The sequence below is a fragment of the Oncorhynchus mykiss genome, chromosome 18 (assembly GCF_057628025.1).
Source record: "Oncorhynchus mykiss isolate SJ-2025 chromosome 18, ASM5762802v1, whole genome shotgun sequence".
Taxonomy (NCBI): Eukaryota; Metazoa; Chordata; class Actinopteri; order Salmoniformes; family Salmonidae; genus Oncorhynchus; species Oncorhynchus mykiss.
This window is the reverse complement of record NC_143039.1, coordinates 36,878,848-36,950,936: the sequence shown is the minus strand read 5'-3', so window position 1 is coordinate 36,950,936 and position 72,089 is coordinate 36,878,848. Positions and strand designations below refer to the sequence as shown.

The 72,089-nt window shown below is 42.2% G+C and overlaps 2 pseudogenes; both read left to right on the top strand.

Moving 5' to 3' along the window:
• The first annotated feature begins 23,508 nt into the window (after positions 1–23,508).
• On the top strand, positions 23,509–24,975 carry LOC149975492 (uncharacterized; annotated as a pseudogene).
• A 9,213-nt stretch (positions 24,976–34,188) lies between these two features.
• Positions 34,189–65,887, top strand: LOC110496788 (trifunctional purine biosynthetic protein adenosine-3-like; annotated as a pseudogene).
• The last annotated feature ends 6,202 nt before the right edge of the window (positions 65,888–72,089 follow it).

Below are 72,089 nucleotides of genomic sequence, written 5' to 3'. Positions count from 1 at the left end.
GATGACAGAAGTGAGTGCTACGGGGCGGTAGTTTCGCTCAGTTACCTTAGCTTTCTTGGGAACAGAAACAATGGTGGCCCTCTTGAAGCATGTGGGAACAGCAGACTGGGATAAGGATTGATTGAATATGTTCGTAAACACACCAGCCATCTGGTCTGTGCATGCTCTGAGGCTGGGGATGCCGTCTGGGCCTGCAGCCTTACGAGTGTTAACACATTTAAATGTTTTACTCACGTCGGCTGCAGTGAAGGAGAGTTCGCAGGTTTTGGTAGCGGGCCGTGTCAGTGGCACTGTATTATCCTCAATGCGAGCAAATAAGTTGTTTAGTCCGTCTGGGAGCAATACATCCTGGTCCCCCACGGGGCTGGTTTTCTCTTTGTAATCTGTGATTGACTGTAGACCCTGCCACATACCTCTTGTGTCTAAGCCTTTGAATTGCGACTCTACTTTGTCTCTATACTGATGCTTAGCTTCTTTGATTGCCTTGAGGAGGGAATAGCTACACTGTTTGTATTCTGTCGTGTTTCAGTTCACTTTCAGTTTAGCGCGAATGCTGCCATCAATCCACGGTTTCTGGTTTGGGAATGTTTTAATAGTTGCTGTGGGTAAGACATCGCCGATGCACTTTCTAATAAACTCGCTCACCAAATCAGCTTGTTTGTTAATGTTGTTGTTTGACGCAATGCGGAACATATCCCAATCCACGTGATCGAAGCAATCTTGAAGCGTGGAATCAGATTGGTTGGACCACCGTTGAACTGACCTGAGCATAGGAGCTTCTTGTTTAAGTCTCTGTCTATAGGCAGGGAGCCACAAAATTGAGTCATGGTCAGCTTTTCCAAAAGAGGGCGGGGGAGGGCCTTATATGCGTCACGGAAGTTAGAATAACAATGATCCAGGGTTTTACCAGCCCTGGTAGCACAATCGATATGCTGATAGAATTTTGGGAGTCTTGCTTTCAGATTATCCTTGTTAAAACCTCTTGAAGCTAGGGGGCACAATTTTTATTTTTGGAAAAAGGAGGTCTCAGGACCAGATGCTAGAATATGCATTTAATTGACAGCTTAGGATAGAAAACACTCGAAAGTTTCCAAAACTGTAAAAATATTGTCTGTGAGTATAAAAGAACTGATATTGCAGGCGAAAGCCTGAGAAAAATCCAATCGGGAAGTGACTCTTATTTTGAAACCCCTGTCTTTCTGTGCATCCCTATTGCCCATTGAAAGGGATATCAACCAGATTCCTTTTTCTGTGGCTTCCCTAAGGTGTCTACAGCCTTTAGACGTAGTTTCAGGCCTTTATTTTGATGAATGAGCGTAAACGTCCACATTGCGTAAGTGGTAAGTTGTTGGCTCTCAGTGTGATTTTTGCGCAAAACAGAGAGGTAGCCATTTCTCCTCCCGGTCCTAGTGAAAAGCCAACTGTCCCGGTTGATATATTATGGAATAGATATTTGAAAAACACCTTGATAATTGATTATAAAAAAACATTTGCCATGTTTCTGTCGATATTATGGATATAATTTGGAATTTTTGTCTGCGTTGTTGTGACCGCTATTTCCGGTGGATTCCTGGGCAGAACGCATCAAACTAACGGAGGTATTTGGATATAAAAAAATATCTTTATGGAACAAATGGAACATTTGCTGTCTAACTGGGAGTCTCGTGAGTGAAAACATCCGAAGATCATCAAAAGTAAACGATTAATTTGATTGCTTTTCTGATTTTTGTGACCAAGTTACCTGCCGCTAGGTGTACATAATGTTTTGTTAGTATATCGATAAACTTACACAAACGCTTGTATTGTTTTCGCTGTAAAGCATCATTTCAAAATCTGAGACGACAGGGTGATTAACAAAAGGCTAAGCTGTGAAAATATGAATATTTTCTAATAAGATTATTTGAACGTTGCGCTATGCTATTTAGCGTAGTTGATGACAATTCTCCCGGATCCGGGATGGGTGGTTCCAAGAGGCTAAAATGAATGCAGCCTCAGGATATGTGGTTTCCAGTTTACATAGAGTCAAATAAAGTTAGTTCAGGGCTTTCGATGTGTCTGCTTGGGGGGGGGGAATATATGCGGGTGTGATTATAATCTAAGAGAATTCTCTTGGTAGATAATGCGGTCGACATTTGATTGTGAGGAATTCTAAGTCAGGTCAACAGAAGGACTTGAGTTCCTGTATGTTGTTATGATCACACCACGTCTCGTTAATCATAAGGCATACCCCCTTGCCCCTCTTCTTACCAGAAAGATGCTTGTTTCTGTTGACGTGATGCGTAAAGAAACCAGGTGGCTGTACCGACTCCAATAGCGTGTCTCGAGTGAGCCATGTTTCCGTGAAGCAAAGAATGTTGTAGTCTCTTATGTCTCTCTGGAATGCTACCCTTGCTCGTATTTCATCAACCTTGCTGTCAAGAGACTGGACATTGGCGAGTAGTATGCTCGGGAGCAGTGCGCGATGTGCCCGTCTTTGGAGCCTGACCAGAAGACCATGTCGTCTGCCCCTTTTACAGCATCGTTGTTTTGGTTCGCCGGCTGGGATCCGATCAATTGTCCTGGGTGGTGGGCAAAACAGAGGATCCGCTTCGGGAAAGTCGTATTTCTGGTCGTAATGATGGTGAGTTGACCTTGCTCTTATATCCAGTAGTTCCTCCCGACTGTATGTAAAACCTAAGATTACCTGGGGTACCAATGTAAGAAATAACACGTAAGAAAAACAAAATACTGCATAGTTTCCTAGGAACGTGAAGAGAGGCGGCCATCTCTGTCGGCGCACGGAGTACATTGTGAAGATGCTGGAGGAAACAGGTACAAAAGTAACTATATCGTATAGTAAAACGAGTCTTACATCAAAATAACCTGAAAGGCCACTCAATCAAGGAAGAAGCTACTGCTCCAAAATCTCCATAAAAAAGACAGACTACAGTTTGCAACTGCACATGGGGACAAAGATAGTACTTTTTGGAGAGGACTTTTTTTGTCCTCTGGCCTGATGAAACAAAAATATAACTATTTGGCCATAATGACCATAGTACCAAATTTCCATCAACATGTTAAATGTGCAACCAGAGGGAAAACAATTCTAAATCACCTGTACTCCACACATAGAGACATGTACAAAGCTCTCCCTCGCCCTCCATTTGCTAAATCCAACCACAACTCTATCCTCCTGATTCCTGCTTACAAGCTCAAATTAAAGCAGGAAGCACCAGTGACTCCGTCTATAAAAAAGTGGTCAGATGAAGCAGATGCTAAACTACAGGACTGTTTTGCTATCACAGACTGGAACATGTTCCGGGATTCTTCCGATTGCATTGAGGAGTACACCACATCAGTCACTGTCTTTATCAATAAGTGCATTGAGGACGTCGCCCCCACAGTGACTTTACGTACATACCCAAACCAGAAGCCATGGATTAGAGGCAAAATTCACACTTAGCTAAAGGGTAGAGCTGCTGCTTTCAAAGTGTGGGACTATAACGCGGAAGCTTACAAGAAATCCTGCTAAGCCCTGAGACGAACCATCAAACAGGCAAAGCGTCAATACAGGGCTAAGATTGAATCATACTACACTGGCTCCGACGCTCGTCTTATGTGGCAGGGCTTGCAAACTATTACAAACTACAAAGGGATGCACAGCCGCAAGCTGCCCAGTGACACAAGCCTTACCAGACGAGCTAAATCACTTCTATGCTCGCTTCGAGGCAATCAACATGGAGGCATGCATGAGAGCATCAGCTGTTCCAAAGGAATGTGTGATCACGCTCTCCGTAGCTGACGTGAGTAAGACCTTTAAACAGATCAACGTACACAAGGCTGCGGGGCCAGATGGATTACCAGGATTTGTGCTCCGGGCAAGTGCTGACCAACTGGCAGGTGTCTTCACTGACATTTTCAGCATGTCCCTGATTGAGTCTGTAATACCAACATGTTTCAAGCAGACCAGCATAGTCCCTGTGCCCAAGAACACAAAGGCAACCTGCCTAAATGACTACAGACCCGTAGCACTCACGTCCGTAGCCATGAGGTGCTTTGAAAGGTTGGTAATGGCTCACATCAACACCATTATCCCAGAAACCCTAGACCCAGTTCAATTTGCATACTACCCAAACAGATCCACATATTGATGCAATCTCTATTGCACTCCACACTGCCCTGTCCCACCTGGACAAAAGGAACACTTATGTGAGAACGCTATTCATTGACTACAGCTCAACATTCAACACCATAGTACCCTCAAAGCTCATCAATAAGCTAAGGCTTGATCACAGACAACGACGAGACAGCCTGTAGGGAGGAAGTCAGAGACCTGGCCGTGTGGTGCCGGCATAACAACCTATCCCTCGACGTAACCAGACTAAGGAGATTATTGTGGACTACAGGAAAAGGAGGACCGAGCACACCCCCATTCTCATCGGCGGGGCTGTAGTGGAGCAGGTTGAGAGGTTCAAGTTCCTTGGTGTCCACATCAACAACAAACTAGAATGGTCCAAACACACCAAGACAGTTGTGAAGAGGGCAGGACAAAGCCTATTCCCCCTCAGGAAACTAAAAAGATTTGGCATGGGCCCTGAGATCCTCAAAAGGTTCTAAAGCTGCTCGGCCTCTTTGTGCGGCAACGCACTACAGTGAGTACAGCCCAGTACATCACTGGGGCTAAGCTGCCTGCCATATCCAGAACCTCTACACCAGGCGGTGTCAGAGGAAGCCACCCCAGTCATAGACAGTTCTTTCTACTTCCGCATGTCAAGGTACCGTTGTGCCAAGTCTAGGAAAAAAGGATTCTCAACAGTGGACTGAATCTTGACAATTATAAGGTTACCTGTGTCTCATATGATTTACATCACTGTCATTGAAAAGCTGTTCCATTTCAGCTGGTTGACGTTATTGTTTTGATAGTCTAGTCTACACCATCATGACACCACAGCTAAAGTAAGGCTTCAGTGCAGACATGTCATACAGTTGAATGACTGTAGTTGATAGAAAGCTAGGGACAAGTAGTTAACCGTTCAACTCAAATCCGTCAGTGTCATAAAATATAATGACAATAACCATATACGACACACACTGTCATTATATGTCTATTGTGTCATATCAGTTCAGTCATACACCAAGATGCTACCTGTCAATAGAGAGAACAACTGTCGTATGATAGAAAGCTAGGGACAACTAGTTAAAGTTGATCTTAAATACGTCATTGTCATAAAACACAATGACCAATAAACACATAAGACATAATCATTATAATCGCTATTTGGTGCCATGTCAGTTCATAATGCAAGATGCTACCTTTCATAGTATGTGACAGAGTATGTCATCTGACATAAGTGGTCATGAATGTACATGACATGTATGACAGCTCTTTGGTCAAGTTAAGGACACGTTTATGTAATTTCTATATTGCCAGATAGTTAATTGTGAGTCAAACACTCCAGAGAACGCGTTTCCACTGCTCCAGAATCCAATGGCGTCGAGCTTTACACCACTCCAGCCAACGCATGGCATTGTGCATGGTGATTTTAGGCTTGTGTGCGGCTGCTCGGCCATGGAAACACATTCCATGAAGCTCCCCACGAACAGTTCTTGTGCAGATGTCCCAAACTGCCTCTGGAAGCAACTCGGAAGTGAGTGTTGCAACTGTGCAGAAGCTACGCGCTTCAGCATTCGGCGGTCCCGTTTTGTGAGCTTGTGTGCCCTACCACTTTGCAGCTGAGCAGTTGTTGCTGTTTCCATTTCACAGCACTTACAGTTGACCGGGGCAGCTCTCGCAGGGCAGAAATTTGATGAACTGACTTGTTGGAAAGATGGCGTCCTATGACGGTGCCACATTGAAAGTCACTGAGCTCTTCAGTGTGGGCTATTCTACTGCCAATGGTTGTCTATGGAGATTGCATGGCTGTGTGCTTGATTTTATACACCTGTCAGCAACGGGTGTGGCTGAAATAGCCGAATCCACTAATTTGAAGACGTGTCCACATACGTTTGGCTATGTAATGTATACCCATCCATGAGTCATATGTTTCAAAATTATGAGGTATATAATTGAAATGGTGGCAAATCTTCACATGACTGTTGCTTTAAATCTGTTTCAGCCCACCAGCCACAGACCCTGTGAGATATACACCCCCTTATACCCTTTAGAGAGGATGGGGATATGACCAGAGAAATGTGCCGAGGATACAGCACACATACAGTGATACTGCATACAAAGCAGGCATGGCACTCAAGGAGGACATACATTCTCTATGATCTAGGTATGTATGGCTCATGATAGGGCTTCCCCATGCATCAAAGCGATTTGTGGAAACCAGAACATAGAAAAAGGAGTTAACATAGACTGTATGGCGATTCCACTAAGCATCAACAACGGAGTTACTCTATTATGCCTATTGATGGGACCTTGATGATACCCATAGTGTGCAGTAAGAGAGTGTGTGAAGCAAGACTGACACCTAGAGGTGTTGGGGGATATTTATCATAAAGAACTACATTCTCTTTATTCCTGTGTAGAAGATGGACAGATATGTAAAAAATACCATTGCACAAAGCTTCTCAGAGTTGGAGTGCTGATCTAGGATCAGGTTTTCCCTCTTATTCATTATGATTAAGGCAAAACTGACCCGAGATCAGCACTCCCACTCCCCGACACTTTATGAATACGGGACAAAATCTAAATCATAAAGCGTCTCAGAGTAGGAGCGCTGATCGAGGATCAGGTCTTCCCTCTTATTCATTATGATTTAAAAATAAAACATATCCTAGATCAGCACTCATACTCTGAGAAGCTTTATGAATATGGGACAATCTACAATATTACCTATTGCCCAGGCATGTTAGCAGTTTCCGTTGATCACACATGGATGCATCCCAATACGTAACTTGTCATCATGGGCTGTCACAAGTCATGGTCATAATGTTATGCTTAGAGTATCTGTGTAGAGGTCAGCTATTGTGAGCAAATGCTTTGACAGAGCTTGAGTCATCTTGATCCAGTATCACTTAATAAATTAGACACCGTGGAGCTCAGATGCCAAGTCAGAAATCGATCAAAGGGGTGCCAAGACAAACAAACACATCAACAGAGATAAGTGCATACTGTGACTGCTTATCTATCAATTTAAACTTGTGCATACACCTGCTCGGTGAACATCACATTCCAAAATCATGGGCATTAATATGGAGTTGGTCCCCCCTTTGCTGCTATAACAGCCTCCACTCTTCTAGGAAGGCCTTCCACTAGATGTTGGAACATTGCTTTGGGGACTTGCTTCCATTCAGCCACAATAGCCTTAGGGAGGTCGGTCACTGATGTTGGGCGATTAGGTGTGGCTCTCAGTCGGCGCTCTCAGTAGGGCTCTGTGTAAACCAGTCAAGATCTCGACAAACCATTTCTGTAAGGACCTCGCTTTGTGCATGGGAGCATTGTCATGCTGAAACAGGAAATGGCCACAAAGTTGGAAGCACAGAATCATCTAGAATGTCATTGTATGCTGTATCGTTAATGTTTCCCTTCACTCGAACTAAGGGGCCTAGCCCGAGGCCTGTGTGCGGCTGCTCGGCCATGGAAACCCATTTCATGAAGCTCCCGACAAACAGTTATTGTGCTGACATTGCTTCCAGAGGCAGTTTGGAACTCAACCGTGTTGCAACCTAGGACTTGTGATTTTTACGCACTACGCGCTTCAGCACTCGGGGGTCCAGTTCTGTGAACTTGCGTGGCCTACCACTTCACGGCTGAGCGATTGTTCCTTCGAGATGTTTCCACTTCACAATAACAGCACTTACAGTTGACCGGGGAAGCTCTAGCAGGGCAGAAATTTGACAAACTGACTTGTTGGAGAGGTGGCATCCTGAAAGTCACTGAGCTCTTCAGTAAGGCCATTCTATTGCTAATATTAATCTATGGAGATTACACGGCTGTGTGCTCGATTTTATACCCGTCAGCAATGGGTGTGGCCGAAATAGCAGAATCCACTAATTTGAAGGGGTGTCCACATACTTCCGTATATGTAGTGTATGTTGCTTTGCCCAAATAATATTCATCAATCATCACTATGAAAGGCATTAGAGTATTGCTATGAACTATTGAGCAGTCAGTTGGGATGGGTGTGACCTTTTTTGGAACAAGAACGATCATCGAATCCGAACATAAAATACAATAGCTACATGTGGCATACCAACCAACTCATCAATCAATTCAGTGGCCTAGTGCTTAGTGTCTGCATTAAGATTTGAAGGTTAGGGTTTTGATCTCCGGTCAAGTTATGCAATGCCTCTCTGCTTGGCACTCAGCACTGTGTCCTGTCCATAGGCAGGTTGGCATTTATTGAGATGACTCCAGTATGAAGGCAGCTCTGCAGAGTGGTCTCTAGCTTGCACAGCCAGTCATAAAATCTGATTTTAAACCTAACCTTGCCCACACTGCTAACCCTACTGCTTAACCCTAAATTAAGACCAAGAAGCAAATGTTATTTTCATGATGTAGCCAATTTTTAATTGGCAGCCTTCCCATCTAGCGGAAACCGCTTAGTTCTGCCTCCAGGGCAAGACTCATGACAAATGTCAACCTGCGTCCATAGGGTGTACATGTACTTGTAGACCAAGATGCCTCACGCTATAGAAACAGGCTCTGACAAGGCTTACTTTACTTACATGGGGCATAAGGATCAAAGAGGCAGACAAGAGCCAGGTGGCCTTTAAATTGTTATAATTTATTGTCTCATTTGTCTTCTTTGCAATCATGACTGTTCTGGACAATTTTTAATGCAACTATTGAGATAGATGTGGAATTAAATACATAATCTAAATTGTTTTCTATTTGTCTGGACAAAAAACACACTTTAGGATATGACCTCTTAACCTCAGTTACATACACTATACACAGTCGTATCACATCAGCCACACATTAGGATGTATGCACATATTCAAAAGGTTAGCATGCAATAACCACTAACAACTAAAGTATGACTTTGTAATCCTTGCAAAGTAGACATCAGTACAGAGAAAAATGGAGAGCCGTCCAAAACACAACCTACAGTACTTGTTTTGAATACTGAGCGAGTTGAATACCAGCCAAAACAATGCAACTACATACTGATGACAGTTTACCCACATACTGTAGTACCTCAAAAGTAATTTTTATCACTCAACTTAACTTGAATGATAACCCCTCAAGCTTTATCTGGAATCAGATGAGGTTGCCAACTACATTCCTATGCACCTGACAGACACGCCTATGCACCTCCCAGACACTCTACAGAAGGATCTATGTGTGTGCATCCTGGTGAAAGGAGAGAATAGGTGAATAGAGCGGGGATCAGTAGTCGCTGGTCCCTGCATAAAGACAACAGAGAAAAACACAGTTGGTCAGGACAGAGGAGCAAAGCTGAAAATGTAATGTGGAGACCTGCACCACTTATTGAAATGTTCCTTTTGGTAGGTAAATCATGTGACAAATTAGGTTCTAAGGTGGTTAGGGGGTCTTTACCATGTCTTTGTATTAATAAAACAACAATAACTACAACATTTCATTTTTGTAGAAGGGAGGATTATTTGATTTACACTTGAGGTGTGATATAGTAATAATGTTGTCAGTCCTACTAACACCGTTATTGTTCCAACCACAGCCAAGAACGGGGAAGATGCTGGAGATGGTGGTCCCGCTTCTGGATGGATAATCTTAATTTTCTCTTCTGAGCAAATGGGATATACAGTGCATTCGGGAAGTATTCAGACCCCTTGACCTTTTCCACATTTTGTTACCTTACATCCTTATTCTAAAATATATTAAATTGTTGTTTTTCCTCATCAATCTACACACAACACCCCATAATGACAAAGCAAACACAGTTTTGAAGAATGTTTTGCTAATTTATTAAAAATAAAAAACATACCTTATTTACATAAGTATTCAGACCCTTTATTCAGTACTTTGTTGAAGCACCTTTGGCAGTGATAACAGCCTCGAGTCTTCTTGGGTATGACGCTAAAAGCTTGGCACACCTGTATTTGGAGAATTTCTCCCATTCTTCTCTGCAGATCCTTTCAAGCTCTGTCAGGATGGATGGGGAGCGTCGCTGCACAGCTATTTTTCAGGCCTCTCCAGAGAAGTTAGATCGAGTTCAAGTACGGGCTCTGGCTGGGCCACTCAAGGACATTCAGAGACCTGTCCCGAAGCCACTCCTGCATTGTCTTGGCTGTGTGCTTAGGGTCTTTCTCCTGTTGGAAGGTGAACCGTCGCCCCAGTTTGAGGTCCTGAGCAGGTTTTCATCAATGATCTCTTGGTACTTTTTTTATGTTCATCTTTCCCTCGATCCTGACGAGTCTCACAGTCCCTGCCGCTGAAAAACATCCCCACAGCATAATGCTGCCACCACCTTGCTTCACAGTAGAGATGGTGCCACGGTTCCTCCAGACGTGACACTTGGCATTAATGGCCAAAGAGTTAAATCTTGGTTTCATCAGATCAGATCCTTCCCTCAGGATACCCCTCTCTGGCCTCACAGTGGTATGTTCCATGAGCAGAGCATCCTTCACTGATGGGACACTGTAGATGTGTGCTGTAATTTGCTGGTATGGACACAGGGGGGGATGTTTCCAGGTTATTTACAGCTTGTGTTTTGAGTTGTAGATTGGTGAACACAAGTATAATCTCTGCAAATATGGTACATTTCCTGAAATTTCATAATCATACTGTAGATCCCTATTTTCATGCAGTGATGAGATTGAATTGATGATTGAACATTCAAATGAACAAATGAAACGAAGCAGAATCTCATTTTAACTAGAGAAATGACTCATTATTATTCAGCCAAAATCTCTCATGTATGACATTAAAAAAGCAATTGAAAACCACTCAGACAAGAAGGGAACGGCACCGGCATCCCTCACCGGTGATGGTAAGAATAACATTAGCGTAAATGAGTGGAGGAAGTCTTGTAGTAATGTGTGTAAGTTCCTTCATCTGTGACAGACACATTGGCAATGAGCAGTTCCAAACCTCTAAGTTCAGGAAGAGCTGAGCTCCGATAGGGAGGGTCCGACACAGTGTTGACATTGCTGTTAACAGTGTTTTCATCAATTTAGTAGTTGACAACTGTGTGGTTACTCTTTTTTCCAGACTAGGGTGGGTTGTTTACTGGGAGTGCAGGACTAGGGAGTAGGACCTCTTGTCCAATAAGGGGAGTACCAGAATCCGTTGAATAACCATTTTACATTCTCCAGGGTGACTTCATACATTTTCATACTGGTCCCCTATGGGAATCGAACGCACAACCCTGGCGTTGCAAGCACCATGCTCTACCAACTGAGCCACACGAGACCCGGTGGGTGAATGGGGAAAAAAACACGTAGCATTTCTCTTGTCTGAAACGGCCAAGGGATATGAGAGCCGTCACAACGCCTCAGATTAGGGCTGGGAATTGCCAGGAACCTCACGATACGATATTATCACAATACTGAGGTGTCAATACCATATGTATTGTGATTATAATAGTATGTGGACACCTGCTCGTCGAACATCTCATTCCAAAATCATGGGCATTAATATGGAGATGGTCCCCCCTGCGATAACAGCCTCCACTCTTCTGCCAAAAGGGGTTCCACTAGATTTTGGAACATTCCTTTAGGGACTTGCTTCCATTCAGCCACAAGAGCATTAGTGAGATCGGGCACTGATGTTGGGCGATGAGGCGTGACTCGCAGTCAGCATTCCAATTCATCTCAAAGGTGTTTGATGGGGATGAGGTCAGGGCTCTGTGCAGGCCAGTAAAGGTCTTCCACACTGATCTTGACAAAACCTTTCTGTATGGACCTTGCTTTGTGCACGTGGGCATTGTCATGCTGAAACAGGAAAGGGCCTTCCCAAAACTGTTGCCAAAATGTTGGAAGAACAAAATCATATAGAATGTCATTGTATGCTGTAGAGTTAAGATTTCCCTTCACTGGAACTAGCCCAAACTATGCAAAACAGCCCGGGACTATAATTCCTCTTCCACCAAACTTTACAGTTGGCACTATGCATTCGTGCAGGTGGCCTTCTCCTGGCATCCGCCAAACCCAGATTTGTCCTGCCATATGGTGAAGCATGATTCATCACTCCAGAGATCGTGTTTCCACTGCTCCAAACTGTTATTGTGGTGAAGTTGCTTCCAGAGGCAGTTTGTTACTCGGTAGTGAGTGTTGCAACTGAGGACAGAAGATTTTTTACGCGCTTCAGCACTTGGCAGTCCCGTTCTGTGAGCTAGTGTCACCTACCACTTCACGGCTGAGCCGTTGTTGTTTCCACTTCATAATAACATCACTTACAGTTGACCGGGGCAGCTCTAGCAGGGCAGAAATTTGACAAACTGATAGGTGGCATCCTATGACGGTGCCCCTTTGAATGTCATTGAGCTCTTCAGTAAGACCATTCTACTGCCAATGTTTTGTCTACGGTTGCATTTTATACATCTGTCAGCAACCGGTTTGGCTGAAATAGCTGAATCCACTAATTTGAAGGTGTGTCCACATACTTTTGTATATATGGTGTATCATAATTCTATATGTATTACGATTCGATACTGTGATTTTATTGGGTTTCGATGTTCAAAACATATTGCGATTCGATGTTCCAAACATATTGCGATTCGATGTTCCAAACATATTGCTCACTATATTTCTGCTGCAAAGGGACAAGAGAGAGCCTTTCAAAAACGAGATTTGGAGATAAAAGTGCTGGAAACACAGTCGCTCACCATTTAAAAAGAAGATGATGAACAAGTTTTAGCTCAGGTACATTCGGCAACAATAGTATAGCAATTTTCCCCTACACTTCCTCAGATATGTTTTTTTTTTGCCTATCTGTAAGGTCACACTATAGCTTTTTAAGTACCGCCTCGAAACCTCATTGGGAGATGGTGGCTAGTGTCTGTTACATAACATCTTCATATCTTGGCACCACATATAATGTGCTTTCTGCAACCACATGTTTACTAGGTACATATGTGGTTTAACTACTGGCATGTCTTTGGGATTGAATTTCACACTCGTAGTCTTGTGGCTGTGTCAGGTTTCCCTTCTTCTTTTCCAGAGTCTGTGTCTAGTTAATGAAATTCTACCTAGGCCGAACCTTCAACGTTTGATAGACTGTATGCCTACTTTGCATTACCAATGGTATTGTAGGGAATGGTGGGGCAGGGAAGCAAACCTGGGTCACTGGCATGAAAGGCAAACATCCAACTCATCTTACCAATAGGGTTAACTCACTTTGTGGGAATTGCAACGTGGCTCATATAGCGAGGCTCTTTACACTACCCCTCCGAATGGGAAGGCACGTACCCGTGATTCGACTACTCAGCCCCCTCACACCTCGCGTTCTGATGGCCTCACAACCACCATGCTACTTCTGACACCAATGTAGTGAGCAAGGGGAAGGGAAGCAAACCCGGGTCGTGAACACTTGGTGGGAATTGTAATGTGGCCCATATAGCAAAGATCGCTACAGTATGATTAATTGTATTATGCTATTCTGAATTTGAGACCACATCTAGGATAGCTTCTGGGGTTAATTGAAAGAAAGGGTCAAAATACCAAGGAGCAACCTGTTCTGTTTTGGTGCTTAGCCTGCAATTGTACTGGTGCCATGTTGGAAAATACAAATCTGGAATTCTCACCCTATCAATCACTATTTTCTGAATTTTTTAAATGTCTGTACGGCAGAATATAGTAACAGACTTACCAGTGGGGCACACAGACACCAACATGCTGTCCACATGCTTTTGTTAATTAAACCTACAGCAAAATAATGGAGATAATAAAGACAATAATTCAAAGAAACAAACATAATACCGGTATACATACACACACGTTTTTGGATAATGACATTGTTAATGACACTGCAATCTGCCAGTATAATGCTGTAACTGGCTATATTGAACCTGTTTTACAACTCTGTCATACATAAACATCTGTTTTAAAATGAAACACAAACATTTGTGAATGTAGAAGTGCAACTTTCTATGACAATATTAATTGAATCAAGACATTGTTAAAGATTGACTACATAAATGCTGTCATTCTTGATTTAAGCATTCATAAATCATTTACCTCCACATGCCATTGAATAGAAGTAAATGAGTAAATGCAGAAACATACCTGTTAATTAACATGTTTTGCCCAGAACAAAATGCAGTTCTTGTAACAGTCAGTCTGATGAGGATGAAAGTGAAGGTATTAAGAGTATCCCTCAACTTTTATGCAGTCACCAGTGATTTGAAATGCCTTACCAGGAAAATAATGGACATCACTGCCCTCGTGTGGTCACAGCGTTCACCCCTTTAATTCGCTGCCATAAATACAGACAACTACTCTCCAAGATATGTATTCATTGCGTTCTATGAGTGATTGACATATTTGTCTACCAATACATCTTAGACATTTTCTCATCCAATCCAGGCAGGGGGTGTACCAAAACAACTGGAATCAAAGTTTAAAAAATAGCACGCAGAACAGTTGCTTTTTCTTGTCATTGAAATTACGGTAAACGTGCAGACATCAGGAAGCTGAGCAAAACTAGGTTTGTGTTAGGTTTTGTGAAGACTTCTCTTTGGGACTTGGTGATACGATTAGCTTGCTATACAGTAGATAGTTACCGCGGTCACGTGTCAGTTAACCCATTCATACACGCTACCTTACTTTAGTGCATCATTTCGGTATAGTCCAGGGATAGGTGACATAATTGTTCCATTTTATGATACAAGTACCAAAGATGGTACACTAACACTAGATACCTTAAGGAACATTAGCTAAAGATTGGAGCCAGTCTGGAAAGCCCGTCAGTCAACCAGGGCGGCCATCATAATAAAATGGCTGCCACCCAGATTTCCTGTTAGAAAATAGGGTAAAAAAAAATCATTCCAAACAATATAAAAATCACTTTGTAATGTTATTTACCCACTAAATGAACCTCACAGGTAGACACTCATTCTGATCATAAGGTACTCTTAAGACCTTAATAGGGGCCATATGCCGGTCATGTTGAACATATTCCAGCAGCTATGTTAAAAAACATTTTTTTAAAACCTTTGTGATACAGCCAACAAATTTCACACACAGCTAGGCCATGTTTAAATATGTATTTTTGGCTATAGTGCCATCACAGATTTTGTCCATTACCTCCTGGCGGTCATTTCCAATATGGCTGCGGAAAAATAGTCTAAGAAACTCAAGATAGGTAACTGGTTGGATAGATGTCACCAGGGGTACTCTGTACTGGTCCGAGAGCAAGCAGACAACAGAGAAAGTGCCGAAGTTCACATTTATTGAGGACTTGTGGTTGAACATGGTAAAGTTAGATTTGTGTGTGGTTCTGCAACAAAGAAGATGCATTACAAGCAGATTGCATAACACAAAAGGTGAAGGTGATTACTATTGTGATTACTAGGATTACTATTCAACCAATATATCTCAAATAGCAAAAATAAGGAAATGACATGACGTCTTAGTGTTATGACTTGACTAAAATATACATGGATAATAGGAAATAGACTTACTCTTAACTTGGACACACACAACTATAAAGAAACTGAGGAAGGGCTTGACAGGATGTAAATACAAAAAAGGTGTGAATGAGCCTGTCAGGGAAGTCCTGATAATTAGTGATACGTGTGTGGCATTTGTGAAAGATGAGGGGAAAAGGAAACCACACACTGCTCTTGGTAGTATCACAATAAGCTTACGTATCGGCCTCACGGCCTTCGTCAGAGCTTTGTGAAAGGTGAAATCAACTTGGTTGATCAAGTTCAACTCAGTAGAATCCTCCTTTTGAAGATGAGCCGGCAGATGTGTTGTTGCCTACCCTTACCACCTGGGGGCAGCCTGTTAGGAAGTCTAGGATCCAGTTGCAGAGGAAGGTGTTTAGTCCCAGGGTCCTTAGCTTAGTGATGAGCTTTGAGGGCACTGCGGTGTTGAACGCTGAGCTGTAGTCAATGAATAGCGTTCTCACATAAGTGTTCCTTTTGTCCAGGTGGGACAGGGCAGTGTGGAGTGCAATAGAGATTGCATCAATATGTGGATCTGTTTGGGTAGTATGCAAATTGAACTGGGTCTAGGGTTTCTGGAATAATGGTGTTGATGTGAGCCATGACCAGCCTTTCAAAGCACTTCATGGCTACAGACGTGAGTGCTACGGGTCGGTAGTCATTTAGGCAGATTACCTTCGCGTCCTTTGGCACAGGGACTATGGTGGTCTGCTTGAAACATGTTGGTATTACAGACTTGGTCAGGGAGAGGTTGAAAATGTCAGGGAAGACACTTGCCAGTTGGTCCGCACATGTTCTGAGAACACTTTCTGGTAATTTGTCTGGCCCTGCGGCCTTGTGAATCTTGACCTGTTTAAAGGTTGGAGAGCGTGATCACACAGTCGTCCGGATCAGCTGGTGCTCTCATGCATGCTTCCGTGTTGCTTGCCTCGAAGCAAGCATAAAAGGCATTTAGCCTGTCTGGTAGACTTGTGTCACTGGGCAGCTCTCGGCTGGGTTTCCCTGTGTAGAACTTAACAGTTTGCAAGCCCTGCTACATCCGTCAAGCATCAGAGCCGGTGTAGTACAATTCAATCTTAGTCCTGTATTGACGCTTTGCCTGTTTGATGGTTTGTCTGAGGGCATAGCAGGATTTCATATAAGCATCCGCATTAGTGTCCTGCTCCTTGAAAGCAGCAGCTCTAGCCTTTCGCTTGGTGCAGATGTTGCCTGTAATCCATGGCTTCTGGTTGGTATATCTACATATGGTTATTGTGGGGATGATGTCGTCGATGCACTTACTGATGAAGCCGGTGACTGAGGTGGTATACTCCTCAATGGCATTGGATGAATCCTGGAACATATTCCAGTCTGTGCTAGCAAAACAGTCCTTTAGCGTAGCATCTGCATCATCTGACCACTTCCGCATTGAGCGAGTCATTGGTACTTCCTGCTTTAGGTTTTGCCTGTAAGCAAGATACAGGAGGATATAATTATTGTCAGATTTGCCAAATGGAGAGTGAGGGAGAGCTTTCACCGCCAGTGAAGAAGTGGAGGTCCTGGGTTGGCTTGGTCTTCGGTTGTAAGGCCAGTTGGACGCACTGCCAAATTCTCAACAATGATGTTGGAGGCAGCTTTTGGTAGAGAAATGAACATTATATTCTCTGGCAACAGCTCTGGTGGACTTTCCTGCAGTCAGCATGCTGATTGTACACTCAAAACCTGATACGTCTGTGGCATTGTGTTGTGTGACAAAACTGCACATTTTAGAGTGGCCTTTTACTGTTGCCAGCACAAGGTGCACCTGTGTAATGATCATGCTGTTTCATCAACTTTTGGTATGCTACACTTGTGAGGTAAATGGATTGTTTTAGCAAAGGAGAAATGCTCACCAACAGGGATGTAAACAAACTTGTGCACAAACTGCATGTCATTAATAGACAACTATAGCCTACTGACGTTACAAGTGTGATTCAGAAATGAGGGAAATTTTTAATTAGAGAAGAATGAATTCACATGTTCAATGCTAGTTAAGTATACTATAGTTATCACATTGTACATTGGATTTATTAATTTGTAAAAAAAAAAATAAAAAAAAAAAAGTATATTTCGTCTGTCTGTGTTTCATAAATGTTCTTCAATTTGCAAGAAGCTGAATGTATCTCACTGGAGAAAGCATCCGAGCGAACTAAACAGTTATATATTTGATGCTGTCTGTTCAAAATAAGAGTATTACATTGATGCAAGCATTTGGCCTCCCTTGATCTTTTTTGAATTAAATAATAGCCAACCAGCATTAAGCTAAACTGAGTGATCTCAGCTGTGAATGGTCATAGTGCACCAAAAACAGTGTCAAAAGAAAGCCAGTTTGGATTTGGCTTCAGAGCAATCACATCAGAAACCAAACATCATGGAGATAGGGATTTGGATTTGTGATTTTACTTAATTCTCCATACTGACCAATGATTATAACTCCGATTCTGATCCAACCATAAATTCATACATTGTGCCCCTGACCCAAGAGGATGGAAGTTCAACATGTAGCTAGATGTAAAATGTTAATGTTTACTAGCTGGGCTGGTGCATTGTTGCCCATGAAATAAAGTTAGGCTAGAGAGTAAGCATTTTTGCCAGGTAGCCTAGGACAACAAAAACTAAAACTGTGTACTGTATTTTTTTAAATGTTTAAATTTATTTCACCTTTATTTAACCAGGTAGGCAAGTTGAGAACAAGTTGTCATTTACAATTGCGACCTGGCCAAGATAAAGCAAAGCAGTTCGACAGGTACAACAACACAGAGTTACACATGGAGTAAAACAAACATACAGCCAATAATACAGTAGAAAAATAAGTCTATATACAAAGTGAGCAAATGAGGTGAGGGAGGTAAAGGCAAAAAAGGCCATGGTGGCGAAGTAAATACAATATAGCAGGTAAAAAATAAAAATAAATAAAAAATAAACACTGGAATGGTAGATTTGCAGTGGAAGAATGTGCAAAGTAGAGATAGAAATAATGGGGGTGCAAAGGAGCAAAATAAATAAATAAATACAGTAGGTAGTTGTTTGGGCTAAATTATAAATGGGCTATGTACAGGTGCAGTAATCTGTGAGCTGCTCTGACAGCTGGTGCTTAAAGCTAGTGAGGGGGATAAGTGTTTCCAGTTTCAGAGATTTTTGCAGTTTGTTCCAGTCATTGGCAGCAGAGAACTGGAAGGAGAGTAAGTAAGAATTGGTTTTGGGGTTGACCAGAGAGATATACCTGCTGGAGCGCGTGCTACAGGTGGGTGCTGCTATGGTGACCAGCGAGGTGAGATAAGGGGGGACTTTAACTAGCAGGGTCTTGTAGATGACCTGGAGCCAGTGGGTTTGGCGACGAGTATGAAGCGAGGAGTCAGAGTCATAGACTGTTTAGACAACATGAAAGAGAAGGATGGCATTGGTGCTTCTACAAATATGGTGAGTCAACATGTTTTTTCTACTTGCACACTCACACACACACACACACACACACACTCAGAAATCAGAACCATGGATAGTCACACCATATTTAGTTTAAATTGACAGGACTAAATCGTTTTTTGCTATCTTTTAGTTGTCGCTGTATTAGACTAAGCATAGGTGATTAGATGATGTTGAAGTTGAAATGATGCTGGAATAGTGGAGGCAGCTCTTGTTTTCTTTGCGACTTGCGGTAACTCTCTGTGGTTCTAAATCAATAGTTGTTTAGTAGTCAGAAACATTACTTTGCTTGACCATGCTGTACGTTATGTAACTATTTGTTACATGGAACATGTTTTGTGGACTTCACCTGACAGATGTTGCTCTCCGGTTTTGTAATGAAATAATTGTGTGGTTGAATTTCTTCTGCCACTGTCTTCTTATTGTCTTGGCTTTAGGCCTATATATATCCGGTGTCAAGGCATATATGAACTAACAGGTTATAGAGCAAACAACAGGGACAACAGTTTAGCCTACATTATTAAAAACATTTGGCAGTTAGGCCTACTGTACTCTTCAAGTTTAGCTGGAATTTAGGCCGAAAGGATTTAAGAAATATGATTGGTTGAGGTCTATCTATGACATTGGCCTACTTCTCGTCTTGTGCAGAATATCGAATCTCAACAACGATTGGAGAAGTGTTTAACATCACCAGTTGGCAGTGGCAGATTTAGACACAGGCGACATGGCCAGCCGCACCAAAAAATTTGGAATGGTGACATTTGCGCGATCGGTTTTCTATCGCTGTCAATGATATCATGTCACCGTGTGGGACTGTGGGTCAATTAACTTTGTCAGAGTGGGCGCCCTGATTCTAGTTTGTGAGCTAGGCAGGCCTGGGAAGGTCTCCCACTCAGAAGTACGAGATGGGGAGGCGGACGGGGGTAGGTTGACCTCAGGTCTCCCCACTGGAAGCCTGAGGTAGGGGGAGCGGGGGAATGTATCAAATAGTGCACCTCTAACTTTGTACAGTACAAATGCAATTAGTAAAATCAGTCACACTACGAAATGCTACCAAATAAACCACAATTCATTCATAATGCTGTGAATATATAGTTTCACAGATTTGTTTCATTTTTTTCTGGTTTGTGCAAAAGAATAATATAAAACCAGTCTGCACACCACCAAGGTTAATTGGTTTAATCTTGGCTCTTGGTTGACAGTGTTAGGGGATGGGTAATGTATTGATGCTCGAGTGCCAAATCAACACAAATGGATAAGACAAGATCTAAGCTATCAGGTGCCCAGTTTAGGACAAAGAGGAAAGAAGAAGAGGAGAAACGCACAAAGGATGAAGGCATCTCTTTATGAGTGTAATATTATGCATGTTTTGAAATAGTCTTGTATAACACTTATGTTTGTTAGCCTATGTTGCTTGCTATGCTATTACACGTAGGGCGACAAAATTCTGTTTTCTGCCCAACTAGCTTACATAACATTGGATATAATTTCACACGGTTTCATCGTGATAATGTGTGTAGCCTGCAGCAAAACGATTACAACCTAACTAGCACATTATTGATTTGGTTAACTTTCATTGAGGTGACAACATGAAGGTTTTCTGTGATTGTATTGACTAGGTCCTGAGCTCAGTAAGGGAAATTTCCAATGCTGTAGATAACTTAAAATACATCTGTATTATGCTGATATTTTGTATCTTTTCTGATATATTGAGTATTTTGGGGTGTCTTATGCCTAGAATTAGCCAAGGAGGTTGTATTGTTCATTTGGTTCCTATTCTGAAAGTTTGATAAATTGTGTAAATTTGACATGTATATTTAATTGTGCAACAAATGTATTTAGGGTGTCAGACTCATATACTGTATTTCAATGCATGTTCAGGGGCACTTCTGAAATATTTTGGAGCACCCTCTGGCACTGGCCAGGGTGAGGAGCCATCCACCTCCTCAGCCACACAGATGTCTTCACAAATGTTGTCTGAGCCTGAGGATGAGGATGAAGACCCATTTGCTTCCACTTCTCCCCAGCAGGATTCTTCAGATGTGTTTGTGCACACGCGCCCGTGTGTGTGTGTGGGTACACGCACATGTGTTTCTGTGTGCATCCCTCCATAACAAAATAAATATTTTACCTTTTGCAAAGTTTTAAGTTGACATATTGTAGGTACCAATGATGATTTTATTATTACTGGGTAGGTATGTGAGATGTTCCACCACTATTAATGCTGTTAATAACGTGTGTAAACTAATGCCCATGTGCTTTCCTTTAGAAATGACTGTAGCAGCATCCTCACCAAATCCTGCTGCTGAGGATGAACCACTCTATACAGACCCTGCAACTGGCCTTCAGTTCTGACGGACAGAATTCGGACACAACTAGTTTGCACAGGACCAAGGATCAAAAAAGGGGAAACAATTGATGAGCATGAGATGGCACTTATGGAGGCTGAGAAGATAAGATGGAGAGAGGTGTTGACATGTCTGACTGCAATTGTGCAGTCTCTGGCAATTAGAAAACTTGCACTAAGGAGAGACACAGGAACACTGTGGTCTCCTTCAAATGGAAATTTCCTCAAAGAGGTTGAACTGATGGCACAATTTGATCCAGTCATGAAAGAGCACCTTAACCGTGTCCAAAAAGGGACCTCGAGTCACACCACCAGCTACCTTGGCCACCAAATACAGAATTAACTCATTGATTTGTTGAACAGCAAGGTCATTTCAATAATGGTGACATCAAGCTGGCAAAATTATTCTCTATCTTTCTAAATTGCCCCTCAGATGTCAGCCACACTGAACAGTTGTCAGTTGTGATTAGAATTGTGTCACTGAAGGAGGAGCCCCACATAAAATGTCACAGATCCCTCAGGTACTGCTGCTCATTCTGTTCACCAGTTCTGGAGGTCTACGTCACCGGCTTTCTAGGCTTCACTGAACGGAATTCATTATCATCAACCCCGGTCTGTCTTGTCTGATTACACACACCTGGTTTCCATTTCCCCTGATTAGCATGTTATACATGTGCCCTCTCTCGGTTATTGTTCCCATGTCCGTTGGTCATGTGAGTACTTGTGCTTTGGTGCAGCGGTCATGTTCTTTATATTGTGTATTACGGGTATCGTGTCGTTCAACAAGGTTTACCCTCGCTCTTTTGTTTGGATATTAAAAACCCCTATTGTGTATTCCTGCGCCTGTCTCCAAATACTTTATACCAGCGTGACCTAAAGGAACATTTTATGGGGGTTTTGGAGGCAGAGGCATCCACGGACCAACATTTGGCATCCTTGATTCTCAAGAGATTAGAGGAGCTAAAAACTCAGTTTGAGGACTGGGGCCAACATGAGAGGCAAAAACAAAGGTGTCCAAGCCAAACTCCTGGAAATGAATCCAAGAGCTCTATTTGTGCCATGTGGGGCTCACACATTGAACCTGGTTGTGGCTGATGTTGCTAAAAGATATGTCGATGCCACAGGTTACTTTGGCATCTTACAAACTGTACATTTTTAAAATATGGGACAAATTAACCTTTTTTTCTAAATTAGTGTTGCTTGAATTTGTTAAAATGTGGGACATGCTTGTTTCGTTGCAGGACTAAGGGTCAAAACTGCTATTTTCTGTGACTTATGGGATAACTGACACACGCTCTCCACCAGGACACACGCTCTCTTCACTTTCAGCTGATCCTTCTCAACACTTAAGCCACCCCCGTTATCACTCCTTTCAACGGCGCCCTGCTCCGGAGAACAAAGCAAGTCACAGTTCTTGTCCGTAGTTGCATGGTCCGGGAAGCATGCTTCCGTTGGACTGAAGAAACACAAATCTTCACGAGTCCACTTTGCGTTACTTTCACCGACTCAACAGTCCCCAACCTTTTCTCCACCCAACCTGACACCCACATATGGGGAAGACAGAATACAAGGATCCAAAAAAAATGGTTCTGTTTAGGACGAAACAATTGGAAAATTATTTGGATTCCAACCCTTGGTGTTTACGGAAGAAGGATGCAAAATGTTCCTTAAATGGAACGAATCAGAGGGAGACCTACCTGAATTTGTTCAATACAAACTCTAGTTTTAGTTATAACTGTTTGGCTAATGATTAAACCTGTGTTGTCACTGAAAAATACTGTATTCTGCAACTATATTAAAACTGGGTAAAACAGTGGACAGTAAGTGTATATTTTGCATTAGTGAAATTATTTTGATGTGATATGAAAGTGAAGGGCTTTATGTTTCTAGAACCATAGGCCAATTGAAAATCGATTTACCTTAGGATGGTGTATTTGGCTGTTTTGGCTGCCAGAGGCAATTTGCCTTTACTGTAAGTGAGGCTTTTTTAGTCTATTATTGGGCTACTTGTCAGTATTCCACAAATGTAGATTCATTTCAAAAGGCTCCATGTGCAATTCTCACAGACATAACTATACAATTCATAACAGTGATTCTGATAAGAGTCTATATTGGTTATGCGTATCAATATGCACTGCGGTCTAAAAATGAAATATGATCATCATATAAGTTGTTTTTCAGCAGGTGTGGCTTGTGAAGATGGAGGTAGTGCATCCTCATGAGGAGAAGCAGACAGAATGTGCCAAAGAAGGAGAGGAGAGGCAGGGACAAGGGGCTATGTTATGGTCCATCCGGGAGGCAGTGGCGAGGCAGACCATGCAGATAGGAGCATCTGCCTATGGGGCAACGGCCGTAGTGGACATCCTACAGGCCCTCGGTATCGTCGTGGCACCCGAGACGGCTGACCGGTGTGTGCGGACGTGTCTGAGGAGGAACGAGGCACCGCTGCCCGATTACCTGTCTCCCGGAGCGAGGCCGATACTGACCGTTGACCTGTACATGTTCTATTTAACTAACAACCGTGCACTGTTTTCATAATAATCACCTAACCACATCCGCAAACTAACCTAATTACCACAATTTATGACAAGAATCTTTGGCCCCAACCCTGATTTGACTCAACACAACAGTCAACCACAACACTCATCCAGCAGTCTACTCCGACCACAACCAACCACCCTTAGAACTTCCTCATTATACCACCATTTTCTCTAACTGGACCACAGGCCCTCAACCATGACCACCAAATGTTCTGTCAACTGTGTTTGTGTGTATGTGTGGGTGCTTGCGTGTTTCTGTATTTATTTTCCACTGTTGTATACCTGTGATACCATCCTCTTCTCTGTCTCTTTCCCTCTCCCAGGCACCACACAAGCGCAGCTGATAGCTGGGGCAGAGCAGACCAGTGGTGGGCGTGTGCTGGGTTGCCACTTCCCCCTCCACTAACGCCGGCGGGTGAGGCTGGTACCCTGGCTGGCACGGTGGATCCAGAAAGGGGCAGTGCCCGTGGCCACCATGAACATGCAGCTGGCATGGCACCACCAACTCATCTTTGGGATCGGACCCAACGCTGTCTATATGACCAACCCCGTGGATGTGGGTAAGTCTTGTGAGAGAGGATAGCCTGTGTGTGACTTTATGCATTCTATGTCCCTGTGAGTGAGCATCAGGATGTGCTGCTGAGATTGACAGCTGATGCCCCTCTGTCTAGCCTATCAGATGACCAGTCTGACCCACACTAGAAAGCCCTGGATGTGGAGGGTGAGAGAGAGATTTCACTGCTCTCTGTTACACTGGTCCTACTCCCCTGCTCAGATGTTGCATGCATCAACCAATGGTTGGGTGCCACTTCATCGACTGTGTTTCGTAAAATACCTATCTAGGCGTTTTAAGATCTGGCATGCGTCAGTTTTGCCTGGGCAGAGGAAGGCACCCTCTGTTTGTCTGTTTCTCTCTCACTCACTCACTCACTCTTTGTCTCAGAATAACACACAAACAATTTAGTTCTACCAAAGCAGGATGTCAATGACGAGTGTATATGTGTGCGTGCGTGTGTGTGTATGTGCGCACGCCTGTGCTTGCGTATGTGCTCACACATGTCCGTTTGTATGCGTGTGGTCAGGAGGGCAGGAACTTCTCCGCACCCCTGAACTCCCTTTGCTTTGATATGGCTGGACAGTGGACACATCATTACCAAAAATCTTGCTGTGATTGGACAATTCATCTTTGACGTTCCCACTATTGTTGCATATATTCGGTGAGGGGAAACTGGTGATATAAATGTCATTAATAGAGCTGACATGGTTCCTTATTCTACAGGTAAGAGAAGCTTGTCTGTTCCACATAATATATTTATATCAGAACATCCCACAGCATGGCACTCTTCTGAACGTGGCCCAGGCGTATTCAGTGAGGTGAAACGTTCAAAAACAGATAGCTCTATCAATTCTATAGTTTCTGACTCAATTTTCTATTCAGACACAACTCACTTACTCACTATTCTTGGTCGTATTCACTGACATCAAACAGAAGAAAATGATCCGAAACAAGGAGTGACTCCCTGAACTTAGCCAATAAGAAATGCTGATTTTCCTTTTCCATTGCATAATGTTTTGCTACAGTATGCACTAATGAATAAGACCCTGATCTTATGTGTGTGACGTTAAGAATAGCCTACTTGATGTATGCCCCTGCACCAGTGGAGGCTGCTGAGTGGAGAACGGACCATAATAATGGCTGGAACGGAGCGAATGGGATGGCATCAAACACATAGAAACCATTTCACATTACTATGAGCCCGTCCTCCCCAATTAAGGTGCCACCAGCCTCCTGTGCCCTGCACATTGAAATGATGCACGGTTTGAAACCATGTCTACTGCAGCAGGACAATCAACCATAATGCACCACTCTGTGCAATGCCAGATGAGCTAAATCATGTGGCACTGGAATGTAAATGTGATGTGCTTATTTACTCAGATACAGTTTAGGAATATGTCTGAGTGTGCTCATGATTTGCAGTTCTGTGCTCAAGATCTTTGGCTACCACTTATTTGGCCAGTTTCCCAGATACAGATTAAGCCTGGTCCTCGACTAAGAATGATGTTCAATGGAGATTCTCCATTAACAATAGCAGTTGAATCCAGGACTAGGCTTGATCTGTGTCCAGGAAACCAACCAAATATGAAACAATGTTTAAATCAATCAATGTGTATCTGTTGTCGTTCCAGGTTGTGATGTTTGTTCCTTTTATTTGTAAGCTATCAAAATACATAAAGAGAGTCGGACAATCTGTATATATACACTCCCAGTAATTTCTTGGGTAAAATACCAACGTTTCGGCATCACTGTGCCTTCTTCGGGGTAATGTCATGAATGCTTGGATGCTCCTTGGTAGATGAACATGTTACATTACAGCCTTATTATAAAATGGATTAAATAATAAAAATCATCATCAATATACTCAAAGTACCCCATAATAACAAAGTGAAAAAAGGTTTTTAGAATTGTTTGCAAATGTATTATCATTTTTAAACAGAAATCACTTATTTACAATAATATTCAGATCCTTTGCTATGAGACTCGAAATTGAGCTCGGGTGCATCCTGTTTCCATTGATCATCCATGAGCTGTTTCTACAACTTGATTGGAGTCCACCTGTGGTAAATTCAATTGATTGGACATGATGTGGAAAGGCACACACCTGTCTATATAAGGTCCCACAGTTGACAGTGCATGTCAGAGCAAAAACCAAGCCATGAGGTCGAAGAAATTGTCTGTAGAGATCCAAGAGAGGATTGTGTCGTGGCATATATCTGGAGAAAGGTACCAAAAACATTTCTGCAGCATTGATGGTCCTGAAGAAAAGTTTAGAACCAGCAAGACTTCCATGAGCTGGCCGTCCGGCCAGACTGAGCAATTGGGGGAGAAGAGCCTTGGTCAGGGAGGTGACCAAGAACCCAATGGTCACTCTGACAGAGCTCCAGAGTTCCTCTGTGGAGATGGGAGAACCTTCCAGAAGGACAACCATCTCTGCAGCACTCCACCAATCAGGCCTTTATTGTAGAGTGGCCAGACGGAAGACACTCCTCAGTAAAAGACACATGACAGCCCACTTGGAGTTTGCCAAAAGGCACTTAAAGGACTCTCAGACCATGAGAAACAAGATTCTTTGGTCTGATGAATGCCAAGTGTCACGTCTGGAGGAAACCTGGCACCATCCCTACGGTGAAGCATGGTGGTGGCAGTACCATGCTATGAGGATGTTTTTCAGCAGCAGGGACTGGGAGACTAGTCAAAATAGAGGCAAGTATGAACAGTGCGAAGTACAGAGAGATCCTTGATGAAAACCTGCTCCAGACCCCTCAGGACCTCAGACTGGGGCGAAGGCTCACCTTCCAACAGGACAACGACCCTAAGCACACAGCAAAGACAATGCAGGAGTGGCTTCGGGACAAGTCTCAATGTCCTTGAGTGGCCCAGCCAGAGACCGGACTTGAACCCGATCAAACATGTCTGGAAACACCGTTATTTATCTTTAATACATTTGCTAAAATTTCTAAACCTTTTTTTTCTTTGTCATTATTGGGTATTGTGTGTAGATTGATGAGGCTAAAAACAATTTAATACATATAGAATAAGGCTGTAACGTAACAAAATGTGGAAAAAGGCAAGCGGTCTGAATACTTTCCGAATGCACTGTATATATTTAATTGTTTCCAAATTAATAACATTTTTGTTACATGTAATCTTTTGGTTCAACCATAATGCATAATACGCATCATCAACCGGGGGAAGATGTTGGGTGTGCGCTGATAAACCGTAGAAAGAATGTATGAATTTATAAGACTTGTTCATATAAAGTTATTGTTCATATGATGCGCCTGAGATCCAAGTCAATTTTCAGACCACTAGGGGACAATGTATTTAGACAGGATATCCAGTAGGCCTCCCTCTGTAGTAGTAGGATCTCAATGTTACCTCCTCTCCTTGGTAGATGAACATGCTCAATGCCTGTGTATTTGATGGAAGAGATAGGATGTTTAGCTTCAACAAAGTGCGCTGCTACTGGATAGTCAGTCTTCTTACACTTGATTGAGCTGCACTTGATTCAGCTATGTGTTATTTTACTTCTCTTTTGTTTGTCCTACGTAGGCGTTCTCAATGAACAGGTGATGAGAGATTACTTTCTTTGTCTTGCATGAGATGATACCACTAACGGATATGTGGGTGTCTGAAGAAGTATATTTTTGTAGTGCTATTGCACTGTGTGCATGAGCCCCATTTATAGTTCCCATTCGGAAAGGGTGTCAAGAGTGTCTGAGTGGCCTCAGGGGGCATGTCAGATCTCACTAAGCTATCCCCAATACTGTGACCATGCTTATAGATCACCAGTGGGGGTTCCTTGCAGAGATGTGCAGTTGTTTTGTCTGATTGCAAAACATGCCAGTGCTTTTTCAGGATTGCTTTCATTTTCTCTGAACACACTGTTGAATTGTTTTTCTTCTTCGGTTTAGTTTTTAGCAATTACTGTCTTGGTTTTTGAGATATTTTCATCATTGCAGCATCAAGGGTTTTGTCCTTGTAGCCTCTCATTTTGAATTTATCTGTAATTTTCTTAGCATTGCTGTCAAATTCTGACTCATGGCCACAGATTAGTTTAACCCTGCGCCACTGGCTATATGGTAGACCATTCTTGAGGGGAAGGGGATGCATACTATCCACACGCAGCAGGTTTTGCGGTCTGTGGGCTTTGTGTATAAGTCTGTGTGTAATGGATCATTCTCTTTGTTGATCCATAAGTCCAGGTAGTTTATTTTTCTCTCATCAGTCTGCATGGTAAATGGGAGATATTCAGAGCTCTCGTTTAGCTGAGTTTGGAATTAATTTAGTTCCTGCTGACGTTCTTCCAAGAGCACAAAGACATCATCTATGTATCTCTTCCATAGGAAGGTTTTAGAAAGTAGGGGGTGTGTCTCTGTTTTGTAAATGAGTGCTTCCTCAAATTGTCCCACATACTGGTTTGCATAGTGGAAGCCCATGGTTACACCCTGAATTTGAAGGAAAAAGTCTGACACAAAGACAAAGTCGTTTTTGGAAAATACCAGTTCAGTGAGTTACAAGATGCAATCATTGGATGAAGCATGGGTAGGGTCTCTACTGAACGAAGCGTTGCAGTGCCTGCAAGTCTCCAGTGTGTGGAATGTTAGTGTACAAGCTCTCCACATCAAAAGTGCCTAGCAGGGTGCCCTCTGGTATCCTTAAGCCCTCTATTAATGAGATCATGTGACTAATGTCTTGTATTTGACGAGAGATTCTCAACCATCGGTTTAATGTGGTGTTCCACAAACTTAGAAATGTTGGAATCACAGAGTCAAATGCAGCTAAAATGGGTCTACCTGGGGGAGGAGTCACTTTTTTGATTAATTTAGTGACTGTATAAAAAGTTTATCTAATGAAATTTCCAAATGAGGTGTGTTGGCTTTAGGGATGATCAGTGAGATACACCTGCTGGAGCGCGTGCTACGGGTGGGTGTTGCCATCGTGACCAGTGAACTGAGAAAAGGCGGAGCTTTACCTAGCATGGACTTGTAGATGACCTGGAACCAGTGGGTCTGGCGACAAATATGTAGCGAGGGCCAGCCGACTAGAGCATACAGGTCGCAGCGGTGGGTGGTATAAGGTGCTTTAGTAACAAAACGGATGGCACTGTGATAAACTGCATCCAGTTTGCTGAGTAGAGTATTGGAAGCCATTTTGTAGATGACATCGCCGAAGTCGAGGATCGGTAGGATAGTCCGTTTTACTAGGGTAAGTTTGGCGACGTGAGTGAAGGAGGCTTTGTTGCGGAATAGAAAGCCGACTCCATATTTTATTTTAGATTGGAGATGTTTGATATGAGTCTGGAAGGAGAGTTTACAGTCTAGCCAGACCCCTAGGTACTTATAGATGTCCACATATTCTAGGTCGGAACCATCCAGGGTGGTGATGCTAGTCGGGCGTGCGGGTGCAGGCAGCGAACGGTTGAAATGCATGCATTTGGTTTTACTAGCGTTTAAGAGCAGTTGGAGGCAGGGCCTCCCGGGTGGCGCAGTGGTTAAGGGCGCCAGCTGTGCCATCAGAGTCCCTGGGTTTGCGCCCAGGCTCGGTCGTAACCGGCCGCGACCGGGAGGTCCGTGGGGCGACGCACAATTGGCCTAGCATCGTCCGGGTTAGGGAGGGATTGGTCGGTAGGGATCTCCTTGTCTCATCGCGTACCAGCGACTCCAGGTGCACGGTGTAGCCTCCGACACATTGGTGCGGCTGGCTTCCGGGTTGGATGCGCGCTGTGTTAAGAAGCAGTACGGCTGGTTGGGTTGTGTATCGGCGGACGCATGACATTCAGCCTTCGTCTCTCCCGAGCCCGTACGGGAGTTGTAGCAATGAGACAAGATAGTAGCTACTACAACAATTGGATACCACGAAATTGGGGAGAAAAAGGGGTAAAAAAAAAAAAAAAAAAAAAAGAGCAGTTGGAGGCCACGGAAGGAGTGTTGTATGGCATTGAAGCTTGTTTGGAGGTTAGATAGCACAGTGTCCAAGGACGGGACGGAAGTATACAGAATGGTGTCATCTGCGTAGAGGTGGATCAGGGAATCGCCCGCAGCAAGAGCAACATCATTGATATATACAGAGAAAAGAGTCGGCCCGAGAATTGAACCCTGTGGCACCCCCATAGAGACTGCCAATAGGGGTAATAGGGGTTGCGACAATGGCGGCGGATAGTTTCAGAAATAGAGGGTCCAGATTGTCAAGACCAGCTGATTTGTATGGGTCCAGGTTTTGCAGCTCTTTCAGACCATCTGCTATCTGGATTTGGGTAAAGGAGAACCTGGAGAGGCTTGGGCGAGTAGCTGCGGGGGGGGGGGGGGGGGGGGGGCGGAGCTGTTGGCCGAGGTTGGAGTAGCCAGGAGGAAGGCATGGCCAGCCGTTGAGAAATGCTTGTTGAAGTTTTCGATAATCATGTTACCCGTGTTACCGAGCCTCAGTGCAGTGGGCAGCTGGGAGGAGGTGCTCTTGTTCTCCATTGACTTCACAGTGTCCCAGAACTTTTTGGAGTTAGAGGATGCAAATTTCTGTCTGAAGAAGCTGGCCTTTGCTTTCCTGACTGACTGCGTGTATTGGTTCCTGACTTCCCTGAACAGTTGCATATCGCGGGGACTATTCGATGCTATTGCAGTCCGCCACATTATGTTTTTGTGCTGGTCGAGGGCGTCAGGTCTGGAGTGAACCAAGGGCTATATCTGTTCTTAGTTCTGCATTTTTTGAACGGAGCATGCTTATCTAAAATGGTGAGGAAGTTACTTTTAAAGAATGACCAGGCATCCTCAACTGACGGGATGAGGTCAATGTCCTTCCAGGATACCCGGGCCAGGTCGATTAGAAAGGCCTGCTCACAGAAGTGTTTTAGGGAGCGTTTGACAGTGATGAGGGGTGGTCGTTTGACTGCAGATCCATAGCGGATGCAGGCAATGAGGCAGTGATCGCTGAGATCCTGGTTGAAGACAGCGGAGGTGTATTTGGAGGGCCAGTTGGTCAGGATGACGTCTATGAGGGTGCCCTTGTTTACAGATTTAGGGTTGCACCTGGTGGGTTGCTTGATGATTTGTGTGAGATTGAGGGCATCTAGCTTAGATTGTAGGACTGCCGGGGTGTTAAGCATATCCCAGTTAAGGTCACCTAACAGAACAAACTCTGAAGCTAGATGGGGGGCAATCAATTCACAAATGGTGTCCAGGGCACAGCAGGGAGCTGAGGGGGGTCGGTAGCAGACTTATTTCTGGAGAGAGTAATTTTTTTAATTGGTAGTTCGAACTGTTTGGGTATGGACCTGGAAAGTATGACATTACTTTGCAGGCTATCTCTGCAGTAGACTGCAACTCCTCCCCCTTTGGCAGTTCTATCTTGGCGGAAAATGTTATAGTTGGGTATGGAAATCTCAGAATTTTTGGTGGCCTTCCTGAGCCAGGATTCAGACACGGCAATGACATCAGGGTTAGCAGAGTGTGCTAAAGCAGTGAGTAAAACAAACTTAGGGAGGAGGCTTCTGATGTTGACATGCATGAAGCCAAGGCTTTTTCGATCACAGAAGTCAACAAATGAGGGTGCCTGGGGACATGCAGGGCCTGGGTTTACCTCCACATCACCCGCGGAACAGAGGAGGAGTAGTATGAGGGTGCGGCTAAAGGCTATCAAAACTGGTCGCCTAGAGCGTTGGGGACAAAGACTAAAAGGAGCAGATTTCTGGGCATGGTAAAATATATTCAGGGCATAATGCGCAGACAGGGGTATGGTGGGGTGCGGGTACAGCGGAGGTAAGCCCAGGCACTGGGTGATGATAAGAGAGGTTGTATCTCTGGACATGCTGGTTGTAATGGGTGAGGTCACCGCATGTGTGGGAGGTGGGACAAAGGAGGTATCAGGGGTATGAAGAGTGGAACTAGGGGCATTATTAACACATTTGAGAGGCACACTGCCATGTGGTACTTAACTCACTGTGGCCTCTGCATTCCTCCAGACGCTCGCCAATTGCATCGCACCATCAATATGGCGCCTCATTTTTGGATCAAGCATAAATTGGCTTTTACAATGCTGAAGGGTCCATATAGCTCTGCATTGGCATGATTGGCTGACAATAGTTGCGGGAGGTCCTGTTTTTTTTATTTTTTTCCATTTTTATTTATTTCACCTTTATTTAACCAGGTAGGCTAGTTGAGAACAGGTTCTCATTTACAACTGCGACTTGGCCAAGAGAAAGAAAAGCAGTGTGACAAAAACAACAACAGATTGTATCTAAACAATTTCCTTCTCAACAGCTCTGTGCTGCTCCACAAAGAACAATAAGTATTAATGCCCTTACTTCTGCAGACGCCATATCATCGAAAATGCAGCACGGCCAATGCAGACCCCCAGATTGACCACGCAGGGCCTTCAACAGTTGAATATCCATGCTCTACAGGCAAAAAATATAGGGTTGGCCTAAAAACTACAACTCCCGTGATTCTCTGAATGAAAAAATCGACTACAGGCGGCTAAGGAAGTTAAAACATGTTTTACAGAAACAAAACTTGATATTTACATGATAGACTTTATCTTAAGACTTTTACTAGACACTACCTAAATAAATGGCCCATAGAAGTTACATATCCATTATTTGGCCCACGTTTAAAAGCTAAACAAACACAGTTGCATATAATTTAGGGTCCACGTGGTTTGAGAGTTGATATGCTTAGTTCATGTCATAGTTGGAACTAAAAAAAGTCAAACTTGTTAAATGGTTGAACGCGGCACATGTATAGCTGATGAGGCTGGGCTGAACGACAACCAGTTATAAAGTCGAAAATGTACAAGTTTGCTAGTTTCAACTTGCACTTTAACGCTGCAATACTCTGAGTCCTTACTGCCTGAGTGCCCACACAGGGTAGTCTCCTCCCAGCTGTGGGCAAGGAAAATACATCTGGATGTGGGCGCGGTTATCAAAAATACGAACTTGCCACGACACAACATACATGTGAGTTTGGCTTTTAAGACTTCAACTAAGTTTTTATTTCATGAGAACTTGCAGTGTTGCGCGTGTGGTCACTGAGTCAGTTTTACCATCGCGATGCTAACTACACCTTGGAATTAACTGGGAAGTTGGCAACTAAAATACCTAGATAAAAATACAAGAGCTACAATGTCTTTCAGGCAAATGAAACACATAAAGTATTCAAGGGGTTGTACATGTTAGCCCCCCCCCCCCCCCAACTTGTTTCTACTGTCATTAGCACGCTGATACATGATGTGTCACCCACATTAAAACATAATAATACAAATTGCAGTTTTTAATGGGTCCCTACACAGAATCGGCTCTTGCACAATGACAACTAATTGGAGACAGATTTTTATGGGTGGCCGTGTCCCTACCAATGTGACATATGAATGGGTGATTTAAGTGCTAGGCCCCAGCAAAAGGTCACCAATCCTTCACAGCAGCCTGGTGATGAGGCCTTGGGTAAGGTCCTGCACCGTAGGTCAATTTTCACATGCAATTAAATAGCTTCCTTTATGGATTATAAATTAAAAGTGATTTGAGAAGCTGTTTGATTTACTGTTGCTGTTAGTGCCCCTGGGTTGAATTCAGAAGGGTGCAATGTTCTGAAGGTTGCAGATAGAAATGTATTGAATAGAGCTGACAAGTTTCTTTATTCTACATGACAGAGAAGTATGTCTGTAATACAGAATTTATTTTTATATCAAAGTTCCATGATGTCTTAATGAGCACCATCCTGGTTCGATGATGTGATTTGATCACGTGTGCATGTTTTGTGATTGGTTCTTCCATCTACCTGTCATTCAGTTGCCATGGCAGAGCGGGTGCTGGTGATTGGCAGTGGTGGGTGGAAAAACACCCTGGCATTGAAGCTGGCACAGTCACCACACATCCAGGGGGTCCTGGTTGCACCAGGGAATGCTGGCACCGACAACAGTGGAAAGATCTCCAACTCTGGTGAGAGGGACACGCATAACGGTTTTGCATATCATGATCTGTCTGGGGTCTTTTATGATCACCTGACATGACCAGGAATCGTATGATCTAGTAAAACTATTAGCCACTCCGTTGCATCTGAAATTTGTGTCCCCCCCCCCCCCCTTCTGCATAGAGGTGTCTGTGAGTAACCACACCATCCTGGCTCAGTTCTGTAAGGAGCATAGCGTGGGGCTGGTGGTGGTAGGGCCCGAGGTGCCTCCGGCAGCAGGTGAGTGGCACACATCCTTATCTTCCCCATTTCATATTCAGCCTTCTGAAACAGTACAGGTACAAAGGAATTGCCAAGTTTCCAGTCATCTTAAATAAGAATTTGTTATTAATTGCCTTTAAATGTATAATTATTATCAATGCACTATATGCACAATACAATACAATGCACAATACATATAATTATTTTCCTTTTCTCCCATTCTCTGGTCCCTTTCTCCCTCGTTCTAATCTCATCTGCACCCCCCCAGGCATGGTAGATGACCTGCAAGCGGCGGGGGTCCAGTGTTTCGGCCCTTCGTGGAAGGCTGCCCAGTAGGAGGCAAGTAAGAGTTTCTCCAAGGCCTTTATGGACCGCCACGGCCTCCCCACAGCCCACTGGTGCTCCTTCACTGACCCCCAGGAGGCCTGCAGCTACATCCGCACGTTAGTACTGGGCAGTGCTAGGGGGGAGTGTTGGAGGGAGAGAGGTCATGTTCATTAGAACACACCATAGGAAAATTATTTGCAACGGAAAAGTATTTCTAATTGGACTAGTCCAGGTAGTCTGTCCCAGTTTGAGTCTGCTCGCTGTGTGTCATCTTAACACTGTGTCATTGAATTTCTACCCATCTCCTGAACTGAAATATAATTAACCCCTGACCCCGGGGCCAGTTTTCCTGCTCTGGTGGTGAAGGCCAGTGGCCTGGCTGCAGGGAAGGGTGTCATTGTGGCCAAGGACCAGGAGGAAGCCTGCCAGGCTGTGCTGGACATAATGAAGGTATAGTTTCAAAGTGACCCAATGTCAGTTTAGCATTTCCCACCCTAATAGTTAAGGCTATGATTCCGAGAGGGTATGCTGTATCTGTGGGCACTCACAGTAGGTGGAGTAGAAAGGTTTGCATTAGAGGTTGACCGATTTAGGATTTTTCAACGCCTATACCGATTTATTGGAGGACCCAAAAAAAATGATGCCTTTATTTTTTTATGTATATATATACAGTGCCTTGCGAAAGTATTCGGCCCCCTTGAACTTTGCGACCTTTTGCCACATTTCAGGCTTCAAACATAAAGATATAAAACTGTATTTTTTTGTGAAGAATCAACAACAAGTGGGACACAATCATGAAGTGGAACGACATTTATTGGATATTTCAAACTTTTTTAACAAATCAAAAACTGAAAAATTGGGCGTGCAAAATTATTCAGCCCCCTTAAGTTAATACTTTGTAGCGACACCTTTTGCTGCGATTACAGCTGTAAGTCGCTTGGGGTATGTCTCTATCAGTTTTGCACATCGAGAGACTGACATTTTTTCCAATTCCTCCTTGCAAAACAGCTCGAGCTCAGTGAGGTTGGATGGAGAGCATTTGTGAACAGCAGTTTTCAGTTCTTTCCACGGATTCTCGATTGGATTCAGGTCTGGACTTTGACTTGGCCATTCTAACACCTGGATATGTTTATTTTTGAACCATTCCATTGTAGATTTTGCTTTATGTTTTGGATCATTGTCTTGTTGGAAGACAAATCTCTGTCCCAGTCTCAGGTCTTTTGCAGACTCCATCAGGTTTTCTTCCAGAATGGTCCTGTATTTGGCTCCATCCATCGTCCCATCAATTTTAACCATCTTCCCTGTCCCTGCTGAAGAAAAGCAGGCCCAAACCATGATGCTGCCATCACCATGTTTGACAGTGGGGATGGTGTGTTCAGCTGTGTGGCTTTTACGCCAAACATAACGTTTTGCATTGTTGCCAAAAAGTTCAATTTTGGTTTCATCTGACCAGAGCTCCTTCTTCCACGTTTGGTGTGTCTCCCAGGTGGCTTGTGGCAAACTTTAAACGACACTTTTTATGGAAATCTTTAAGAAATGGCTTTCTTCTTGCCACTCTTCCATAAAGGCCATATTTGTGCAATATATGACTGATTGTTGTCCTATGGACAGAGTCTCCCACCTCAGCTGTAGATCTCTGCAGTTCCTCCAGAGTGATCATGGGCCTCTTGGCTGCATCTCTGATCAGTCTTCTCCTTGTATGAGCTGAAAGTTTAGAGGGACGGCCAGGTCTTGGTAGATTTGCAGTGGTCTGATACTCCTTCCATTTCAATATTATTGCTTGCACAGTGCTCCTTGGGATGTTTAAAGCTTGGGAAATATTTTTGTATCCAAATCCGGCTTTAAACTTCTTCACAACAGTATCTCGGACCTGCCTGTTGTGTTCCTTGTTCTTCATGATGCTCTCTGCGCTTTTGACGGACCTCTGAGACTATCACAGTGCAGGTGCATTTATACGGAGACTTGATTACACACAGGTGGATTGTATTTATCATCATTAGTCATTTAGGTCAACATTGGATCATTCAGAGATCCTCACTGAACTTCCGGAGAGAGTTTGCTGCACTGAAAGTAAAGGGGCTGAATAATTTTGCACGCCCAATTTTTCAATTTTTGATTTGTTAAAAAAGTTTGAAATATCCAATAAATGTCGTTCCACTTCATGATTGTGTCCCACTTGTTGTTGATTCTTCACAAAAAAATACAGTTTATGTTTGAAGCCGGAAATGTGGCAAAAGGTCGCAAAGTTCAAGGGGGCCGAATACTTTCGCAAGGCACTGTATATGTATATGTATATGTGTGTGTAATAATGACAATTGCAACAATACTGAATTAACACTTTTAATTTTTTTTTTTTACTTAATATAATACATAAAATCAATTTAGTCTCAAATAAATAATAAAACATTCAATTTGGTTTAAATAATGCAAAAACACAGTGTTGGAGAAGAAAGCAAAAGTGCAATATGTGCCATGTAAAAAAGCTAACGTTTAAGAGCCTTGCTCAGAACATATGAAAGCTGGTGGTTCCTTTTAACATAAGTCTTCAATATTAACAGTTAAGAAGTTTTAGGCTGTAGTTATTATAGGAATTTTGACGCTTCTATTATTTCTCTCTTATACCATTTGTATTTAATATACCTTTGACTATTGGATGTTCTTATAGGCACTTTAGTATTGCCAGGCTAATCTTGGGAGTTGATAGGCTTGAAGTCATAAACAGTGCGGTGCTTAAAGCATTGCTAAGAGCTGCTGGCGAACGAAGGAAAGTGCTGTTTGAATGAATGCTTACGAGCATGCTGCCGCCTACCACCGCTCAGTCAGACTGCTCTATCAGATCATAGACGTAATTATAATATAATAAACACACAGAAATACGAACCTTGGGTCATTAATATGGTCAAATCCGGGAAACTATCATTTCGAAAACAAAACGCTTATTCTTTCAGTGAAATACAGAACCGTTCCGTATTTTATCGAGCAGGTGGCAACCCTAAGTCTAAATATTGCAACCTTCAATGTTATGTCATAATTATGTAAAATTCTGGAAAATTAATGATGGTCTTTATTAGGAAGAAATGGTCTTCACACAGTTCGCAACGAGCCAGGCGGCCCAAACTGCAACATACAGTCATGGCCAAAAGTTTTGAGAATGACACAAATGTCTTTAGAAATGTTTGTCAGATGTTGCTATGGAATACTGAAGTATAATTACAAGCATTTCAATATTTGCTGTGTTGACCATTCTTTTTCAAGACCTCTGCAATCCACCCTGGCATGCTGTCAATTAACTTCTGTTAGCCCATTCTTGCATAATCAATGCTTGGAGTTTGTCCACCTGCCTCTTGAGGATGGACCACAAGTTCTCAATGCGATTAAGGTCTGGGGAGTTTCCTGGCCATGGACCCAAAATATTGATGTTTTGTTCCCTGAGCCACTTAGTTATCACTTTTGCCTTATGGCAAGGTGCTCCATCATTCTGGAAAAGGCATTGTTCGTCACCAAACTGTTCCTGGATGGTTGGGAGAAGTTGCTCTGTGAGAATGTTGGTACCATTCTTTATTCATGGCTGTGTTCTTAGGCAAAATTGTGAGTGGGCCACTCCCTTGGCTGAGAAGCAACCCCACACATGAATGGTCTCAGGATGCTTTACTGTTGGCATGACACAAGACTGATGGTAGCGATCACCTTGTCTTCTCTGGACAAGATTTTTCCCGGATGCCCCAAACAATCGGAAAGGGGATTCATCAGACAAATGACTTTACCCCGGTCCTCAGCAGTCCCTGTATCTTTTGCAGAATATCAGTCTGTTCCTGATGTTTTTCCTGGAGAGAAGTGGCTTCTTTGCTGCCCTTCTAGACACCAGGCCATCCTCAGTCTTTGCCTCACTGTGCGTACAGATTAGAGGTCGACCGAGTATGATTTTTCAACGCCGATACCGATTATTGGAGGACCAAAAGAGCCAATACCGATTAATCGGCCAATTGAATTTTTTATATGTAATAATGACAATTACAACAATACTGAATGAACACTTATTTTAAAACATCAATAAAATCAATTTAGCCTCAAATAAATAATGAAACATGTTCAATTTGGTTTAAATAATGCAAAAACAAATTGTTGGAGAAGAAAATAATATGTGCCATATAAAAAAGCTAACGTTTAAGTTCCTTGCTCAGAACATGAGAACATATGAAAGTTGGTGGTTCCTTTTTAACATGAGACTTCAATATTCCAAGGTAAGAGGTTTTAGGTTGTAGTTAATATAGTATTTATAGGACTATTTCTCTCTATACCATTTCTATTTCATATACCTGTAACTATTGGATGTCCTTATAGGCACTATAGTATTGCCAGTGTAACAGTATAGCTTCCGTCCCCCTCCTTGCCCCTCCCTGGGCTTGAACCAGGAACACATCGACAACAGCCACACTTGAAGCATCGTTACCCATCGCTCCACAAAAGCTGCGGCCCTTGCAGCGCAAAGGGAATAACTACTCCAAATCTAAAAGCGAGTGACGTTTGAAACAGTATTAGCGCACACCCAGCTAACTAGCTAGCCATTTCACATTGGTTACACCAGCCATTAGGCTGATAGGCTTGAAGTCATAAACAGCGCTGTGCTTGCGAAGAGCTGCTGGCAAAACGCACGAAAGTGCTGTTTGAATGAATGATTACGGGCCTGCTGCTGCTTAGTCAGACTGCTCTATCAAATCAGACTTAATTATAAGATAATAATACACAGAAATATGAGCCTTTGGTCATTAATATGATCGAATCCGGAAACTATCATTTCGAAAACAAAACGTTTATTATTTCAGTGAAATACGGAACCGTTCGGTATTTTATCTAACGGGTGGCATCCCTAAGTCTAAATATTCTTATTACATTGCACAACCTTCAATCTATGTCATAATTATGTACAATTCTGGCAAATTAGTTCGCAATGAGCCAGTCAGCCCAAACTTGCATATAGCCTGACTCTGCGTGCAATGAACGCAAGAGAAATGACACAATTTCACCTGGTTAATATTGCCTGTTAAACTGGATTAGTATTTATAACTAGTGATTATGATTGATTGTTTTTTATAAGATAAGTTTAATGCTAGCTAGCAATTTACATTGGCTTCTACTGCAGGCAGATTACTTGTGGAGTGCAATGGTTAGAGCGTTGGACTAGTTAACTGTGCGGTTGCAAGATTGGAACCCCTGAGCTGACAAGGTGAAATCTGTCATTCTGCCCCTGAACAAGGCAGTTAACCCACAGTTCCTAGGCAGTTATTGAAAATAAGAATGTGTTATTAACTTCTTGGTGTTAGGGGGCAGTATTTTCATTTTTGAAAAAAAAACGTTCCCGTTTTCAACGGGATATTTTGTCAGGAAAATATGCTTGAATATGCATATAATTGACAGCTTTGCATAGAAAACACTAACGTTTCCAAAACTGTAAAGATATTGTCTGTAGTATAACAGTATAACAGTATAACAGAACTATAAGAGTATAACAGAACTGATGTTGCAGGCGAAAGCCTGAGAAAAATCCAATCCGGAAGTGCCCCAGGTTTTGAAAGCGCTGCGTTCCAATGAGTCCCTATTGAGATGTGAATGTGCCATCAACGAGCTTACACTTTCTACGTATTCCACAAGGTGTCTACAGCATTGTGACCTAGTTTTACGCATTTCTGTTGAAGAATAGCCGTATGGGGGCACATTGCGTAAGTGGTCACATGGTGGCTCCGAGAGAGATTCTCGCGTAAAGTGCAGAGGTAGCCATTACTCCAATCGGTCCTAGAAAAAAAGGAATTGTCCCGACGGATATATTATCGAATAGATATTAGAAAAACACCTTGAGGATGGATTCTAAACAACGTTTGCCATGTTTGTCGATATTATGGAGCTAATTTTGAATATTTTTCGCTGTTGTGGTGACCGCAATTTCCGGGCGATTTCTCAGCCAAACGTGAAGAACAACGGAGCTATTTCGCCTACAAAAATAATATTTTGGGAAAAAAATGAACTTTGGCTGTCTACCTGGGAGTCTCGTGAGTGAAAACATCTGAAGTTTATCAAAGGTAAACTATTTAATTTGATTGCTTTTCTGATTTCCGTGACAAGTTTGCCTGCTGCTAGCAAGGCATAATGCTATGCTAGGCTATGATAAACTTACACAAATGCTTGTCTAGCGTTGGCTGTAAAGCATATTTTGAAAATCTGAGATGACAGGGTGATTAACAAAAGGCTAAGCTGTGTTCCAATATATTTCACTTGTGATTTTCATGAATAGGAATATTTTCTAGGAAGATTTATGTCCGTTACGTTATGCTAATTAGTGTCAGATGATGATAACGGTCCCGTTCACGGGCTGGGCGTCACTACAAGTTAACTGACTTGTCTAGTTAAATAAAAGGTATAATTAAAAAAATAAAATAAAAATTGAAAAAGAAACGGAAATCGGCGCCCAAAAATATCGATTTCCGATTGTTATGAAAACTTGAAATCGGTCGACCTCTAGTTTGCGTAGGAATAAGCAATATGACACACACCTACCTATAGTCTTTCAAAGGGTACCTAGGGCGGCAGTGATTCCATTTTCGTAAAAAATTTGCTCTGCCTAGAGTACCCCGCAAGTTCCCCCTCGTGTGCATTTTACTAGTAGTCCTATTATCTCATGAGTCTTCTCAGGTATACCCCGTGGATTGGCCAAGTACTCCTGGGGGTGCAAATTCCCCTGGTTGGAAACCACTGACGTAGGGGATGGGGGTTGTTTGACATGACAATTAGTATGTTTTTGTCATAACCCGGCTCATGGGAAGTGACAAAGAATTCTTATAAGAAACAGTGCACAAATAATAATCAATCATTTGGCTCTTTATTTAACCATCTTACATTTAAAACCTTATTCACAATTTTCGAATGAACAAATAACTTGCCACAGGTTAACCTCTCTGGGATCGTTCGGGACGCTAGCGTCCCACCTCGCCAACAGCCAGTGAAATTGCAGGGCTCCAAATTCAAACAACAGAAATCTCATAATTAAAATTCCTAAAACATACAAGTATTATACACCATTTTTAAAGATAAACCACAGTGTCCGATTTGAAAAAGGCTTTACGGTGAAAGCACACCATGCTAGGTCAGCGCCTAGCCACAGAAAACCATACAGCCATTTTCCAAAGAAGCAGAGGTGTCACAAGTCAGAAATAGCATTAAAATGAATTACTAACCTTTGATCTTCACCGGATGGCACTCCCAGGTCTCCATGTTAGACAAATGTTTGTTTTGTTTGATAAAGTTAATCTTTATGTCCAAATGCCTCCTTTTTGTTTGCGCGTTTAGTCCAGTAATCCAAAGAGTGGGCACAAAGTCCAGACGAAAAGTCAAAAATGTTCCATTTAAAGTTCGTAGAAACATGTCAAACGATGTATATAATCAATCTTTAGGGTGTTTAAAAAAAAAAAAATATTCAACAATGTTTCAACCGGACAATACTGTTCTCATTAGAAAGGGAACGGAGCTCGCGCTCATGGTCACGCGCAATAAACAACTCATGGCTTTCAGCTGAGCCACTTACTCTGAGTGCTCTTATTCTCTCCTCTTTCACAATAGAAGCCTGAAACAACTTCTAATGCCTGTTGACATCTACTGGAAGCATTAGGAAGTGCAATCTGACCCCACAGACACAGGATATTGGATAGGCAATCACTTAATTGCCTACCGGCTGTAAACTGTTAGTCTTAGCGACCATTCCACAGGTGCATGTTCATTAATGGTTTATGGTTCAAGCATGGGAAATACTGTTTAAACCCTTTACAATGAAGATCTGTGAAGCTATTTGGATTTTTACGAATTATCATTGAAAGACAGGGTCCTGAAAAAGTTGTTTTCTTTTTTTTGCTGAGTTTATATTCAATGTGCGGGACAAAATGGAGGCTATGATTAAAAAGTTGGAGCACTTCTCTGTCTGCATTAACAAGGACCACACACACAGGTCTTTCCATCATTGTATGATTTGTGTGTGCAAATGAACTCAAGCTTACGGACAATGTCAAACATGACATAGCGAAGCACCCGAGTGAGTTGGGTGCACAATTACGTAGGTACTTTCCTGAAACGGATGACAAAAACAACTGGATTCGTTATCCCTTTCATGCCCTACCTCCAGTCCACTTACCAATATCTGAACAAGAGCCTCATTGAAATAGCAACAAGCAGTTCAGTGAAAATTGAATTTAAATCAGAAATCACTGCCTGATTTCTGGATTGGGATGCACTCAGAGTATCCTGCCTTGGCAAATCGCGCTGTTAACTTCTTGGTGACAGGGGGCAGTATTTTCACGTCCGGATGAAATGCATGCCCAAATTCAACTGCCTGCTACTCATCCCGAGAAGATAAGATATGCATATATTAGTAGATTTGGATAGGAAACATTCTGAAGTTTCTAAAACTGTTTGAATCATGTCTGTGAGTATGACAGAACTTATTTCGCAGGCGAAACCCCGAGGACAAACCATTCAGATTTAAATTTTTTTAGGTCACTCTTTTCAATGAGACTTCATTGGGAATCCAGATTTCTAAGGGACCTTCTTGCAGTTCTTATCACTTCCACTTATCACTTATCACTTTATCACTTTAGAAATTGGTTGAGATTATTCCTTTGTGTAATGATGAAGTACGGTCATCTTGAACGAGGGTCACTTGAAGTGTACTGTTAGATAGAGGCGCGTGGCCAGAAAGCATGCTTCAGTTTGTTTTCTTCCTGTATTGAACACAGATCATCCCGTCTTCAATTTTATTGATTATTTACGTAAAAAAATACCTAAAGTTGAATTACAAAAGTAGTTTGTTAGTCTTTCCCCTTTCTGGTTGGCTTATTTATCCTCTTCTGTGTTCATGTACTGACAGAATAACACAGTCTATCCTCTTTTGATTGTCACCAAAATGGTATCTGTGGGTTTACCTCAGTTCAGCAGTTTTCATAAGACTGTAGGCCGGCCTTGAATTTTGTTATTTTGGGGGAGATGAGGTGTCACTTACGCACACTCACTAGACTGTGTGTGTGTATATGTATGTATATATATATATATATATATATCTCAGACTATATATGTGCACATACCGACACAACACAAACGCGCAGTTTTAAAAATTTATTTTACTCTTACCTATCCTGATGATGCCTAGTCACTTTACCCTGCCTTTATGTACATATCTACCGCAAATACCTTGTACCTCTGCACGTTGATCTGGTACTCTTTTTTAAAAAGCTCCATTCTTGTGTACTTTATTTTATTCGTTTTGCGTTTTATAAAAAATAAAATAGTATTTTTAAACTCTGCATCGTTGGGAAGGGCTGGTAAGCAAGCATTTCTACACCTGTTGTATTCGGCGCGACTCGACAAATCCATTTCAAAGATAAGGTGTGTGTGGTGTGTGTGTGGTGTGTGTGGTGTGTGTGTTGCAGGACAAAATGTTAGTCTCTGCCGGGGAGACTGTGGTGGTGGAGGAACTGCTGGACGTAGAAGAAGTGTCTGAGTGTCCGTACCTCTTTTCTTGTGAAATACCAACGTGTACATGCACAGTGGGCAGCATTTTTGTCACGCAAAATAGCACAGTTCTGGGCAAAGAATATATTGGATCATCATGTTATGGTTATTTTGCTCACTGCCATTTGCTTGTGCAAAATGTCAGCCAAAATGTACCCTGACAACAATTCAATATGCGGTTCCATTATTGCCATTTACTAACTACTTACTCGCTCTGTCTCTCTCTCTCCTTCCCTGTGTAGTGTCTGTGTTTCAGTGATGGCTACACTGTGTCCCCCATGCCCCCGGCCCAGGACCACAAAAGCCTGCAGGATGGGGACCTGGGCCCCAACACTGGCAGCATGGGGGCCTACTGCCCCACCCCTCAGGTACACACACACTTGACAACCACCGACCATTGTCTCACATTGCTCAGAATGTGCACAGAGAGAGATTCCTACACAACTTGCTATTGTTTGTCCTCTGTCTGTCAATCAAACGTCCATTTGTGTCCAGGTGTCTCAGGAGCTTTTGCAGCAGATCAGAGAGACTGTCCTGCAGAAGACTGTGGATGTTATGAAGGAGGAGGGTGCCCCCAATGTGGGTGAGTAATGAACTGCAGGCAGCACTGGTTATTGAGTGAAAATTAAAGGGGTGTGAAATCTTGTCCTTTCTCTCTTTTATTTGTCTCACTCGCTCATTTATGTGTTATCCTCTCTCAGGTGTGCTGTACGCTGGGCTGATGTTGACCAAGCAGGGGCCAAAGGTCCTGGAGTTCAACTGTCGCTTCGGCGATCCAGAGAGTCAGGTTGGTCAACTGTGTTTGTGAGCATGTGTTATTGGTATATGCCACTGCTCTATGTTATCAGCTCTCTGATGATAGGTCAAGTTCTGCACTTGCACTCCACTAATGGTTAAATTTAAGAATAATGGAGGATGAACTGGTCCTTAATCTGTGCCTATTAGGACAACTCTGATCTTGCCTGAATCATGTTCAATTGGGCAAACTGTACCTAAACATTTTGCAGTGGGAAAACGGAAATTCCAGTATTACATCCCTGTTTCACTCTGAATCAAAATATTTTCTTCCTACTGAATGTGACCCTGTTCCAGGTGCTGATGCCCTTGCTGAAGAGTGACCTGTACGAGGTGCTCCAGAGCACTCTGCAGGGAAAGTTGGCATCCATCGCCCCTGTGTGGCACCAGGACAGATCTGCAGTTACTGTGGTCATGGCCAGCCCTGGCTACCCTGGCTCCTATAAGAAAGGTGTTGCAATCCCAGGTAGGTACGCTTCTGTCAATCTCTACTCAACTGGCGTGTATTCATTAGTAACACCGTTGCAAAGCATTTCCAATGGACAAGTTCAGGTAGGTCCCTCCACGTTTCACTCCGTTTGCCTCTGTTTTCTTTGGTATGGTTCCCTTTCGATATTCCCGTTTGGAACAGATCTGCTGTTAGTCGAAACTGATACTGAACAACAGACCTATCAACTAATTAAATAACTTCAACCAGGTTTCAATCCAACATTTAATGCGAGTAAAGTACATGTTGGATAAAAAATGTCACAACGGGCCTGATGGAAATGGCACATTTGTCAGTGAACTTTCCAAATGTCGGCAAACTAAATTCTGTGGTAGGATACTCTTGTGTCGGTAAAATGTATTACGTGAGAAATGGTGGTGGAAATGCTTTTATGTGAAAATTTCGATATAATAACCATATCTTGGTGACACACGATAGGTCGGGGGGGGGGGGGGGTGTGACAGGAGAAAAAATATATATAGTTGAAGTCGAAAGCTTACATACACATAGGTTGGAGTCATTAAATTTGTTTTTCAACCACTCCACAAATGTCTTGTTAACAAACTATAGTTTTGGCAAGTCGGTTAGGACATCTACTTTGTGCATGACAAGTCATTTTTCCAACATTTGTTTAAAGACAGATTATTTCACTATCACAATTCCAGTGGGTCAAACGTTTACATACACTAAGTTGACTGTGCCTTTAAACAGCTTGGAAAATTCCAGAAAATTATGTCCATGGCTTTAGATAGGCTAATTGACATCATTTGAGTCAATTTGAAGTGTACCTGTGGATGTATTTCAAGGCCTACGTTCAAGCTCAGTCTTTCTTTGCTTGACATCATGGGAAAATCAAAAGAAATCAGCCAAGACCTCAGAAGAAAAAATGGTTAATCCTTGGGAGCAATTTCCAAATTCCTGAAGGTACCACGTTCATCTGTACAAACGATAGTACGCAACTATAAACACCATGGGACCACGCAGCCTTCATACCGCTCAGGAAGGAGACGTGTTCTGTCTCCTAGAGATGAACATACTTTCGTGCGAAAAGTGCAAATCAATCCCAGAACAACAGCAAATGACCTTGTGAAATGCTGGATGAAACGGGTACAGAAATATCTATATCCGCAGTAAAACGAGTCCCATATCGACATAACTTGAAAGGCCGCTCAGCAAGGAAGAAGCCACTGCTCCCAAACCGCCATTAAAAAAGCCAGACTACGGTTTGCAACTGCACATGGGGACCAAGATTGTACTTTTTGGAGAAATGTCCTCTGGTCTGATGAAACAAAAATAGAACTGTTTGGCCATAATGACTATTGTTATGTTTGGAGAAAAAATGGGGAGGCTTGCAAGCCGAAGAACACCATCCCAACCGTGAAGAACAGGGGTGGCAGCATCATGTTGTGGGGGTGCTTTGCTACAGGAGGAACGGATGTACTTTGCAAAATAGATGGCATCATGAGGTAGGAACATTTTGTGGATATATTGAAGCAACATCTCAAGACATCAGTCAGGAAGTTAAAGCTTGGTCGCAAATGGGTCTTCCAAATGGACAATGACCCCAAGCATACTTCCGAAGTTGTGGCAAAATGGCTTAAGGACTACAGAGTCAAGGTATTGGAGTGGCCATCACAAAGCCCTGACCTCATATCTAAAGAAAATTTGTGGGCAGTACTGAAAAAGCGTGTGCGAGAAAGGAGGCCTACAAACCTGACTCAGTTACACCAGCTCTGTCAGGAGGAATGGGCCAAAATTCACCCAACTTATTGTGGGAGGCTACTCTAAACGTTTGACCCAAGTTAAACAATTTAAAGGCAATGCTACCAAATACTAATTGAGTGTATGTAAACTTCTGACCCCCTGGGAATGTGATGGAAGAAATAAAAGCCGACATAAATCATTCTCTTCTATTGTTCTGACATTTCACATTCTTAAAATAAAGTGGTGATCCTAAGACGGAATTTTTACTAGTGTTAAATGTCAGGAATTGTGAACACTGAGTTTAAATGTATTTGGCTAAGGTGTATGTAAACTTCCGACTTCAACTGTATGTACACTCACAAACGCTACCGTTCAAAAGTTTGGGGTCACTTTGAAATGTCCTGGTTTGTCCATTAAAATAACATCAAATTGATCAGAAATACAGTGTAGACATTGTTCTTGTTGTAAATTTACTGTTGTAGCTGGAAACGGCAGATTTTTTTTTCTGAATATCTACATGGGCATACAGAGGCCCATTAGCAGCAACCATCACTCCTGTGTTCCAATGGCACATTGTGTTAATTAATCCAAGTTTATCATTTTAAAAGGCTAATTGATCATTTGAAAAACGGTTTGCAATTATGTTAGCACAGCTGTAAACAAAACTATTCTGATTTAAAGAAGCAATAAAACTGACCTAGTTAGAGTAGTTTAGACTAGTTGAGTAGCTGGAGCATCAGTATTTGTGGGTTTGATTACAGGCTCAAAATGGCCAGAAGCAAAGCACTTTCTTCTGAAACTCGTCAGTCTTTTCTTGTTCTGAGAAATTAAGGCTATTCCATGCGAGAAATTGCCAAGAAACTGAAGTTGTGCTGTGTACTACTCCCTTCACAGAACAGAGCAAATTGTCTCTAACCAGAATGGAAAGAGTGAGAGGCCCCAGAAACAGACACCTCACAAGTCCTCAACTAGCAGCTTCATTAAACAGTACCCACAAAACACCAGTCTCAACATGAACAGTGAAGAGGTGACTCCGGGATGTGGGCCTTCTAGGCAGTTACAAAGAAAAAGCCATATCTCAGACTGGCCAATGAATAGAAAAGATTAAGATGGACAAAAGAACATAGACAATGGACAGAGGAACTCTGCCTAGAAGGCCAGCATCCCGGAGTCGCCTCTTCACTGTTGATGCTGAGACGAGTGTTTTGTGGGTACTGTTTCATGAAGCTGCCAGTTGAGGACTTGTGAGGCGTCTGTTTCTCAAACTAGACAACTGCTTGAGCTGCTGTTCCTCTAATAGAATATTAAAACGTTTTGTGGAGCTCCTGCGCCTCTATAAACCGTACCAGCGGCCAAAATTAGTATCGAACCGGCGGGGCCTCCCGGGTGGTGCAGTGGCTAAGGGTGCTGTACTGCAGCGCCAGCTGTGCCACCAGCGACTCCTGTGGCGGGCCGGGCACAGTGCACGCTAACCAAGGTTGCCAGGTGCACGGTGTTTCCTCCGACACATTGGTGCAGCTGGCTTCAGGGTTGGCTGTGTTAAGAAGCAGTGCGGCTTGGTTGGGTTGTGTATCAGAGGACGCATGACTTTCAACCTTTGTCTCTCCCGAGCCCGTATGGGAGTTGTAGCGATGAGACAAGATAGTAGCTACAAACAATTGGATACCACGAAATTGGGGAGAAAAAGGGTTCAAATTCAACAACAACAATAAAGTAAAAAAAAAAAAAAAGAGTATCGTTAGTCCAGGACTTATTAGTCCAGCACTAATAAGTAATTAGGTAGACCTATTGTGATGTTTCCATTGGATCAGAGCATGCCATTTTTCTCTCTTTAAAAAAATGTGAGACGCATGGTGATGCGGTACAGAGCTCGACTTGGCCTCTGCATGCCTCTTGAGGCTCCGCAATTGCGTCACATCCTCCATATGGAGCCTCTGACCACATCAGATCAAGCATAAATGGGCTTTTAGTCTAGGCCTCCGCAATCGATTAGTTCACTGAGATGGGCGAAAAAATATGCGTGTTACTGCTCGACTTAAATTATCTTGGTCGTCCAACAGCCTAACGACCAAACAATCTACCAGTCGACTAATTGGGGTCAGCCCTAAACTGTTGTTGGTATTTACTTCATATTAAATGTGTGTGTGAGCTGCACTGTATGTCCCACCCAGACGCATCTCGTTGGATCATCCCCCCTGTGTTCTCGTGGCTCCAGGTGGAGGGGAGCTTGTGCGAGGAGGAGATGGGGCGCACCTTCAACTGTGGCCTTGGGGCTGTAATGGTGGTGGCCTTTCCGGACGCCCAGAGGGTTCTCAGGCAGCTCCAAGCCAATGAGGATGCGTGGATCGTGGGCTCGTTGGTCCACAAGCAGCCTGGTGAGAGACCAGCTAAAGCATGGGTAGTGAAACACTTATAACAATGCTACAGGAATTATGGATTCTGTATACTCACAGACCGATAAGGAAACTGATTCTAATCTGGTTAATGATGAAATGCTCTTCAGATGTTCACATTTAAATGTACATTTTTAATTGATGGGTTCAAACGCGCACGCATGCACACACAGATAAGACTCTCTCAGCGCTTAGTGGTATTCATCTTTGTCATTTTACTGAGTTTTGTTTGTGGGAAGGGGCCGAGCCGGTGGTGATCAGGAACCTGATCCCTGTGTAGTAAACCTGGGGCCCATGCAGAACGGAGCGTCTCAAGGGGATAGCAGCGGCAACGCCCCCCGCAAGAGGGCCAGGGTGGGCGTCCTCATCTCAGGCACAGGTTAGAGTGTTGTGTATGATGTGTTTGTCACTGTATCTGAAATTTAAAACCCTGACAAGGGTCAACAGATATGTATACAATTTTCTTATTACAAGCAAACGTCATGTTCAAGCAATGCGTGCGCATGCTCTCAACAAATCCCTGTAGCAGAATTGGCTATATACTGATGTTGGCACCAGGGTTGGCAGGTTAAGCAAGCATTTCTAGCCCCAGGAAATACCATGGTGACCGCGGGACAGTTTAGAAGTAGCCCAAAAACTCGCAACCCGTGTCCAATATATTTTCACAAAGTAGTCTAATGGCAACCCTGCTTGTGATCTTGATAAACTTTGCTGTGAGTGATGAACATAAAAACACAAGACTGATGGCTATAGCTATGCTCAAGTAGTGCCTTCAGAAAGTATTCACGCTCCTTGACATTTTCTACATTTTGTTGTTACCGCCTGAATTTAAAATGGATTCAATTTATATTTTGTCATTGGCTACACACAATAATACCTCATGTCAGTGTAATTTCAGATGGATTTATCTATCTCAAATTAATAAAAAATGAAAAGCTGAAATGTTTTGAGTCAAGTGATCAACTCCTTTTCTAATGGCAAGCCTGAATAAGCAATAGTGTTTAACATGTTTTTTTTAAATGAACAACTTCTCAATAAACCACATACAGCGCATTCAAAGTATTAAGGCCCCTTGACTTTTTCCACATTTTGTTACGTTACAGCCTTATTCTAATATGGATTAAATCGTTTTCCCCCTCAATCTACACACACTACCCCATAATGACAAAGCAAAAACTAGTTTTTAGATATGCTTGCTACTAAGAAAATACTGAAATCACATTTACATAACTATTCAGACCCTTTACTCAGTTCAGCAATTACAGCCTCGAGTCTTCTTGGGTATGACATTACAAGCTCTGTATTTGGGGACATTTTTCTCTGCAGATCCTCACAAGCTAAGTCAGATTGGATGGGGAGCATTGCTGCACAGCTATTTTCAGGTTTCTCCAGAGATGTTCAATCGGGTTCAAGTCTGGGCTTTGGCTGGGCCACCCAAGGACATTTAGAGACGTGTCCCGAAGCCACTCCTGCGTTGTCTTGGCTGTGTGCTTAAGGTTGTTGTCCTGTTGGAAGGTGAACCTTCACCCCAGTCTGAGGTGCTCAGCGCTCTGGAGTCGGTTTTCATCAAGGATCTCTCTGTACTTTGCCATTCATCTGTTTGACCAGTCCACAGATACCAACAGAGATGTTTTTATCTTGGGGGATTTTAATATAAATTGAAAGGATCACAATAATTTGAATAGAACAAAATTGATGAGATATGCTAAGAACTGTGGTTTGAAACAAATGGTTAATGGTACTACTAGATCTTCAATTAAGTTGGGTCATCGTTCAGACACATGCATTGATCTGATTTTCTGTAATATACCATTGCAATGCTTAAAAGCCAGATCAATGCCAGTGGGCTGGACAGACCATAATATTGTGACCATAACCATGAACACCAAGGTTCCAAAGAAACCCCCTAGGATTGTGGTCAAAATAAATTTTAAAACATTTAATCATGAGTTATGTCTAAATGATTTAGCTGCTGTACCCTGGGAGCTGATTTATCTAGAGGATGATTTAAATCACGTTACAGAATGTTTTATTGATTTGCTCACTGAGGTAATGGACTATCATGCCCCTATAAGAAAGAGAACAGTTGGTGCCCGTCCATCTCCATGGATTGATGATGAACTGGGTGAAGCTTTTTCTCAAAGAAATATGGCAAAAGTCTTAGCAGCCAAGTCAAAATTAGAAATTGATGAACAGAATTATAGAACATTACGTAATTATGCAGTTAAATTGAATCGAAGGAAAAAAAAGTTATTTTACAACAATGCTTTTACTGATTGTAAAAATGATTCTAAAAAGGTATGGAACACAGTTAAGGGCTTACTTGGTACATCTATCTCATCATGCCCATCTAGTGTGGAGGTTGACGGGAGAATAATAACAAAACCAGTTGATATTGCCAATCATTTTGCAGATTTTTTTTACACTGAAAATTAAATTACTATGCAACAATGTAGACATAAATTCTTCCAAACAAGCTATTGTCCAATGGATTGATGATCATATTATGAGCAATAAGATCTGCTCTTTTAGTCTACAAATGGTGTCAGTGGAGGAGGTGTTAAACCTATTGAAGTCATTACCTGATGGTAAATCTACAGGTTATGGTCTTATGGACAATTTTTTGCTTCGCTGTGCTGCTCCCCAGATTGCAGTTCCACTGAGATACATATTTAATTGGTCACTGGAAAAGGGGTTGTTTTGCAAATGTATGGAAGCATGCGAAACTGTGTCCTATTCCGAAAGACTGCAAAGAACCCATTACTCCTGCCAATAGTCGATCAATTAGTCTACTCCCTACACTCAGTAAGATATTGAAGGGTATTGTGAGTAGACAAATGTGGCAGTATATGGAAAAGAATGATCTGATTACAGCCAATCAGCATGCTTATCGCAAAAACCATTCCACTACCACTGCATTGGTTGACATGACTGACCAGTGGCTCAATGCTATGGATAATGGCAGGTTTGTAGGTGTACTATTTTTAGATTTCAGTGCAGCATTTGATTTAGTGGATCATGAAATTATTTTGACAGAATTATGGCTTGGTTTGTGTTCTGACATGCACTGTCAAATGTTGGACCTTTTTTATAGAGACAGGTATGTGTAGATATGGAATTTCAGTGTGTTTGTAGTAATTTTGCTGAAATTTCTAAACCTGTTTTTTGCTTTGTCATTGAGGTATTGTGTGTAGATTGAGGGGGAAGAAATTATTTCATCCATTAAAGAACAAGGCTGTAATGAAACAATTTGGAAAAAGTTAAGGTCTCTGAATACTCTCCCGAAATGCACTGTACATACAATTATCTGTAAGGTCCCTCAGTCGAGCAGTGAATTTCAAACACCGATTTAACCACACAGACCAGTGAGGTTTTCCTCGCAAAGAATGGTATCTATTGGTAGATGGAAAAAAAAGCAGATATTGAATATCCCTTTGAGCATGGTGAAGTTATTAATTTCACTTTGGATTGTGTATCAATACGCCAATTCACTATAAAGATAGCGGCGTCCTTTGACGGAGAGGAAGAAAACTGCTCACGGATTTCAGCAAGAGGCCAATGGTGACTTAAAAACGGTTAGAATTTAATGGCTGTGATGGGAGAACTGAGGATGGATCAACATTGTAGTTACTCCACAATACTAACCTAATTGACAAAGTGCAAATAAGGAAGCATGTACAGAATAAAAATATTCCAAAGGCACTAAAGTACTGCAAAAAATGTTGCAAAGAAATACAACTTTTTCTCCTGAATACAAAGTGCTATGTTTGGACAATCAATTCAACACACGGAGTACCACTCTCCCATATTTTGAAGCATATTGGTACCCATGTTATGGGTATGCTTGTAATTGTTAAGGACTGGGGAGTTTTTCAGGATAAAAAGAAATGGAATGGATCTAAGCACAGGCAAAATCGTAGAGGAAAACCTGGTGGCTTTCCACCAGACACTGAAAGATAAAATCACCTTTCAGCAGAACAATAACCAAAAACACAAGGCCAAATCTACACTGGCTTGCTTACCAAAGGGTTTCCAACCTTTTTAGAGCATGACAGCTACTTTCAAATCTGTCCTAAGCTACTTTTTTGAGAGGGGTGGTTTAAATGGGCACTTTCTCTCCTCCTCCCACCTGTAACTCTTCCCTGGGTCCTTGGTGTACAAGAGAAAGTAATGCAATGTTTTCCGTCAATATACCTGGTAAAATAATGGTTAATAAACAACTCTAAGGGGGGCCCTATAAAATCCCAGATCCCCCCCCACCCCCAATTTTTTCTTCTATTTTCCCAAATTATTTTCTCACTTTATTAATCACTCTTAAAATTACAATTGTTCATGGAGAACAACGCAGTTCGATATTCTGAGTCCATGTCGATGCTTAAATAAAAAAAATACAACCTATTTCCCCTTTTTAAATTGCGCATCTGGCCTCTTTTTATTACACATTTAGAAAGTGAGGAATGTGCCAGTTTAGCGACGGTCTGTGCTGTTCATGTCATGACAGTTTGCAAATAAAGTACAAATTATATATTTACTCATGATATACTTCTGCCAGGTAAGCCTACTTTGCAGTTAATTGAGAAGGTTTTGGGGAAAGTATTTCTGTCAACCCACAAGACAGTTATCACATAAACTTGGAGCACATGGAGCGATAAACAAACACACGAATCCACACAGACCGATGCAAATCATTTGCATATGCTGTGTTTGGCTTTTTAAGCCAATAGTGGCAAACCAGCGGTGGGATAATGTCAATGTTGCGTTCATTAGATAGTAACTGTGAGCTTGCGGTGCCTGAGTTGTTTGCGGTGGAACGTGAAAATTGCATCTACTTTAAGAATTGTTTGGCGAGCTACTCCTAGGTGGGCTGCGAGCTACTGGTGGCTCGCGATTGACCTGTTAGGGACCCCTGCTGTAGTCCATTGTTAAAGGGATAGTTCACCCAAATTTCAACAGATGGTCGTTACTGTGAAAGTTGTCTAAGTAGAGCCTACGTGTAGAATTGCAGTTAAGTGGATACTAGTGCCCCATAGCTAATTGCAGTTAAGTGTTTAATCTGTATACCAGTGTGCACTGCCTTAAGTGTGTGTGTGTGTGTCAGGCACCAACCTGCAGGCACTGATGGAGCAGGCCAAGAGAACGTCCAGCTCAGCAGAAATCGTGGTGGTAATCTCCAACCGGCCGGGGGTCTTGGGCCTCAAAAGAGCCTCTTTGGCCGTCAGATCCTGCCTCCGCTCACCAATACTAACCATAACCAGATGTTATAAAAATTAGCTCGGATCAGATCTTAAAGCCAAACTTATCCTGTGTTTCCTGGTCCACTGCAGAACATGGTTGAACATTTTTTATTTTTCGAAAAATTGATGCACATTTAGTTTGTTATCCATAGCTTGAGATCGAAAAGGCTTTATTTAGAAACCCCTCACCCCTAGGGTTAAGCACAAGCTCGGATTTCTCTGATACAGGTTTACATTAGGTGGAATTCTAGCCATATCGCCTACACCTATCCAGTCCTTTCAGATACAGTGGGGCAAAAAAGTATTTAGTCAGTCACCAATTGTGCAAGTTCTCCCACTTAAAAAGATGAGAGGCCTGTAATTTTCATCATAGGTACACTTCAACTATGACAGACAAAATGATGAGAAGAAAAATCCAGAAAATCACATTGTAGGATTTTTTATTAATTTATTTGCAAATTCTGATTTTGTCTGTCATAGTTGAAGTGTACCTATGATGAAAATTACAGGCCTCTCATCTTTTTAAGTGGGAGAACTTGCACAATTGGTGGCTGACTAAATACTTTATTGCCCCACTGTACTAAAAAAAAAAAACGGGGCAGAATGCTTCAGGAAACAGCGCCTCAGCAGTGGAAAGGTCAGCTAGCAAGTCATTGTCATTTTATAACAGGTGGTGATAAACAGAAATAAGGGAGTACTAACTAACTCTCATAGTGGTAGATGTGAGTTTCTCTTTCAAATAATCCTCTGACCTTGTACAGTCGTGGCCAAAAGTTTGGAGGATGACACAAATATTAATTTTCAAGTGCTGCCTCAGTGACTTTAGATATTTTTGTCAGATGTTACTATGGAATACTGAAGTATAATTACAATCGTTTCATAAGTGTCAAAGGCTTTTATTGACAATTACATGAAGTTGATACAAAGAGTCAATATTTTCAGTGTTGACCCTTCTTTTTCAAGACCTCTGCAATCCACAGAGTCTTCATCTTCAATCTTCATAACGTTCTGGAGTATATGCAAATTGCCATCATACAAACTGAGGCAGCAGACTTTGTAAAAATGAATATTTGTGTCATTCTCTCAACTGTTCACAGATAATGGCAAACATTTTCCCAAGCAAGCTACTGATAGTGCAACCTTAAGTAACAGTACAGATGAAGATGTACAGTAGGCCTGATAATTTTTCCATCTCACTGTAGAAATTCTTGTTAAACTAATTTAGGTTGGAACTGTTGCTGTTAAAATACAATAATTGTTATTCTTAACTGGAATAAAGATGCTTTTTGAGGCAAACACACTCACACAGTTCTGGGTTTTTCATCTACAACAGGAAGCGGTCGCATGACTGAGAAGGCAGTAGATGTTCTGGTCCATTTTGGCACCACATACATATGTGAGTCAGGGTTCTTAACTCTGACATACTTATAAAATAAATAAGTACAGAAACATTTAAGGCTGAGCATGACCTCAGTGTTGCAGGGTCAAAAACAGTCCAGAATAGACCGTACAGATAAAAAAAATGATCAGGCCTACTGTACATCTTACTGTAGAAAGAAAGTCTAGTTTGGAACTATTGCTGTTAAAATACAATCAATAATTTTCATTCTGAACTGGAATAAACTGATTGATCACATTGTTGGATTTGACATTTTGAACATTGAGATTAAATTAATAGATAAATAAATTATAGAATCAAAGGAGAAAGTTAAGGGTTCCCTGTAGAAGGACAGATAGCTGTGGAATGTGTTGGGGGACAGGAGCAGAGCACCATGTTGATACAGGAAAGACAGATGGACATCTGTGGATTAGATGGAGAGGTTGGGGCCTGGAGGTGAGGACAGGTCACCTGAAGGGAGTAATAAGGGTTTGTGATTTTGTTACTCTTTTCCTGTTAAACCACAAGAAGGATTGGAGAGAAGGACTGTCTTAAGTGGAATATAAATATCTGGATGGGACAAATGTTGGGTTGTCTGATTACAGCTGTACAGAACTTTTGGGAAGAATTAAACGTGGTTAAAGCATCTCTAGTGTCCGTGGGTTATTTACTCTGAAAAATAAGAACCTCACATCACACAGATATAGACGAGAAAATTACTGTGGGTGTTTTCTGGTCTATATCTGTGTGATGTGATCAATCAGTCTATTCCAATTCAGAATGAAAATAATTTATTGTATTTTAACAGCAACAGTTCCAACCTAGACTTTCTTTCAACAATAATTTATACAGAAAGATGTACAGTAGGCCTGATCATGTCTTATCTGTACTGTTACTTAGTGCAACCCTATCAAAAAGCCTGTGTATTCTATTATTCATCTGTGTGATCAATATGTTTATTCCAGTTAAGAATTACAATTATTTATTGTATTTTAACAGCAACAATTCAAACCTAGACAGATATGTAAGTGTTTTAATGGGGGGAAATAAACATTTATATATATTTATATGGATATTTAATTTAATTTGTTTTTGTCTATATTGCATTTGTTTTAGGCATAAGGACAATGAAATGTACCAATATGTGTATATATAGTTGCATATTTTCCTAAATTTGGGTCCCAGGAAAACACAGAATGTGTAATGTGTAAGAACCCCCGTGGTACACTATATAAACTCAGCAAAAAAAGAAACATCCTCTCACTGACAACTGTATTTGTATGAACATAAGATTCAACAAGTTCCATAGATGTGACTAACAGAAATGGAATGTGTCCCTGAACAAAGAGGAGGGGGGGGGGGTAACAGTATCTGGTGTGGCCACCAGCTGCATTAAGTACTGCAGTGCATCTCCTCATGGACTGCACCACATTTGCCAGTTCTTGCTGTGAGATGTTACACCACTCTGCCACCAAGGCACCTGTAAGTGCCCGGACATTTCTGGGGGGAATGGCCCTAGCCCTCATCCTCCGATCCAACAGTTCCCAGACGTGCTCAATGGGATTGAGATCCGGGCTCTTCATTGGCTATGGCAGAACACTTGACATTCCTGTCTTGCAGGAAATCACGCACAGAACGAGCAGTATGGCTGGTGGCATTGTCATGCTGGAGGGTCATGTCAGGATGAGCCCGCAGGAAGGGTACCACATGAGGGAGGGAGGATGTCTTCCCTGTAATGCACAGCTTTGAGATTGCCTGCAATGACAACAAGCTCAGTCCGATGATGCTGTGACACAACGCCCCAGACCATGGTGGACCCTCCACATCCAAATCGATCCCGCTCCAGAGTGCAGGCCTCAGTGTAACGCTCATTCCTTCAACGATAAACGCAAATCTGACCATCACCCCAGGTGAGACAAAACCGCGACTCGTCAGTGAAGAGCACTTTTTGCCAGTCCTGTCTGGTCCAGCGACGGTGGGTTTGTGCCCATAGGTGACGTTGTTGCCGGTGATGTCTGGTGAGGACCTGCCTTACAACAGGCCTACAAGCCCTCAGTCCTGCGTCTCTCGGCCTATTGCGGACAATCTGAGCACTGATGGAGGGATTGTGCGTTTCTGGTGTAACTCGGGCAGTTGTTGCCATCCTGTACCTGTCCCGCAGGTGTGATGCTAGGATGTACTGATCCTGTGCAGGTGTTATACGTGGTCTGCCAATGCGAGGATGATCAGCTGTCCGTCCTGTCTCCCTGTAGCGCTGTCTTTGGCGTCTCACAGTACGGACATTGCAATTTATTGCCCTGGCCACATCTGCAGTCCTCATGCCTCCTTGCAGCATTTCTAAGGCACGTTCACGCAGATGAGCAGGGACCCTGGGCATCTTTCTTTTGGTGTTTTTGCAGAGTTAGTAGAAAGGCCTCTTTAGTGTCTTAAGTTTTCATAACTGTGACCTTAGTTGTCTACCGTCTGTAAGCTGTTAGTGTCTTAATAACCGTTCCACAGATGCATGTTCATTAATTGTTTATGGTTCATTGAACAAGCATGTGAAACAGTGTTTTATACCAATTACAATGAAGATCTGTGAAGTTATTCTGATTTTTTAAAGAATTATCAAGTGTTAAGAATCTCAAATATGAAATATTTTGATTTGTTTAAGGAGCCACCTTTTTGCCTTGCACTATTTATTTGAAAAAAAAAATTGAAGTTCAGTTTTTGCTTTGTCATTACGGTGTATTGTGTGTAGATTGAGGGGGAAAACAAATGATCAATTTAGAACTGTAATGGAAAATCAAATCAAATGTATTTGTCACATACACATGGTTAGCAGATGTTAATGCGAGTGTAGCGAAATGCTTGTGCTTCTAGTTCCGACAATGCAGTAATAACCAACGAGTAATCTAACTAACAATTCCAAAACTACTACCTTATACACACAAGTGTAAAGGGATAAAGAATATGTACATAAAGATATGAATGAGTGATGGTACACAGCGGCATAGGCAAGATGCAGTAGATGGTATCGAGTACAGTATATACATATGAGATGAGTATGTAAACAAAGTGGCATAGTTTAAAGTGGCTTGTGATGTATTACATAAAGATGCAGTAGATGATATAGAGTACAGTATACACGTATACTTATGAGATTAATAATGTAGGGTATGTAAACATTATATTAGGTAGCATTGTTTAAAGTGGCTAGTGATATATTTTACATCAATTCCAATCAATTCCCATTATTAAAGTGGCTGGAGTTGAGTCAGTGTGTTGGCAGCAGCCACTCAATGTTAGTGGTGGCTGTTTAACAGTCTGATGGCCTTGAGATAGAATCTGTTTTTCAGTCTCTCGGTCCCAGCTTTGATGCACCTGTACTGACCTCGCCTTCTGGATGATAGCGGGGTGAACAGGCAGTGGCTCGGGTGGTTGTTTTCCTTGATGATCTTTATGGCCTTCCTGTGACATCGGGTGGTGTAGGTGTCCTGGAGGGCAGGTAGTTTGCCCCCGGTGATGCGTTGTGCTGTAACGAAAGGAAATAAGGCTGTAACGAAAGGAAATGGGTCTGAATGCACTGTATATGGTTATTTTGAGATATGACATTTTTAGTTTACCCTGTATAAGGAGGACAATAGTTTTCTACCCGCACTGCACCCAGTTCCGCTAGCGGAACCCCTCGCCAACAGCCAATGAAATTTCAGGGCGCCAAATACAAATCAACAGAAATCTCATAAACCAAATTTCTCAAACATACAAGTATTAGTAAAGATATAATTCTCGTTAATCCAGCCACAGTGTCTGATTTCAAAAAAGCTTTACAGCGAAAGCTCCACAAATGATTATGTTAGGTCACCACCAACTCACAGAAAAACCCAGCCGTTTTTCCAGCCGAAGAGAGGAGTCACAAAAGCACAAATAGAGATTAATTAATCACTAACCTTTGATCTTCATCAGATGACACTCATAGGACTTCATGTTACACAATACAATAATGTTTTGTTCGATAAAGTGCATATTTATATCAACAAAGATCTCATTTTACATTGGCGCGTTACGTTCAGTAGTTCTAAAACATGCAGTGGTTGTGCAGAGAGCCACATGAATTCACAGAAATACTCATTATAAATGTTGATGAAATTTCTAGTGTTATGCATGGAACTTTAGATACACTTCTCCTTAATGCATAACTTTACGGAAAAAGCATAATCTGAGAACTGCGCTTAGAGCCCTAACCAGCCAGAGAAATATCCGCCATGTTGGGCAGTCAACATTATTCATAAAATGCATTATAAATATTCACTTACCTTTGATCTTCATCAGAATGCACTCCCAGGAATCGCAGTTACACAATAAATGCTTGTTTTGTTCGATAATTTCCATTTATGTCCAATAGCTTCTTTGTTAGGGCGTTTGGTAAACAAATCCAAAAGCGCGATCTGGCCCAGTTGGACGAAACGTTCAAAAAGTTATATTACAGGTTGAAGAAAGTTGTCAAACTAAGAATAGAATCAATCTTTAGGATGTTTTATCATAAAAGTTCAATAATGTTCCAACCGGAGAATTCCATTGTATGTAGAACGGCCATGGAACGAGAGCTAACTCTCTCGTGACCGCGGGTCATGAGGCTGTGACACTCTGCCACTGACTCAAAGAGCTCTCATCCAGTCCCACTTCACAGTAAAAGCCTCATTCAAGTTTCTACAGACGGTTGACATCTAGTGGAAGCCTTAGGAAGTGCATCTTGACCCATATCCCACTGTGTATTCGATAGGGCTAAGTTCAAAAACTACAAACCTTCCCACTTCCTGGTTGGATTTTTTCTCAGGTTTTTGTCTGCCAGGTTTTTGTCTGGTTTTTGTCTGCCATATGAGTTTTGTTTTACTCACAGACATCATTCAAACAGTTGTATAAACTTTAGAGTGTTTTCTATCCAATACTAATAATAATATGCATATATTAGCATCTGGGACTGAGTAGGAGGCAGTTCACTCTGGGCACGCTATTCATCCAAAAGTGAAAATGCTGCCCCCTATCCCAAAGAAGTTAACCAGACCAAAAGGCCTGAAAACTAGTCAATTGTTTTCACAGTAAGAGAGGAGTTGCCACATGTCATCAATCCAATTAAGAAAGGCATATCGTTGTAACTTGTAAGGACGTTTAGAAATAAAATTCATCAAAATAATAATTATTCCAAACTATGACATGACATAATAAACACATTTGAATGTCACAAAAGAAAATAATTAAACTCACCAGATCTTTTTAAATCTGTGGATGTCGATTTAACTTGTTTGTCTGCAATGATTATGGCACAAGGGGGTATGGTATATTGCCAATATAAGACGGCTAAGGGTTGTCCGTAAGCATGATGCAATGCTAGTGCCTTGATACAGCCGCTAGCCGTGGTATATTAGCCATATACCACAAACTCTCGGGGTGCCTTAATTGCTATTATATACTGGTTACCAATGTAATTAGAACAGTAAAAAAAGTGTTCATACCCGTGGTATATGGTCTGATATACCACCCGGTTTCTAGTTATGTGATAATGCCCTCGAAACCGGTGTTAGGCCCGAGACTTTGTCACTCTTATACAACGGGTTACCAACATATTCAAATAATGATTGACATTTTCATTAAACGTTTTTATGAATAATTTATTCATACTATTTCATCCCTCCACAAGATATTGAACGACTGTGTCGGGACTTTCTTTGTGTCCTGTATCTATGGACGCGACCCAATTGTTCTGTATCCCAGTCGTTCGTTCTAAATGTTCCATTGCCATACTGGCTGGCAATGTTCTTATCCCTTGCTTGCTAGCTTTCCAACTACGGCTAACTTAGTCACAACAAAAAGTGCCGCCAGAATAACAGCAAAGTAGCTGCATTTACATTTGTTTAAGCAGTTTTCTAGTGACATTTTATTTGGATACATCCATAACAATGAGCTGATGAGCCGCGATTTCGCTTGGGATAGAAAATGTGCTCACTCGTCGGGACATTATTGTTCAGAGGAGCTAGCCAACAACACAGCTAATGTAACAGTCACTTCAAACTGAAGCTGGAGAGACTGCAAATTAGCTGTGTTTCTTTCGACCTCTTTTTAATTTACATTTTTTTGTTGTTGTAAATATCCATCAAAACGATGCCAGGTGATTAAATGATTTAGACAGACCGGGTTTTTTGCCAGTCTCGTCACGACTCCCAACATGTTCATTACTATGGGACAGCAGGAGATCGAATTTGAATATTGAAATAATGTTGCAAATGTCAGAGACAGACAGCAAGGTTTATACAAATCTCCGCTATTAAACTAAATGTTAGTCAAAGAAATGTGAGAACATGTCTAGATGCTTTTTATAGTGGAGATCAAGTTTATGAGTTGCCTGGCTGGGCTGATGAGACAGTGGATTGCGCAGTCAGATGGAACAGAGTAAATAGGCATTTTAACGTCATATATTTAGCCGGTGGAATAGACACCGGATGGATACTTTTTGAAACAAAAAAAACATGCTAGAAGTGATGCGCATCAAGAAATAACTGACAAAGCCCTAGAAAACAACAAAGAAATGTCAATTCAAGAAAGGTGAAACGCTGCAGAACGCTATGGTAGCCATGAGAGTTAAGTGTGCCTCTAAATAAATCACTGACTGTCACCAGTAAAATCAGCCGGACACCATCACACCACCTCCATGCTTCACGGTGGGAACCACACATGCGGAGATCTGTTCACCTACGCTACGTCTCACAAAAACACGGCGGTTGGAACCAAAAATCAAAAATTTTGACTCATCAGTCCAAAGGACAGATTTCCACTGGTCTAATATCCATTGCTTGTGTTTCTTTGCCCAAGCAAGTCTCTTATTCTTATTGGTGTCCTTTAGTAGTGGTTTCTTTGCAACAATTTGATCATGAAGCCCTGATTCACACAGTCTCCTCTGAACAGTTGTAGAGATGTCTGTTACTTGAACTCTGTGAAGCATTTATTTGGACTGCAATCTGTGGTGCAGTTTACACTAATGAACATATCATCTGCAGCAGAGGTAACTCTGGGTCTTCTTTTTTTGTGGCGGCCCTCATGAGAGCCAGTTTCATCGTAACGCTTGATGTTTTTTGTGACTGCACTTGAAGACACTTTCAAAGTTCTTCATATTTACTGGATTAACTGACCTTTGTTTTAAAGTAATGATGGACTGTCTTTGCCATATAGGGCCATCTTCTGTATACCACCCCTACCTTGTCACAACACATTTGGCTCAAATGCATGAAGGAAAGAAATTCCACCCATTTAACTTTTAACAAAGCATACCTGTTAATTTCAATGCATTCCAGATGATGAACTCATGAAGCTGGTTGAGAGAATGCCAAGAGTGCAAAGCTGTCAAGTCAAAGGGTGGCTTACTTTGAATAATCCCTATTTTGATAACACATATGGAATCATGTAATTTCATAGTTGTCTTCACTATTCTACAATGTAGAAAAGAGAAGGAAAAAAAAGTTGAATGAGCAGGTGTCAACTTTTGACTGGTACTGTATAAATGTATATAAAAATGTACCCCCTTTTTCGATCTTGTCTCATCGATTGAACTCCCCAACTGGCTCGGGAGGCGAAGATCGAGTAATGCGTTCCCCGAAACATGACCCCGCCAAACCGCGCTTCTTAACACTCGCCTTGCTTAAGCCGGAAGTCAGCCGCACCAATGTTTCGGAGGAAACACCGTTCAACCAACAACGAAGTCAGCCTGCAGGTGCCTTAAATCTACTAGCCACTCAGATGTTGTTACCAGCCTAAATAATCGTTTCCCCCCCCTCAATTACACCAAAAACTGATGAGCATGCTTTGTATTGTTTCTAAAACAAATGTTTTACTAGTAAGAAGTAATGTGGTATATTGTTTAATTTCATTGCAGTTTTGTGACCTGAGTCTTTAAACCAAAATCTCAGATGAGTCAAATTTCCACCTGCCCCTTTAAGGACTGAGGTTACCGTGGTTACGTGACTAGAGTCATGTTTGTGCCTGTGAGATTGAGTCTGACTAGTAGCTGCATTCTCTTGCATTCCCTAGCAGTTGAAGATGGTGGAAGATGTCCAGTTTCCCTTATAGCTCAGCTCAGGCACCGACATGAGAGGTCCAACTCCATGGTGTTTTTTCATTGTTTTGCCCACTATGCAAGGAGTTTTTGTATGGAGGTCAATGAGTGTCGAATTTGGTCAACCAAAAATGTATGGCTTATTTGAACGAATAGAAGTTTCGCAATGCTTAAGTTGTTACGAGTGTATTGACATAAGTAGGACACGTGAAATCCTGGCAACTTTGAGAAAGAACACTTTTTATATCGAAGTCTCAAGATGGTTATTCATGACATGAATTCATAGCATCACTCTTCACTGAATACAGGTGCTTTACTTAAGCAACCCTCATCGAATATTCAAAAACTGATTACAATAATGAGATGTATCCACCAATCCAAAGAAAGGATAGGCGGGAGCTTGACAGCCCGTTGTGCCGCTTTGTGGACAAAGACTCCCATTGTTAGGGCGAATAGCATCGAACCGAATCGTGTCAAACCAAAATGTATCATTCCTGTATTGTATCCCATGTATCTAGCTACGTATCAAATCATCTTGAAAGAGAAAGATGCACATCCCTAGTGTGTGTTTCAAGTCAGTGATGATGGGCTGCAGACTAACGCCGTTATAGCGAGAGGTCTCCAGAGTGCATTGGGCTGCTGCGGGGTTCACGTCGGTACAGCTGGGTAGGACACACAAGTCAAACACATCACTTAAAACACACATACAAGTCACAAGCCCTCTAGACAAAATTATTTTTACAAAATGTCCTAAACACAGATATAGGCATGTTACTAAAGCACATCTGAAACAAACAAATACAGACAGGCAGTCTCTCACACACCCTCCTACTCACAGGAATAGAGCTACAGCTCCCATCATGGATGCCAGAAAGGCAGACACCACCCCAGAGCTACTGCCCAGCTCTTGACACACAGAGGGGCTGGAGAAGAGGGTCAAAGGTCAGTAACTATTGTTGACTAGTAACAGGTATCAGGGCACGCAACAGAAAGCAAAAATTCTTATTGGACCAGTCCAGGCAGTACCTTCCCTTTCAGTCTGTTTTCTTTTGGTGCCTAATGAACACAACCAAGGGTCATTTTCGCTAGATACAAAATGGGGAGGGACTACCTGAACTTGTCCAATAAGAAACACTAGTTTTTTTTCAAAATGTTTTGCTATGTAAGCACTAATGAATACAACCCAGGTATTGTAACAAGCTGCTCACCTGATTATCTTAAGTCTGTCAGCATCCTGGTCAATGGCATCTATCAAAGTGAAGGAGTCCTGGGCTGGCTCATACACATCAGTGAAAGGCCCGCATGGGAGTACAACGGGGTGGGAAAGGACATCTGGCCCACTGACACACACAGGATGTCAGGCAAGGGACAGTGACATGCTCCACGTCATGAAGCCATCTTCGATGGTCCACTCATTTTGCCTGACTAGAAGCTGTACAGAGATGGACACACACAGAACTATTAGGTAAATGTCTGTCATCCAAAGGTTGATAAAAACTGCTGGAACTCTGAGATTTCAGACAACTGGTAGAGGTCAAGGGGTTATTTGATGGTCATAGGAATAAATAACAACTGCACTAAATGAGCCCAAACAGCACCTTGGGTGGCCATAATTCTGAGACGACTGGCCATAGGCATACATGTTTTTTAGGGAACACAACCAATGACTGGGTTCAACAGAAGTGTGTAAAATTTCATGAAGCTGTTAAACATTCATGACAGTATTTTCACAATTTTAACAAGCAGTGTTTTAACTGCACGAAACGCCTGCAGCCATGTAAAAGTGTGGAAAAACAAAAGGATTAGGCTAAGAGTCTATTTTCTGGTTGCCATTTATGATGACCATTATACACTCATAAACAACTTTCACTTTAATAAACTGCTAGGCACGATGTTGTGATGCATAAACCTATTTAAGTAGCTACACTGAACAAAAATATAAACATGCAACAATGTAATAAATCTTTTCGCTTAGGGGTGAAGAAACCAGAAGTAATTAGGACTACAAGCTGGCAAGCTCTATTCCAAAATTAGAACAATCAGACAACTTGTAGACTTGCTTACGTGCTGCTGTGCGGTTTGTTGCTAACCTTACTTTGCTACCTGCCAACTTGACGGTTTGTACTTTTTAATTAACATTATCGTTTTATTTTTCTCCCTTCGCTCAACTTTTTTCATTCAACTTTTTCCACTCCGGACGCTTTATCTGGACGTTGTTCGCCAGGACCTCCATCAGCCGAAGCTAAGTAACATTAGTAACATTATGCCTTCTAATTGCAGTTGCTGTACTCATACAGGAGTACGATCACCTTAAGGGGAGGATAGCTGTGCTGCAAGCTCAGCTTCAGACGCAATCATTAGGCAAGGGTAATTTAAGTGTAGGAAAGGATGAAACAGCGTCTGTGCCACCAGTAAGTACAGATAGTAGTATGAATCCCCCCCCCGCATAGTCCCCGCTGCCGGACAATTTTCTCGTGGCTTCTGGAAGGAAATGCCGTAGGAATGCTCAACCGGTGTCGCTCATTCAGCCGACAAACTTTCAACCGGTCCTCCCCATTAAGTGACGGGTCAGAGGCCGAGCCTTCTCTGATCTCTACTCCCCCCGTTACGGGGTCTGAGACGCAGAAGCCTCCCACCATTAGCTCGGACAAATTAAAAACCCTAGTCATTGGTGACATGTAGACTTAAAACAAATCATCCAGCGATCCTACACTGTTTACCAGGGGGCAGAGCTACTGACGTTAAGGTTAATCTGAAGATGGTGCTGGCTAAAGCTAAAACTGGCATGTATAGGGATATTGTTATTCACGTTGGCACCAACAATGTTAGGATGAAACAGTCAGAGGTCACCAAGCGCAACACAGCTTCAGCGTGTAAATCATCTAGAAAGATGTGTTGGCATCGAGTACTTGTCTCTGGCCCGCTCCCAGTTAGGGGGAGTGATGAGCTCTACAGCAGAGTCTCACAACTCAGTAGCTGGTTGAAAACTGTTTCTGCCCCTCCCAAAATATAGAATTTGTAGATAATTGTCCCTCTTTCTGGGACTCACCTACAAACAGGACCAAGCATGGCCTGCTGAGGAGTGACGGACTACATCCTAGCTGGATGGGTTCTCTAATCTACGAACATAGACAGGGCTCTTACTCCCCTAGCTCCACAATGAGAGAGGGTCCAGGTCAGGCCTGCCAGTTTAGTGGAGTCTACTAGCACAGTCAGTGTAGTCAGCTCAGCTATCCCCATTGAGACCGTGTCTGTGCCTCGATCTAGATTGGGCAAAACTAAACATGACGGTGTTCGCTTTAGCAATCTCACTGAACTAAACATGGCGGTGTTCGCTTTAGCAATCTCACTGGAATAAAGACCTCCTCCATTCCTGTCATTATTGCAAGAGATTGTGATCTCTCACATCTCAAAATAGGGCTACTTAATGTTAGATCCCTCACTTCCAAGGCAGTTATAGTCAATTAACTAGTCACTGATCATATTATTGATGTGATTGGCCTCACTGAAACATGGCTTAAGCCTGATGAATTTACTGTGTTACACTAGTGACCATATCCCCCGCGCATCCCACAAAGGCGGAGGTGTTGCTAACATTTACGATAGCAAATTTCAACTTTCTGTCCAAAAATTATGCAGAAAAATGAATCCATGCTTTTGTCACTTCTAGGTTAGACTACTGCAATGGTCGACTTTCCGGCTACCCGGATAAAGCACTAAATAAACTTCAGTTATTGCTAAACACGGCTGCTAGAATCTTGATCAAAATCATGATCATAACTTGATCATATTACGCGAGTGCTAGCCTCTCTACACTGGCTTCCTGTTAAGGCAAGGGCTGATTTTAAGGTTTTACTACTAACCAACAAAGCATTACATGGGCTTGCTCCTACCTATCTTTCTGATTTGGTCCTGCCGTACATACCTACACGTACGCAATGGTCACAAGACGCAGGCCTCCTTACTGTCCCTAGAATTTCTAAGCAAACAGCTGGAGGTAGGGCTTTCTCCTATAGAGCAACATTTTCATGGAATGATCTGCCTATACATGTGAGAGACGCAGACTCGGTCTCAAACTTTTAAGTCTTTATTTAAGACTCATCTCTTCAGTAGGTCCTATGATTGAGTGTAGTCTGGCCCAGGAGTGTGAAGGTGAACGGAAAGGCACTGGAGCAAAGAACTGCCCTTGCTGTCTCTGCCTGGCCGGTTCCACGTTCTCCACTGGGATTCTCTGCCTCAAACCATATTACAGGGGCTGAGTCACTGGCTTACTGGTTCTCTTCCATGCTGTTCCTAGGAGGGGTGCGTCACTTGTGTGTTGAGTCACTGAAGGGATCTTCCTGTCCAGGTTAACACCCCCCCCCCCCCCCCCCCCCGCTTGGATTGTGCCGTGGGGGAGATCTTTGTGGGCTATACTCAGGATAGTAAATTGGTGGTTGAAGATATCCCTCTAGTGGTGTGGCCTGTGCTTTGCAAAGTGAGTGGGGTTATACTCTGCCTGTTTGGCCCTGTCCGGGGGTATCGTCGGACAGGGCCACAGTGTCTCCCGACTCCTCCTGTCTCAGCCTCCAGTATTTATGCTGCAATGGTTTGTGTCGGGGGGCTAGGGTCAGTCTGTTATATCTGGAGTATTTCTCCTGTCCTATCCATTGTGGGAATTGTAGGTCTGGGTAGCAGACTGCAACAATAATTATGGTAGATTCAGAAGTGGCGTGGCATTTTATGGAGTCAATGCGCAAAGAGTTTGTGCTATTAGTACAAAAAAAAGCTAATTTGTACATATAGTACATAATGAGAGACTGGGTTGATAGGAGATAAAAAAAATAAGTGAAGTGTAAGATTCGAATTAAAGAGTGGGTTAAAAGTTAAAGGGAAATGAGTCAACTGACGGTACTGATGTTGATTGACACATCAACATCAGTCTGCGTGTCATATAGCCATTATGTTTTATGTGGGTTGGTTAACAACCAAAAAGACTGGTAATATTATTGCATCCAGTGTTGCGCTTACACACCATAACCAGAACATGAAGGCATAACATGAAGGCACCAGGCAGGTGGTGGGATCATCCTTGTTAACACTGTGTCCTGCTGCATACCACACGACACCCTATTCTACTCATACAGCATGCTTAAAAGTAGTGCACTAAAGGGAATAGGGTGATGCTTGGGACACAGCCCTAGGCTACTGCATACTTCAGTGAACCAGCAAATTGTGAAAAGCAACTTTTCAAGCATTCCCCTTTTTATATGAATGAAATGGGCCTATCCCAGTAAGCACAATGTTTCCAGACATTGACAGGTGCTTTTTAGGTGCTGAATGAAAGGTCAAATATCTATTTTACAGCCAATGAACATTTTACGGATGTTGTAAATAAGTATTTTTTGATAACACTGTACCTATTTCCTAGATGTTGAAATCAGGTGCATTTTAGGTGTTGAACTAAAGGTGAAAATAGGTATTTTCCAGAAGTTACAAATATATAATACCAAACGTTGAAAATAAATCTATAGACAAATTTCAACTGCACATATGTTCTCAATTAGGTAGATATTTCACAATGATCATTTTACAAACCTTTTATAAGAATGATTGAGACAGAATATTTATTATTGCTACCATCTGCTAACATAAGCCTTTTTAAGGGCTTTGAAATGGGCCACAATGATATTCAAAGGACCCAATCCTACAGAATAAAACAACAGACCACTTCAACTACAATATAATTCTCAGTAACGGTTAGAGATTTTTCTTTTCCTGCTATGACTGTGATCTGTTGTTTATCTACCTTAGTTGAATGCACTGACTGTATCACTCTGAATAAGAGAGTCTGCCGAATGACCAAAATGTAAACGTAAAAACCAAACACTTCAAAGCATGCTGGTAATTATTATGATAAGCTCCGGCCCCAAACAAGTACAAATTTGGTTGGTGGGGACCAGATCCAAATCTGAACTAATCATAGACGTCTTGGCTATGTTTCATAAGTTTTGACATCACATTATGGCACAGTTTAGTACAGTAGAGCACAGTAGAGTACAGGACAGTACAGTTTAATTCAGAAGAGTAATGTTTAGTTCAGTAGAGTAGGGTACATTAGAGTAAAGTGGGTTACTTTTCTGTACTTTACTGTACTCTACTGTACTGTAATATACTCTACTTTTCTGTACTGTAATGTTCTGTATTCTGCTGTGCTCTACTGTACTGTGCTGTCAACTTTTTTTCTATTTTTAATTTTTTTGGTGCAATTCGGCACGTCCTTGATTTCAACGTCCAAGGACATAGATTTTTGGTCCAGTCCGGACCAAATCTGAACCAAACATAGACGTCTATGTTTGGTTCAGATTTGGTCCGGACTGGACCAAAAATCTATGTCCTTGGACGTTGAAATCAAGGACGTTGCGGATTGCACCAATTAAAATACAGCCGGACCAAAAATAGACGTTGCTGTCGATAAATGCTTAGTGGGATTAATGCTGGTACTGGGTGTTAAGTGTGGCTTGCTGATGCTGAGCCTTTTCAATTGTAACACCCTGGACTTGAGCTAGAATACTCTGCCATATTGCCTCAGAACACTAAATGTGCTCTTTAACTCGTTAACAATCTCTTTCGCTCTGGATTACAGATGCAACCGGGACCAATAAAAGCAGGGCCGTAAAAACATGTAATTTTTGCAAATGGCGAGTGATAAAAACAAGTTTGATTTAATCTCAAAGAGAGCCATGGATTAATAGGGCCCAAACACACCAAATGGAGGCTGCGTGTTGGAGGCAGTGCATAGATGGGCCGAACACCAATAACATACTGCAGGCCTATGGGCTGCTCAGATGTGGCCACGAAGGCGATAGTGTTATGATTGGGTGGCTCTATAGCTCCTTTTCATACATTTCTGTGTACTATGAGCTGTTGTATGACAAGTGATGATGTGCCTGGCATGAGCTAAGCCCACCTCGTCATGTCACTAATCCTGCTCAACCTATGCCCATGGCCCTCCCTATCTGTGACCTCTGACCTGCTGGAAACTGCCTGTAACTCTTACCTGGATGTGCGTAACCCTCCTGTTGCTGCCTCCCTCTACCTCCAGGCAGGGTGTCACTCTCTAAAGGGCGAATCATAACTTTCATGAAAGCTACATTTTCACTTAGTCAAAGAATTTTAACTTCCAATAAGAAGCATTTCTACTTAGTCATGTATTGATATCAATGGGGATGTTACTCTACATGGTGAAACCTAACTTTCACTTAAGATGAATTTTCACATAGTCATGCATTCAAATCAAATTTTATTTGTCACATACAAGTGTTTAGCAGTTGTTATTGAGGGTGTAGCGAAATGCTTGCGCTTCTAGTTCCGACAGTGCAGCAATATCTAACAAGTAATATCTAACAATTTCACAACAAATACCTAATACACACAAATCTAAGTAAAGGAATGGATTTAAGAATATATAAATAAATGGACGAGCAATGTCAGAGCGGCATAGACTGAGATACAGTGGATAATACAGTATATACATATGAGATGAGTAATGCAAGATATGTAAACATTATTAAAGTGACATTATTAAAGTGACTAGT